Source organism: Adiantum capillus-veneris, chromosome 15, assembly GCF_014529385.1.
Source record: "Adiantum capillus-veneris isolate H3 chromosome 15, ASM1452938v2, whole genome shotgun sequence".
Classification (NCBI taxonomy): domain Eukaryota; kingdom Viridiplantae; phylum Streptophyta; class Polypodiopsida; order Polypodiales; family Pteridaceae; genus Adiantum; species Adiantum capillus-veneris.
This window is the reverse complement of record NC_140945.1, coordinates 116,976,345-117,048,433: the sequence shown is the minus strand read 5'-3', so window position 1 is coordinate 117,048,433 and position 72,089 is coordinate 116,976,345. Positions and strand designations below refer to the sequence as shown.

Genomic DNA, 72,089 nt, shown 5'->3' with positions numbered 1-72,089 from the left:
CGAGGTAGCAAATTGCCATAATCATGTAAATAGTGGAATTTTGTAACCCGATACTATACATAATGAAAAACCACTTCTATTGTTCAGACTGTCTTGGTATCTTGATCTCTACTGTTGAAACCCCTGACTAATTCTGTTGAAACCTCTTGGAGCTAACCAGGTTGACCAACATTTTAATTTTGAGGCAGATAGCATCTATGTTTGGCATACCTTTCATGTTATCAATGTAGTTCTAGACATTGCTCAAGGTGATCGTATCAAATACGAATAGACAAACTGAAAAATACCAAGAAATAAAGTAACCATAAGTGATACAGCAAGTTCAAGGAGTACCAAATTGTACCAAATTTGGTACTGTAATAGTGGACAGGAGTGCACCCAAGTTCAACACAGTACCAAAAAGTACCAAATTTGGTACTCTAATAGTGGACCGACGTGCACCCAAGTTCAACAGTACCAAAAAGTAGAGATATAGTGAGGACAACTGAAACAGTAATGTAATGAAAGGTACCATACCAACATAGAACCAGATAGAGCAATAAAGTAAACCATAAGTGATACAGCAAGTTCAAGCAGTTCCAATTTGGTACTGTAATAGTGGACAGACGTGCACCCAAGTTCAACAGTACCAAACAGTACCAAATTTGGTACTGTAATAGTGGACAGAGAAGCACCCAAGTTCAACAGTACCAAAATGTACCAAATGCACATATAGTGAGGACAACTGAAACAGTAATGTAATGAAAGGTAACATACCAACACAGAACTAGATAGAGAGAACAGATAAAGCTCAGGGCCAAAAAATCAAGTTAACTCAGTCACTAAAAAGCACATAGTGCGGAATACACTTGGTACCGTTGACTACCAGATTTGGTACTATTGACTACCGGATTCAGTTGTTCAATCACGGCTTCTCATTGCCCTCAAGTAACATGGACACACCTTCGTCACTCTCATCATCATGATGTAATGGAATTTGCCTATTCAATTTGAGAGTAGCGGAATTTAATGAGAGTACTTTCAAGAAATGATTTTGTGAGCATAGCGGGTAGACATAATTGAAGATAGCAACATAATCATAGAAATTAGTTAACTTGGCATAGACAATACTTTTGCAAGAGAGAGAATTTAGAGAACATGACAACAGTTGAGGACCGGATTTATGTGGAGCCGGTCCCCCCTCCAATAGGCATTTGTATTATGATTTCTCCCATAAAGAGAGACTTGTTACAATACAGTCTTTGTGTTCCTTGTGACCTAGGTGATGCCATGAAGATGGAAGGCTTCATGCATCACAAACATAACATAAACTTGAAGACAGCTTTAACTATCCCAAGCCTCAGTCCCAAGACCTCAAACACCTTCGAAGGTGGAGAGAGCTAGCAGGGAATGAGGGTAGGGAAGAGGAAGAAGAAACATTTCGTAGGAGAAAGAATTAGTTCCTCACTTATCATACTCTTGTTGCTAGCATACATAATAGCATAGTAATGAAGAAGAAGGAGATGGCAAGCTTAAGCATTGAAGCATGGCTCTTGGTTGGATTTGCACTCCATAGCCAAGAGTGTTGGTGTAGGCTCTCAACCTCTACTTGCTTGGAGAAGGAGAGGGAGCTCTTGCACTTTGCATAGTACACAATGAGAGTGCTTGTGAGTGTGTGTGGGTGAGTATACCCCCTAAGCACCCCCCTAGATTTCTTGGGTCGACCCCCCCTTGTAGCTCATGCTTGAAGCTCATTGGACCCCTCCAGGCCTAGCCAATCACAAGCAGAAGCCATTACAAGCAACAGGGATAGCCTTGGGACAAGTGTCCCCCTTTCCCCTTTGAGAGAGAGAGGACTTGATAAGTGCAAAAACAATTAGATAATTCAAGTAATTTATCATTGGACCCCTTTGAAGCCTAGCCAATAGGCTTCAAGCAACACATGAAGGTAACATGGGTAGGGACCTGACATCTGTCCTTGTTGCCTCTTCAAGCTGGGGCTTCCCTTGTGAGTGTGAGTGTGTGTTCTCTCTCTAATCCCTAGGAAAAGGGCTCGCCCCCCCTCTTGTAGGGATGCTTTTGACTTTAGGAGCTCAAGCACCTTAGTCATCAAGCATGACAAAGCACTTGGACTAGGGGGTATTCCCACAAGCATCTCAGGCAAGCATGTCAAGGCACCTCAAGCACCTTAATCAAGCGGCAAGTCAAGCACCTCAAGCATGGAGTAAGTCAAGCACCTCAAGTACCTTAATCAAGCACCTCAAGCAGGACAAACACCTCAAGCACGACAAGCACCTCAAGCAGGACAAACACCTCGAGCTTGGGTCGGGTTCCCACCTCAAGCTCAACCCTAGCTTACCTAAGGTCAAAGGAATTTTACACACATTATTGGAGGTCTTCAATGAAGCTAACCCTAAGGTCTTATGCTCCATTGGTTAGCCTTGCTCTTGATAGACCATCTCCCATTTGGGCCCCTTTACTATTGGCCCCGTGTTGAGATAGATCTATAAGCACATATCTATATCTTAACAGTTGTTCCCGTTTATTCTCCCACATTAAGTGATCAATTTAATATGAGAAAATCATTTGGGTTGGTTAGATATTAGATTTTATGACATTACCTCTCTCTTGAAATCATAGTCGTCCTCGACTATGAGGTAGAAGAGATAAAGCCTTAGTCATTAGTCAATCGTACTTAGCGGGTAAAGGATCCCTTTTTTACCCTACGACATCTTTCCAAGATGGATGACTAATCCATTTGGTGCTTGGGAGACATAGCTGCCGCAAGCATGTCTGCTCTTTAGTCCATTTCATTCTCCCAAAGTAGAGTGACAAATTCTACTTGGTGTTTGAGAGACGTCGTCGTCACAAACATGATTCTAAGCATGCATACTAGTTAAATTTGTGCACAATTAAAAAGAGGACTAGTCTTAGAAGACAAAAACATGAGTCATTTAAAAGAAATTTGTGCATTTGCTTACTCTAAGTAGCATTGTAAGCATTGACAAGGTTCATACTATCCTTAAGTTGTACCCCTTGCATCCATCTAGCATCTTCAAAAGGATAATTTTTGAACTTAATAAGATACCGTCGGATTATCTTACCATGTCTTAGTACCTTGTCTTCATGCCGAAGGACAGCTTCGGGTTGTAGCACCTCTTCTTGGTCTTCAACTTCGGGAGGATCTTCAATAATTGGTTCAGTTGGTGGATCTCGTTTGTAGGGCTTAAGTAGGCTTACATGAAAGGCATCGTGTATAAGCCAATGGTTGGGCAACTTGAGTTGATAAGCCGTCTCAGTGATGGGCTTCAAGATTTGGAAAGGACCATAGTATCTTTTTTCTAGTTTAGCACAATACTTTTGATGGCCTGTAGGATTTTTGCCCGTCGTTTGCCTTAATCGAGCCTTAGGAAACTTGAGTAAGACCCAATCATTTTCTTTGAGCATTAAGGCTCTTCTGTGCTTATCAGCAGTAGCTTTTTGCCTTTGTTGAGAGATGGCTATAGCCTCCCTAATCTTTTGAAAAGATTCTTGTAGGTCACGGCTATACTCATCGGCGGCGAAGATCTTCCCATGTACTTTGAGTAGCAAGGGACTTTTAGGTCTCCCCTCTATGATCTCGAAAGGTGCTTTCCCCGTAGAAGTATGTAGAGTATTATTGTAGGCATACTCTACTAGAGGTAAATACTTTTCCCATTGTCAACGTTGATCTACTTCGGTAACATAAGTCTTGAGTAGATCGAGTATCGTAAGATTGGCTATCTCACTTTGTCCATCCGTTTGTGGGTGATAGGCCGAAGAGAAATTCAATCTTGTTCCTAGATTTTCAAAGAGACCTTTCCAGAAATTACTAGTCATTCTAGGATCTCTATCTGACACGATGGATGTGGGTAATCCATGGTGCTTGAAAATCTGAGATATGAAGAGAGTTGCCATTTGATGTGCCTTAATAGTCTTTTTGACAGGAATAAAATGTGCTTGCTTGCTAAACCTGTCGACTATTGTCCATATTCCTGTATTCCCATGGATAGACTTGGGTAATCCAAAGATGAAATCCATGGATATGAAGTCGCGGAGCGGAGCGTGGGTCGACTCTCTCTCACACACACACACACACACAGTGAGCTTACACAGTACATTACGCAGAGAACTGTTAGAAGGGTTATCTCCCAATTCCTTAGTATTCACAAAGTATAAGTTAGTATATACAAAGAGTTAGAGGTAAGTGAGTTAGGCGGGCGGCCGGCCATATCCGCATAAGAGGCCACTTGGGCTTTAATTCCAACAACCTCCCACTTAAAGTCCAATGTGGCACTTTAAGTAACTGTAAATCTATGAACATAAATGTACAAAGATTTACATGGCTGCCATCTATCCAATGCCCAATAACTCACGACAATGCACAAAGCCCTCTCCTGGAAGTCCCTTTGTGAGTAGATCAGCAGGATTGTCCTTGGTGTGGATCTTCAGCAGTTGTATCTGCTTGTCTTCAAGTACTTCCCTAATGAAGTGATATTTCACATCAATATGCTTAGTCTTCGAATGGAACACTGGATTCTTTGCCAATTGTATAGCACTTTGACTATCACAATATAACTTTGGCATATCTGCATTCATTCCCAAGTCTGCTACCAATCTACCAAGCCAAATAGCTTCTTTGCATGCCTCATTTGCTGCAACATACTCAGCTTCAGTAGTAGACTGTGTAACACAATCTTGTAATTGAGATCGCCATGATATGGCACCTCCAGCCAATGTAAAGACATAGCCTGATGTAGATCTCCTCTTATCCAAGTCTCCTGCATAATCTGAGTCAGTGTATCCTCTGACACTCAAATCCTGACTACCATAGCATATGCGCATACTCTTTGTATGTTTTAAGTATCTCATGATACCTTTCACTGCCTCCCAATGTTTCTTGCCGGGATTTGACATATATCTGCTAACCACTCCCACTGCAAATGCAATATCCGGACGTGTAGCAATCATTGCATACATCAAACTACCCACTGCAGACGCATATGGAATCTTATCCATTTCAGCCTTTTCTTCCTCATACACAGGACAATCTTGTTTGCTAAGTTTCACATATGGTGGCAATGGAACACTCAATGCCTTTCCCTTCTCCATATTGAAACGTTGCAAAACCTTGTCAATATACTCTGTTTGAGATAACCAAATCAACTTCTTTGATCTGTCTCTCTCAATGCGCATACCAAGTATATGACTTGCCTCACCCATGTCTTTCATGTCAAACGATTTTGCCATCTTTGACTTCAAAGCTGAAATTTCTTCCAAGTGTTTGCCAGCAATCAACATGTCATCCACATACAAAATAAGGATCAGCCAACTGCCATCCTTAGCCTTCTTTGTATATAGACAGTGATCGAACTCACTACGTTTGTAGCCTTGAGAAAGCATAAACTGGTGGAACTTATGGTACCATGCCCTCAGTGATTGTTTTAAGCCATAAAGACTCTTTAACAACTGGCATACCAAATGTTCCATGCCTTTCTCAACAAACCCTTCTGGCTGCTGCATGTAAATTTCCACATCTAAATCACCATGCAAGAACGCTGTCTTGACATCCATTTGGTGCAACACCAAATCCAATATAGCAACCAATGCAAGAAAGCATCTCAATGTAGTCATCTTGACCACTGGAGAGAAGACTTCATCAAAGTCAATGCCTTGTTCTTGCTTAAAGCCCTTGGCAACAAGCCTTGCTTTGTACTTTGGCTGACTATCATGAGCGGTGATCTTATACCTGTAAACCCATTTACAAGGTAGAGCCTTTTTGCCCTGTGGTAATTTAACCAACTTCCATGTCTGGTTTTTATGCAGAGCTGTCATCTCTGACTGCATGGCCAACTGCCATTTTTTCGAGTCAACCACTTGTAATGCTTCCTTGTAACAAGATGGTTCTCCGCAATCTGTGAGCATGACATAATTTAGAGATGGCACATAACGATCAGATGGTTTGGAGACACGCTCAGAACGTCTCACCACAACTGATTTTGCCTCTCTAGCCACTATAGGCTGTTCCTGAGCCTGACCATGCTGTCTTGATGTGCTAGCACTAGGTCCATCTTCCCTGAAGACAACTCTTCTGATCTCCTCTGTCTTCTCTGGCTTAGCGTGAAACTTGGCTTCATTGAAATGCACATCATTGCTACGAATAAGCTTTCTGGACTCAGGATCCCAAAGCCGGTAACCCATCTCGCCCGATTCTCCGTAGCCAAGAAATATACACTTCTTGCTCTTTGGTTCTAACTTATTTCTGAACTCCTTAGGAATATGGCTATAAGCTTCACAACCAAAGACTCTGAGATGCTTATACGAAGGTGCCTTGCCTGTCCATAGCATCTCGGCCACTGCACTCTTATCCAGAACCCTACTAGGAGACCTGTTGATCAAATGGACTGCTGTAGCCACTGCTTCCGCCCAAAATCCATTAGGCAACTCAGCATTTGACAACATGCTTCTGACCATCTCTTGTATGGTCCTATTCATACGTTCTGCAACCCCATTCTGTGAAGGATTATATGGTGCAGTAAGTTCCCGCTTAATCCCTTTTGTTTCACAAAAGTCTTGAAAAGCTTTGGAAACGTACTCTCCACCATTGTCAGTTCTCAAGCACTTCAGCTTCTGACCACTCTAATTCTCCACCAGCTGCAAGAATGTCTTAAAGACCTTGAGCACCTCATCCTTGTGCTTCAAGAAGTAAACCCATACTTTGCGAGAATAGTCATCTATGAATGTACAAAAGTACGCTGCTCCCCCTAGTGACAAACTAGGCATTGGTCCACATAGATCACTGTGTACAAGAGCTAACCGTTCGTCCCTACGATTCCTCTTTGATCTGTGCGGTTCCTGTGTTTGCTTACCATAAACACAATGCTCACAAAACTCGAAATCTTGAAATGAAAACCCAGGCAAATAACCATAATGAGAAAGTATTTCCATTCCTCTTTTTGACATATGTCCCAACCTACGATGCCACAGTGACACACTTGGCTGCTCAATCACATTAATTACATGGTTTTTAACCTCTGAAACATGTAAAGTGTACAGAGTTCCTGACTTGCTGCCATGTGCTACAGTCATCGAACCTTTGGAGATCTTCCAAGCGCTGTTCCCAAAAACTGTCACATAACCCGCATCATCCAACTTCCCTGTACTAATCAAGCTCTTTCGGATTGCTGGAACATGTCTGACATTCTTGAGCCATAAAGAAGAGCCATTCTGAAACTTCAACTACACATCTCCCACTCCAAGTATGTCACAAACCTGCTCATTGCCAAGTATGACATAATCTTTAGTAGCCACATATGATGTAAACCACTCTTTGTGCGGAGAAACATGTAAAGATGCCCCTGAGTCGATAATCCAATCACTCATAGCATGTCCATCCTCTGCAGTCAAGAAAACAGAATCAAGATTGCTTGTAAGGAAGATGTCACCAGCTGCTATACCAGAATCACTGTCTGAACCAGATCCTGTGACATTCACCTCTTCAATCTTCACTGAACTCTTCTTTTCATCTTGCTCAGAACTCTTTGTTTTTCCTTTTTCTTGTTTCCACTTCGTACAGTCTCGCTTCATGTGACCCTTCTTGCCACAATGGTAGCATTCTATGTCATCCTTTGACTTCGAATCACGAGACTTACTTCGGTTTTGTGCCTTCTTACCCTTCTTCTCTTTAAACTGTTGTCTCCCTCGAACGACCAAAGCACTATTGCCTTTGCCTTTGTCAATGTTCTTCCTGTTCACTTCCTCTGTGAGCAAGCTGCGTTCTACATTGGCACTTGTAAGACCTTCTGGCGCGACAGAATTACTTAACGCTGTACGAAAAGTATCCCAACTGTCTGGCAAAGTGATTAAGAGAAACATAGCCTTCATTGAATCTGGAAAGACTATCTCCTGTGCTGTTAACTGGCTGAAAATTGTGTGAAATTCATTCAGATGATTTGACATGGCTGTCCCTTCCTTCATCTTCAAATCCACCAATTTCTTGAGCCAGTAAATCTGAGAAGCAGCACTTTGTTTCTCGTACATACCACATAGCTTTTTCCATACGCCATACGTTGTAGTCTCTTCTGCTACGTTGAAGTAAACATTTTCTGCCAGTGTCAGCATGATTGTGGAACAAGCTAACTCGTCAAGCTCTTCCCACTCATCTTCAGCCATAAATTCTGGTCTCTCCCCTTTGAGCTTCAGTGGCTTCACTTGTTTTTTCTGCACCAAAACCTGCCAAATCTGCTTCTTCCAGAATGGAAAGTTTGTGCCATCCAGCTTCTTTATGTTGTAAAGAGTCTCACTTTGAGAAGATGCCATATCTGCCAAACTGTTTACTCCTGAGAAAAATCCGGCAGAGTTTCCTCTGTAAACTGGCCTCTGTACACAATAAACAAGCTGTAATCAACAAGCTGAACACCTCTCCTCAGGAACTGTCAGTATTTTGAAAATTTTTGACAGAGTCTCCCCTGTAAACTGAGCTCAGGAAACCAAAAGATAGCTCAAAAATAATAAAAAATAGCTGACCAGTGACAAATCTAAAAAATCTCTGTAATATGCTGTCCTATAAGCATACACTGTCTCCTCTCTGGGCGATGACAGAACCTATATCTGTCTCAAGACTGAACCCTGAACAATGCCTCAACGGCCTGACGCATAAGATGCAATCCAGTGTCTACACAAAGTCATACATCCTAAGGGATAAAAGTCGCCGAAGAGGATGCGTGTAGAGGGGAACTCCAGCAACCTAATCCACCTCACACTGGGTAACCCAGCCCCCAGTGCTTGGCTTCAAAAAACCTCACACACGACCCTCTCAGATGGCTCAGCAAACTGCCCAGAACTAGCATACATCCTATAATAGACCAATCACTGTCCTATGACCGCTGCGGCGGTCTGTCTGCTAGCGTGACTCACAACTAGCATACCCACAATCACAGTACATCAATCTACAATACATGCCAGTGGTGTCAAGCCGTCGTATGGCCACACCTCCCCTGGAACCTGGAAAGCACAAGAAGTAGCAATGCAGACTGCAATATATATATCTGATGATATATATGTGTACCTGGTCTATAGATGATGCTCTGAAGACGAATAAGTGATGTATGTCAATGTCGATATTGATGTCGACCACCTCCTGCTTGCCAATCTACACAAGACGGATTTCTTTGCAGCTGAAATCTATCTTCTGCTATAGTGCTCAAAACGAAATTCTGAGGGCATAAACGGCTTCGAAAGGGGGGTAAAACCTCCAGGTCGCCTGATGGAAACGCTCCTGGAACGCCGAGTGTGAATTTTCGAACTCCGGATCCAGAATCTGCCGGAAAAGTGCGCGCGCGCGCGATTGCGCAAATCCGCACTGAACCAAGGCTCTGATACCAATTGAAGTCGCGGAGCGGAGCGTGGGTCGACTCTCTCACACACACACACACACACAGTGAGCTTACACAGTACATTACGCAGAGAACTGTTAGAAGGGTTATCTCCCAATTCCTTAGTATTCACAAAGTATAAGTTAGTATATACAAAGAGTTAGAGGTAAGTGAGTTAGGCGGGCGGCCGGCCATATCCGCATAAGAGGCCACTTTAATCCCAACAGGATATACTCTCCCATGGTGAATTTGGAATAGGCAATGGCTGGAGTAATCCAGGTTGCTTCCCTCTATCATTCTTGGTCTTTTGGCATACCACACATTTTGAACCATACTCTTGTATGTCCACTTTCATGGTAGGCCAATAGAAATACGTCTCTACTCCTCGGAGAGTAGGTTGAATCCTCTATGCCCTGCATATGGAGGAGCATGGGATTCATACATAACCTTCTCACGAAGGGAATGGGTAACACATAGCCTATTGCCGTGGAGAAGATAACCATCCTGCAAGGTGAATGGTTTCTCTTTCTTCCCCAAAGCAAGGGCTGACATTATGTCTCTAAAGTCAGGGTCATTAGCATACTCATCTATCATAGAGGATAGATCATTGTGAGTAGCTATAGACACCGCATTAACTTTTGGTCGTCGTGAAAGTGCATCGGCAACTTGATTGTGCTTACCAACTATGTGAGCAATATGGAAATTAAATTGCGAAAGAAAATTTGCCCACCTCATTTGTTTGTCGGAAAGCTTGGTTTGCGTCATGAAATACTTGAGACTTTGGTGGTCGTTTCGTAGGATAAATGGAGTCCCCAATAGGTAGTGCTTCCATGTGTCTAGGGCATGTAGAACAGCTAAAAGCTCTTTCTCATAAATGCCCAAGACTCGTTCATCACTATTGAGCCTTCGGCTCTCATATGCTATGGCATGCCCTTCTGGAAGCAAAACCGCTCCAAGGCAATCACCACACGCATCACATTGGACCTCAAATGGCTTTGAGAGATCCGGAAGCACGAGGACTGGTTGGGAAGTAAGCTTCTCTTTGAGTTTTTCAAAAGAATTTTGCTATGAAGCGTCTATAGTATGCACACATACCAATAAAGCTTCTTAGCTCATGTAGATTCCTTGGGTTAGGCCATGATTTTATTACCTCTAACTTTGATGGATCCATACGAATACCATCGTGAGAGATAATATGACCTAGATATTGAAGCTCTTGAAGGAATAATTCACTTTTCTTTTGGTTGAGAAAAAGTTTGTTCTCCCTCAAGGCTTGAAAAATCACTTGGAGATGTTGCTTATGTTCCTCCAAAGATTTGGAGTAGATGATGATATCATCAAAGAACACTCCAATGAATTTACGATATGGTCTAAAAATTTTCTCCATGAGACAGTTGAAAGTAGCTGGTGCATTAGTCAAGCCAAAAGGCATGACTAGATATTCATAAAGACCAAATGTTGTGCGAAACGCGGTCTTTAGGATATCTTCATCCACTATCCTTATTTGATGATAGCCACTCTTAAGGTCAATCCTACTGAAGTAGGTAGAGCCTTGTAGCTTATCAAACAGATCTTCTACCCGAGGCACGGGAAATCTATTTTTGATAGTGATATGGTTTAGTGCTCGATAGTCCACACACATACGGTATGTACCATCTTTCTTTTGCACTAAAAGGACTCGAGAACAAAAGGAAGAGGAACTAGGCCTCACCATCCCTTTGTCTACCAATTCTTGTACTTGCCTCATAATCTCCTCTTGTTGAGCTTGTGAGACTCGATAAGGAGGTTTGTTAGGCGGTGAGCTTCCTGGAGGGAGCTCAATACGATGGTCATCATCCCCTCGTTTTGGAGGTAGGTCCATAGGGATATCATCGATGAGCACATCTTGGAATCTTTTAGAAAAGTAGATAAGTCTAACTCTTCTTGATTCCTATCATTTTCATTTGATGAAACATTATTAGCTTTTAGAGACTCTTTGACATAAATCATGTACGCAGAAACTGAGCTCTTCATTGATTTATCAAAAGAAAGAGGATTTACAAGTGGAATAGTGCGACCACGCTCACTAGCATCTATATACATGTTCTTTCCCCTGTAGGTGAAGTAAATTCTCCTTTCAGGGAACTTCATGTTGGCAGCCATGAGATCAAACCATGGTGCCCCTAGGATAACATCCTGATGTTGGAGAGGAGAGATGAAGAAGTCTTCTTTGTCGACATAGCTTTGGACATGAAGCCTCAACTTCCCAATCAAGGGAGTAACGGAGGCTTGTTGTCCCTTGAAAGCTGCATCAGCTGTTATTATATCTCCCATCTCAAAAGCTTGAATGCCCAACTTGGTGGCCAACTCTATTGATATGAAGTTGAGAGTAGAGCCAGGGTCAAACAAGATGAAGGCATCATGCTCTCTTACCTTTCCCCACGCATAGGAAAGTGATGATCCTTTGCAATGAGCATCCTCTTTTGGAGCTTCGATGGTGGAAGCCCTAGGAGTCTCATTGCGAGTATTCTTCTTGGGGCAAGAACGATAGCCATGTCCTTGCTCCCCACACTTGAAACACTTATGGTCCTTGCAAAAAGCTTCAAGCTCTTCAGGAGAAAGTTTGTTTTTACCTTTGTTAACTCCCTTCTCCTTGGACCGATTGTTGTTGTTGTTATTCTTGTTGTTGGAAGTGCCTTGGGAATTATTTTGAGCATTGGATTTCCCCTTTGCATCATTTTTATCTTTGTTTTCCATGGGCTTGACATTACGTCTAGCCCCTTGATGGAAATTGATGCGTGAAGCAACCATGGTGTGGTGGATTACTTCGGTAATAGTACCGGGCCGTTGAGAGTTGATGTATTCGGCCATCTCTTCAGGTAAATCCCGCACAGAATTGCTGTCTTTGCTCGGCAAAGTCTATCTTTTGAAAGACAGTAGCTTTGAGATGTAAATCCCAAAACTTGTCTACATACTTGTTGATAGACTCATGAGAGAGAAGCTTCAAGCCGCGCCATTCGGTAAGAACTTTATCTTTAGTATCACTTGGAAGAAATTGCTTCATGATGGAAACTCGTAGAGTTTTCCATGTCTTTGGGGCTTCTCCATTGCCACGAAGGCTAGCCCACCATTGACGAGCTGATTTTTGGAAGTGCATAGCTACATGGCGTAGCTTGGAGGACTCTGTGAAGCCCTCGTCCCCAAAGGCCGCATCAAATTGCTGGATGAAGGCCAACACTTTGTCGGTAGCACCAAAGGTGCCATCATAGGTGAGAAAAGAGATACTCTTTCCTCCCTCCTTGAACTTCTTTAGCTTTTGTGACCTTCGCCATGCAGGAAATGATTTGCGATGTCCTCCCCTCTTGTATTCTCTAGGAGAATAGCCATAACTTTCATCGGAAGAGGAGGAAGGTGAAGAAGAAGGAGAAGAGGGTGACCTCTTCCTAGCCCTTTTCTTCCTTTGTTTCCTCTCTTGCCTTTCAGAGTGATGAGGAGAAGGACTATAGGTTGCTCTTTTCCTCTTGGGAGGAGTAGGGGATCGTCTAGACCACCGTCTTCGTGGAGCCACATCTTCAGAAGAACTTAGACTGTCATTGCTTTCTTTCTCTTTGGATTCCTCCTCTCGAATGGGAGAGAGTCTTCTTTTGGGGGTCTCTTCAAGAGGCCTCCTAAGCTCTCTCTCCTCTGGGAGAGGAAGGGAAATTCCATAAGCACGAAGTTGTTGATTAACTTCGGCTTGCAAAACAGGGTTGCCCATAGCTTGTTGCAACCTAGTGACGAGATAATTCACAAACATGGGAGCATCATCATTAGCACCTTCATGTGCAAAATCAAAGCTATCAATGTTCATTCTACTCTCTTGATTATTGTCAGCCATGTTAACAAAATTTATGTTTATACTTAGTGTATGCTTTGGCAATACAAAACCTTAGTTGCCACTCCTCTTAGCCTTTGAAAATCGGCTCTTAAGTATCTACACCCACGGCTCAAAGTGGTTAATTATAGAGAGTAGAGGAGTAGGTCTAACATAGCAGAGTTGCCAAGGGCTAGCTCCTTTCGGACTTCTTATGGCTCAATAATGGTAAAGCCGTAGGCAAGTCTAAAAAGACTCCATTATTAAGTCCAAAGCTCCCGAGGTGTGCACCTTCCCCCACATAGTGGGCTTAACAAAACCGATATTAGATCCCAGTTCCACTTACTCTATTATAATTAACAACATCAACCATTTATAGGCTACTTAAGGACCTCTCTTCTTAAGCAAGAAAAGAGAAACCAAATGCTCTGATACCAATGTAATGGAATTTGCCTATTCAATTTGAGAGTAGCGGAATTTAATGAGAGTACTTTCAAGAAATGATTTTGTGAGCATAGCGGGTAGACATAATTGAAGATAGCAACATAATCATAGAAATTAGTTAACTTGGCATAGACAATACTTTTGCAAGAGAGAGAATTTAGAGAACATGACAACAGTTGAGGACCGGATTTATGTGGAGCCGGTCCCCCCTCCAATAGGCATTTGTATTATGATTTCTCCCATAAAGAGAGACTTGTTACAATACAGTCTTTGTGTTCCTTGTGACCTAGGTGATGCCATGAAGATGGAAGGCTTCATGCATCACAAATATAACATAAACTTGAAGAAAGATTTAACTATCCCAAGCCTCAGTCCCAAGACCTCAAACACCTTCGAAGGTGGAGAGAGCTAGCAGGGAATGAGGGTAGGGAAGAGGAAGAAGAAACATTTCGTAGGAGAAAGAATTAGTTCCTCACTTATCATACTCTTGTTGCTAGCATACATAATAGCATAGTAATGAAGAAGAAGGAGATGGCAAGCTTAAGCATTGAAGCATGGCTCTTGGTTGGATTTGCACTCCATAGCCAAGAGTGTTGGTGTAGGCTCTCAACCTCTACTTGCTTGGAGAAGGAGAGGGAGCTCTTGCACTTTGCATAGTACACAATGAGAGTGCTTGTGAGTGTGTGTGGGTGAGTATACCCCCTAATCACCCCCCTAGCTTTCTTGGGTCGACCCCCCCTTGTAGCTCATGCTTGAAGCTCATTGGACCCCTCCAGGCCTAGCCAATCACAAGCAGAAGCCATTACAAGCAACAGGGATAGCCTTGGGACAAGTGTCCCCCTTTCCCCTTTGAGAGAGAGAGGACTTGATAAGTGCAAAAACAATTAGATAATTCAAGTAATTTATCATTGGACCCCTTTGAAGCCTAGCCAATAGGCTTCAAGCAACACATGAAGGTAACATGGGTAGGGACCTGACATCTGTCCTTGTTGCCTCTTCAAGCTGGGGCTTCCCTTGTGAGTGTGAGTGTGTGTTCTCTCTCTAATCCCTAGGAAAAGGGCTCGCCCCCCCTCTTGTAGGGATGCTTTTGACTTTAGGAGCTCAAGCACCTTAGTCATCAAGCATGACAAAGCACTTGGACTAGGGGGTATTCCCACAAGCATCTCAGGCAAGCATGTCAAGGCACCTCAAGCACCTTAATCAAGCGGCAAGTCAAGCACCTCAAGCGTGGAGTAAGTCAAGCACCTCAAGTACCTTAATCAAGCACCTCAAGCAGGACAAACACCTCAAGCACGACAAGCACCTCAAGCAGGAGAAACACCTCAAGCACGACAAGCACCTCAAGCAGGACAAACACCTCGAGCTTGGGTCGGGTTCCCACCTCAAGCTCAACCCTAGCTTACCTAAGGTCAAAGGACTTTTACACACATTATTGGAGGTCTTCAATGAAGCTAACCCTAAGGTCTTATGCTCCATTGGTTAGCCTTGCTCTTGATAGACCATCTCCCATTTGGGCCCCTTTACTATTGGCCTCGTGTTGAGATAGATCTATAAGCACATATCTATATCTTAACAGTTGTTCCCGTTTATTCTCCCACATTAAGTGATCAATTTAATATGAGAAAATCATTTGGGTTGGTTAGATATTAGATTTTATGACATCATGATATGGCATGCTATTGTATATCCTCTCATATACTTCAGTAGACAACTTGTATTGTAAAATTTGACCTAGGGATCCTGCAATAGGCTCCATCGGGAAACGTATGGCCCTAACAAGATGTGATTAGATCATTACCGGAGATGTGTGATCCAATAGCCGGTATGTATCAGCTTTTCCTTCAACTTGGCCATAAAAAAAGCCTTCAACAACCTTCCCTCCTCTAACAATTTTGTTATGCCACTTATCCTTTTGTGCTTTCACCGTTTGGTACAACACTTCTGTGCATTTGATAATGTAGAAGTCTTTGTTTGCCTCAGCTTCTTTTACTGTAAAATTATCCCCTATGGAAAGCATGCCACTTAACATTTCAGGGCATCCTTCATATAGTGGCAGGTTGGACACTTGGCTCATCGGAATCGATGTTGAATCTCCACGCTCCTCCTCGTCATCTGATTCGTCATCCCTAATTGTATCCCCGGACTCTGGCAAGGGTTTGATGCAAACATATTTCCATTCTTCAATGTGCATTCTGTTCCTGCATCTTCTCCACAACCCACGCATACACGGATCACAAAAGCATGAAAGTGATCGAAAGCGTATGGCGGTGTGGTTGTCCTGTGAATAGCCATCAGCACAATGAAATGAGCGGGAGCCAACGATGCGCTCACAGTCCCATTGCAGATTGTGCTGCACTTCATTCGTGCCACTAAGCCAAAAGACTCTTTGCGTATTACACCTCTGAGACTGTTCTCTTGGCTGAAAAGTTGCTTTCAAAAAGTTGACAACATCGGCTGCACACTTCATACGCCGCCAGCCATCTGGTTTCAATTCCTCATGCGTCAAAGTTCTCTTGATGACTGCCCCTGCCCCATCATGTTCACCTTTTCCATGGCCGGCTGCAGAGAAGTTATGCATCATGTGCAAGCCTGTCATTTGATAGTACCTGGCCACAAAATAGTAAGGTCTACGAGCCTTGAATTGTGAAGCAGCACCATCTGACCAAACCCAATGTTGTTGCAGAGAATGTCCTCGTTCTTTCAGCCACTTGTCATGCAGCAAGAAACAATGTTGTACAAACAATGTGTCATGTTGCTTGTCATCCGATATGTAGAAGTGTAGCGTCTTTTGTGTACCACCTGCTGCATTTCTTAAATAAGTGATGTGCACAAGTATTGTGACTTGCATAGACCACCAATGCATTGACTGAATTTCATTCTGAACTTTAAAGGAATAATTCTCCGCAAAGTCAATAACAGATACTACAACGTTCCTAGGAAAATTCTGCAAACAGACCTTGAATTGTTGGGCTTGCCAGCGGAAGACAAAGTTGTGCCTGATGAAGCCTATCAAATGGGCTGAAAATAGGCTAAGAAAAGTCCCACTTTTCATCCGTTGCACAATCAAGTCCTTTCTCTTCTTCTCACTCCCACCTTCGTGAACCTGTCCTGTTCCAACCTCCATGAAAACCTTCACAAACACCTCCTTGCTATCCTCTGCTATCTCATCGAGACAAAATGTCAACCTCCGTACTCCACATTGTGAGCAGTCCCCCATCAAGCATTTCTTTGCATGGTATTCACAATTTGGAGGCTTTGGGCACATGATGGATTCCCACATAACGGTGATGTGCTGACACACTGCTTGGTTTGCAAAACACGTTCCTCTCTCATCACCTCTGCAACAAACGGAGCAAGTGCAAAGGTGACCTTTCCCATGGTGCCCGAACTTGTTCTGCCGCATTTGATTAAGGGCCTCTTTGAAATAGAGCATCTGCACATGAACCACACAGCAGCAAGTAATTCTGTCCTTCAACTTCCGTACAAAGTATGGCTTCAATGCCTCGAAGCATCTAAGAGACACTACCACTGGTGGGTGAGCCTTCTTGAATCTTTGGTACAACTCAACCTATGGCACAAAAACAAAATGATTCAAAAAAAAACCAACATCATGGTACTGGTAAAATTTCACTACTGCACTAGTGCCAAAACTGGCTTTTGACAGTTCCAAATATGGTACGATAATAGTGGACAGACGTGCACCCAAGTTCAACAGTACCCAAAAGTACCAAATTTGGTACCGTAATAGTGGACAGACGTGCACCCAAGTTCAACAGTACCAAAAAGTTCCAAATATGGTATCGTAGATTTGGTACTGTCGGTAGGCTTTGGTACTCTATAGATATTATTTGGTACTCTACATATAGGCTTTGGTACTATCAGAAATGTGGGGTACCCTGTAAATATACTTTGGTCCTATAGTGGTAGGCTTTGGTACTCTACAAATGGATCTAGTACTCTTCAGAGAGGATTTGGTACTCTACAGATAGTCTTTGGTGGTATCCGATGAGTTTGGTACTCTACATATAGGCTTTGGTACTATCAGAAGTGTGGGGTACCCTGTAAATAGACTTTGGTCCTATAGTGGTAGGCTTTGGTACTCTACAGATAGGATCTGGTACTCTTCAGAGCGGATTTGGTACTCTACAGATAGTCTTTGGTGGTATCCGATGAGTTTGGTACTCTGTAAATAGACTTTGGTTCTCTATACATAGGCATTGGTACTAGATAAATAGGTTTTGGTACTCTGTCGAGAGGATTTGAAACTCTATGGATAGGCTTTGGCACTCGATCGCTAGGATTTGGTACTCGATATACCGGATTTGGTACTCTACAGATCTGAGTTGGTACTCGATATACCGGATTTGGTACCCTTCATATGTGCTTTGGTACTTTATAGATAGCCTTTGGTACTCGATAGACAGTATTTGGTACTCTACATATAGGCTTTGGTACTATCAGAAGTGTGGGGTACCCTGTAAATAGACTTTGGTCCTATAGTGATAGGCTTTGGTACTCTACAAATAGAATTTGGTACTCTACAGACAATATTTGGTACTCTACAGATAGTCTTTGGTGGTATCCGATGAGTTTGGTACTCTGTAAATAGTTTTTGGTTCTCTATACATAGGCATTGGTACTCGATAAATAGGTATTGGTACTCTATCGAGAGGGTTTTAAACTCTATGGATAGGCTTTGGCACTCGATAGCTAGGATTTTGTACTCGATATACCGGATTTGGTACTCTACATATCTGCTTTGGTACTCCATACATATGCTTTGGTACTAGATACACCGGATTTGGTACTCTACAGATGTGCTTTGTTACTCCATAGATAGCCTTTGGTACTCGATAGACATGATTTGGTGCTCTACATATAGGCTTTCGTACTATCAGAAGTGTGGGGTACCCTGTAAATAGATCCTGGTCCTATAGTGATAGGATTTGGTACTCTACAGAGAGGCTTTGGTGGTATTCGTTGAGTTTGGTACTCTGTAAATAGACTTTTGGTTCTCTATACATAGGCATTGGTACTGGATAATTAGGTTTTGGTACTCTATACAGAGGGTTTTAAACTCTATGGATAGGCTTTGGCAGTCGATAGCTAGGATTTGGTACTTTATGGATATTCTTTGGTACTGTAAACACCCTCTGCCGTACAGCAGACTACCAAATTTGGTACTGTCTGGACCAAATAAGCCTTAAGTAGCACCAAACAAGATGTACAATTACTAGAAGTTGTTGGTACATGAGATTCGTCGAGTAGATGTATAGGATGTTTGACGACACTTTTCATTCCAATTCTCATCTTGCATATGTCTTTCTTGTTGGGTGAAACTCTGCTCTCTGATGTCCAAAAGGCATATACCAAATCTCTTGTTTCATTGGTAATAACGGTTCCTCGTGGCAATTGTCTCTCACAAGCACTCAATGGCAACACTTCATCTTCATCTTTATTCTCTAGCCATGAGCTTGCTGCAGCTATATTCCTTCGATGGATCCCCAAGATACTAGCCATTCTGGATTGGTTTACTGATTGTGAGTTTGTACTATTGTTCAGAATCATTGCCAAAGAGCTTCTCTTTACAAAAAGTTCACTTGCTGAATGAGGGACCTTGATTTGAGTCAAAGTGTTGCGCACACCCGATACAACAGTGTCTTCGACTTTGCTGAAATTTGATGGTTGCACCAAGGAAAATGTTTGGTGGTCTAGGAGTTGCCGGAATATTTCCTTCTGCTCATTCTTTGCAATCCCTACTGTTTGCTTGCGCCAACATCGAGCCACCGCTGCACAAATGTTCTTTCTTGACCTGGCTTCCCGTAATCCAAGAGCAGACGTAGGATGTCTTTCCTTGCTTCTCTGTGCGCATTTCTTTGCGGCCCAATAATCACGAAGAAAAGCCTGATTACCGGCTGGAATACTAGTGCTAATGGAATTGATGTGCATCTGCTGAACACTGCTTGGGCCACCTTGTACCTCGTCAAAAGAGAGGAACTGTGCGTCACCTTCCATCTCGTCGATAGAGAGGAGCTGTGCATCACCTTCTACCTCGTTGAAAGAGAGGTCCTGACCATCACCTTCTATGTCATCGAAAGAAAGGTTTTGAGCATCACCAAGACAGTAATCTCCTGCGCTACTATCCATTTTCACAGAGAGAGAGAGAGAGAGAGAGAGAGAGAGCTCAAACACAGCAGTTCGGTGGCTATGGAGGCAGCAAGGAAGGCGAGAGGGTTCAAAACTGAGAGAGACACACAGGGAGAGGGACGTGCGAGAGAGAGAGAGAGAGAGAGAGAGAGAGAGAGAGAGAGAGAGAGAGAGAGAGAGAGAGAGAGAGAGGTGCTGAAGTGAGAGCTCCCAACCGTAACCCCACCCCCCGGCCCCGCCGTCACCCCCCACCTCTTCTTAGGATTGCATGCTTCTAAAGTTAAAAAAACGTCCACTTAAAAAAGAAGTTTATTTGCCCTCCCCAATTCCAAAAAAATGCCCATGGTTTTTACACACAAGAATCACCAAGCATATGTTGTGTCAAGAACACTACTTTTTGTACCACCAAACCATGCTTTGACCCAAATAATATATATATATATATATATATACACACACACACACACACACACACAAATATATATATATATATGATATTTATATTTATATATAAATATATTTATATATATACATATACATATATTTAAACATATATATATGTGTGTGTGTGTGTGTATATGTGTATACATATACATACACATATATATACATATACATATATATACATATACATATATAAACATATATATATCTATATATGTGTGTGTGTGCACGCGCGTGCAAGCGCATTAAAAATCATGAACCTTTAAGTTTTTTTTGTAATGAAGCATTACTATACTCATGTGAACATTTTTATTATGAAAGTGAGTGTGTGTGTGTGTGCACGTGCATCTCTCGACAATTGGCCAACAAAGGGGTGACAAAGTTAGACAATTGCAAGTTCTTCTTGTTTTTCCTGTGTTTTAACCTTTCATTTGAAAAAGATTCCCCTTTTATGCAAAGCAAAGTGCTTTGACATACTTAACAAGAAGCAAGGCTTTTACTCCATACCAAAGTACTATCCATTGACTTAGGATCAAGGATAATGAAACATTGTTTTGGCGAGTTGGTAATTTATGAATATAAGCTCACATTTTATATTTGGCAGCGTCAAACTATGATGTATCCATGCCATTACAAATTGTGCAAGGCATGTATGGCATGGGCTCACACTATTGAGACCATTGAAGAGGGGGAATGCAAACACACCCACAACTTGCCTCTTTGTAGCTAAAGATAGTCACAACATCCCAATCCAATCAATAACATCTATAGAAGGACATGGTTTTCACAACGTGCACCTTATGTTGCACACAATTCAGCATATACACACCTTGAGGGATCCACGCTTGCATGATACCCACGATACTTCAATCAAATACACCACCGTCACACAACACACTTCTCTTCCTCTCGGCACCAGCACACACGGTGTGAAAATTACATAGACACCAGCACCACCACAAAGCACAGAGACGCCAGAGAAGAGAAAGGGGGATGGGTAGATTGATCATAGGGGGCAATTGGTGATTGATTCCTTGGCCAAAACGAACTGTACAATACTTCAATTAAATACACCACCATCACACAACACACTTCTCTTCCTCTCGGCACCAGCACACACGGTGTGAAAATTACATAGACACCAGCACCACCACAAAGCACAGAGACGCCAGAGAAGAGAAAGGGGGATGGGTAGATTGATCATAGGGGGCAATTGGTGATTGATTCCTTGGCCAAAACGAACTGTACAATGCTTCTTCTCTGCTCCCTTGAGATTACACAACTGTTGTCCGAAATGAAAAAAGGGGGGTCTCTTATAGGAGGCAAATTTTTCCTTTTTTAGCACTTCTCTTCTTCTCCAAGAAAGTGCCCACTTAACTCTAATAAAAAGGGGAGAGGATAGTGCATGGGCATCATTGCCGCGTACAAACAACCATGCATCACCCACGTGCACCTGTGTAGGGAGGGAGACAATGCCGCCATAGCCACACAGAGGGAGCTCCCCTTTGTCTCTCTTTGATACAAATTATGTAGTACCACCTCTAATATATATAGTATGCTAAATTTTCCCCACCCTTGCACATATGGGATATTTGCCTGGCCACGTGGTGATCCACCATGAAATGCACCCTCATGGGTCTGAACCCCCCCCCCCCCCCCCCCCCCCCCCCCAAAAAAAAAAAAAAAAAACTCCTCAAAACATAATTTTTTTGCACCACTTCAGGGGTACCCCATCTCCTGCGTAGTGGCCCGATGAGTGACCCACAAAGATTGGCTAAAAACAAAAATATCACGGACTTCAATTCTTGAGATTCTCTATGCACTACTCATCCTCCATGCCCTCAAATGGCGAGGCCAAATGTGGTCAAAACCATCTATTACCATTCTCCTCACATCCGCTCCCAACTTTCGTCGGGTATATCTTGGTGCCCACAACTCCGATTTTCATGCCATAACTTCCAATGGGCTTCCCATGCTATATTCCACCTCTGAAAATCGTGTAGTGTTTAGAAAAATCACTGATGGCATGCCTTCCGAAGTGACTAAGCTGGCTCAGACCTAGCCCCCTGCAAAACTTCAATTGCCAATAACTCGGCCGTTTGAACTCCGATTGCCAATCCAAAAAGATTGACATGTACCATAAGTTAAGAGCTTTAGGGCAATGCACTCACATCTCCTCTGACCATCCATATGCAGTTGTCCAATCTGATGGGGATATGTAAACCACTTTTATCTTTAAGCCGCCATAACTTGCACTCCGTAGCTCTGATTGACAAGCCATCCAGACCAGCTTGGAGAACACTTTGAGGGGCACCTTTGGGACTTCATTTTTTCACTTTAAACACTTTGACCAGCCACCTTTGATAGGTAGCTTGGCAAGTTAAATTGGTCCAAAAAACCATATAAAGAATACACATATGCTACCCTTTGCCTACCCTTGACTTTATGCATGCTTAGCCACTTCAACATGTACTCACAAACACACATAGCTCTACCTTGAACACTTTATAGCATCAACCAAATTTAGTTGCACCGTCATTGCCAAACCCCCTTGTTGAACATTCATGTTCAACCAAAAATATGCTTATTGAACTTTGGAAAGTACAAACTAGGAAACACGATGAGCTTTAAACAAAATACAAAATCTTATTTGTGATGTAGATAACTCTCGTTTAGGTGGGCTGCCCAACCGCCTCGATCAACACTTGATGCACAACAGGCACCAACTCCCTGTCAAAAAGTAAAGCTTGAGACGCACACCATTCACCCTAACCACAGAGATGTCTAATCTCTCTCTCCTGCTCTCTCTCACCCTCTAGTTGAGGCCGAGGATCATTGGACGCCACTGATGACTAAGAGGATGCCGATGTCAAGGCTGCTAGAAAATGTGCTCTCTCTCTCTCTCTCTCTCTCTCTCTCTCTCAACTTCGCTTTGGTGTATGTAAACGGGGAATCGGAGGTCAAAAAATCGGAGTGTCGAGACGTTTGGTGGGAATGGACTCTTGCACACACATTAGTGTGAAGAAAAAAAAAAGAACTTTAATCTTTCGACTGCTCTTTGCCGAACGCTCTATTTGTCAAAACCTGCTTGCTCGTTGAGCCCCAATTTCCCTGCCGAGTATAAGGCTAATCAAGTGTGCTTTGCCTTGCTCAAAATCAAGCGTTGCAGCCCGGTTTCCCAATTTCCTGAGGTCTAGCCTTGAGCTCACAAGTCCTCGATACTCAATGCCTTTACTACTTTTGACTTCATTGCCTGCAGTAAACAGTGCTGCTTGATTGTGCACAAAGCTTTGCATGCTCTCGATTGCAAGCATCAATTTGCTACAACAAAGCCTTTGATTTTCAGAGGCCTTCAAATGCTCGGTTTGACTGCTCGGTTGTGAACTTGCTTTGCTTGCTCTGCTGGGCTTTGCTCATGGCCCAAGTTGACTTGCTGATCCTGTTCCTGCTTCTGCACTACCCGAAATTTCAAAGCCTTGATTCTCACCTCCAAGCTCTCATTTACGACTGTCTGCAAATCCCCAAGCTTGCTATTCTACTGATTCTCCTGCTCACTGACTGTTGAGCTTCTACTTATCTTGCTCAAGCTCAATGCTCCTTGCTCGATTCAATTACCTGTAGAGAGCTTCCAAGCTCCAAGTCTTTGCTCGGGGTTGCTGCACGCGCGGGGTGGGAAAAGGGAAGTGCCGAAGATCGGAGTTTGCTTTGATACCACTTGTAGGACACGGATGCAGAGTGCAAGAGAGGGAAGGAGAGAAGGGGAAGGGGATGAGGAGCATACACAGGATGTGCTGGATCTTGTGAAAAGAAGTCTTCTCACTCTGCTTATTTTATATATAAGTAAGAATGTTATGGGCGGGCGCCCAGCCATAGGGCCTGAAACCAAACAACTGAGGGACACCTATGGCACTCTCATTTTTTCACTTTCAACACTTCAAGCATGCACCTCTAATAGTCATCATAACATAGCATTTTGACCCTGAAAACCACATATAGCATACATTTTCGTTGCCAACTGCCTGCTCTTGATCTTCACGAGCGACTGCATAATCACTCTAGCATGCCCTTGAGAGCCTATATAACCCTACTTTGCATTCTTTGTAGCACCAACCAGCATTGGCTGCACCATCATTGTCCAACCTTCTTGTTGAACATTCATGTTCAGCTAAAAACATGACTACGAAAACTAAAAAGTACAAAACTAGTAAATGTTGTGAGTAAGCCAAAACCCCCAATGTATGTACAAAGTCTTATTCGTGGTGGCAAATATAAATCCTATTTAGGTTGGTTTTCCAAACCCTTCTATCAAAACTTGATGCACTACTGAAACCAACTCCCTTTCAAAATAAAGGTTGAGATGCACACTATTCACTCTATTCTTGAGAAGAGGACCATTCATCTACATCAACAAATAAATACCATGGGAAAAAACCTGATAGACCTTGTAGGGACCTATCTACTTCTTCTTAAATTTCTTCTAGAAGGTGAAATATACATAGATTTTGTACTTCATCACCAAATCACCCTTCTCTATCTGCTTCTTTGGCAAATTTTGGTTGAACTTTGCCACTCTATTATCCCACTGCTTCACATAGAAATATGTTGCCGCCTCTCGATCCATCTTCAAGAATGGTAATATTATCTTGCCAAAACTCTTGGTGAGACTTATCAAGCTTCCACATACCTTTCAGTGCACCTAATTTCACATGCAGAGGCAGCACCCCTCCTTGCCAACTCATAAGGAGTAAAGTTGGTAGCAACTTTGTAATAAGTCATGTATGCCCACAAACACTTGTCAAGGTTAGCTTCCCAACCTGCTTGTATATTTACTAGATGAGCATTTGACTATTTGTGCATTTGCACTCTCAACAAGACCATTGTACTATCGGTGATATGGAGATGAAAACCTGTGTTGAATGCCCAACTTTTCCACTGGTGCACGCACCAGCTTATTTTTAAATCCTTGACCTCGATAAAAAATGAGCTCCAAGGTACTATAAAATGCCAGCATATGCAATAAAAAACAAAGTGAGCAATTGTATGAGCATTTACCTCCTTCACTGCTTTTGCTTCAACCCACCTGGTAAGATAATCAATGGCCACCACTATGTATTTCTTACCGCTCATTAACTTGGGCAATGGACCAATAGCATGCAATCCCCACTTTTCGAATGCATCCTGAGCTACGATAGCCCCTTGCAGCTCAACTACCAGTGTCACCTCTTAAAATACAAAACAATACCTGATCTTTGCCTTGACGACCGCTCTCCTCATGACACTATTCCAATACCATGCCAATCTCCTCTTTGTAAAGAACTCTCCGCAACACTCAATCCCTTTCGTATGTCATCAAAGTATGTAATAGGAAAAAGGATATGAGCTGCATGCGGTATCCCTATGAACTTGTATGGTAATGAGAAGTACTACTTTAACTGCTAGTGAATATATCTAGTTGACAATTACCCTGGTCGATATGCATGTCTTACTAGTTAGTGTACTGTATTTGCAAAACATGAGAAAACTGGCTTGGTAATTGATGTCGGAGACTGGTTATTCATCATAAGCTGGTAGTGTTTAGCCCTCATTAAAGTGTAACCCCTGACCTTAATTTTTCATTGGCGTGAATTGAGGCTGTAGAATGTCTCGACCACGAATAGAGGCCCATCCTTGGGTAGATTTACTGAGATATATCCGAAGGTATGCAATCTTGAGAGTGACAGTATATGTTTCCCCAACTTCATAAGTAGACGATGCTACATATAAGCTTGATACTTGAGTCTGCACTCGACTGCTAGCCAATCGATCTTCTTCTTGATTTTGTTCTCTTCTAACATGTTTGAATTGCACCTCCTCAAAGAACTTTAACTACCATTGTCTCTATTAGACAAGGTAAAAACCCCTGTTTCCCAATCTTGTTTGGCCCCAATTTCCAACAACCACGGCCTCCCCAAGATGACTAGGTAAGCATTTTCATTTGCTTTCATAACAAAGAAATCAATGAGGCACTCAATACCCATAAATTTTACCTTCATGCCTTGGGCCACTCCCAAACATCAAGCTTTGGCATGGTTGGCCTTTCTCATCTCAACCTCCACCACTGGAAGAAAATTTTTAGGACTCCCCACCATTAGAGCTAGATTGTGCACAACATGCACATCACCTCTTGCATGGGGAAGTCTCGTGCTAACACTGGCCCTGGCCATTGCCTCAATTTGGGGTTCAATGCAAGCAATTGACCAAAGGTGATATTAGATCTTTGGTTTTGTACATCACTCACTAGATGATATTCAGGATGGCCCACCCCAATTGGAAGTCAGTCTGTTTGATCTTCCCCTGCCGTCTCCTTTTGCTTGACTCTGGCTGCTCTTTAATTTTGTTCATTTTCTCTTTGCCTTTCCTAGCCCTAGTCTCTCGTTTCATCTCAGTACCAAATGTGGGGGTACATGCTACCTCTCTCCCTCGGTGGATGAGGGAAATCTGCAACATAATGGCCCTCCTCTCTACAATTATAACACCTACTAGCTAGCCTTGCCTCTTCATGCACTTGGTTGTCCTCTATCCATAACACTTAAATGTAGCTCTTGCATTTTCTCACTAAAATCTTGAACAATACGTACCCATTGTTGAGGAATTGCTACCACTCCCCGATTTTCTTGGTTATCTGCTTGAGCTTCTTCTTGCGGACTTGGAGCAGGGTTGGGAGCCATCAACTCGTATCTAGCGCGTCTTGCTCAATTTTCTTCTTGATTTTCCTGCTCTTAGCCCGTGCATCAATAGCAACCACTCCATTGTAATTCTTTGGGCTCTCAAAATCCACTTTTTCTCAAACCTTGGGATGCAAACGTGCCATAAATTTTTCCAATTTGGAGAATAATTTTCCGTGCTCTTCCTGCTCAACCACTCCATTGTAATTCTTTGGGCTCTCAAAATCCACTTTTTCTCAAACCTTGGGATGCAAACGTGCCATAAATTTTTCCAATTTAAAGAACTCACCTCCGTTCGCCAATTGCATGGCAACTGCAAAAATCTCTCCAAAATTCTGCAAAATAGTTGAGAAAAACTCTGAATTCCTCGTTCTTCAATCTTGCATCTAAATTGACAGAAGATACATCTTTACAAAATTCATGCAGAAAGCAAGTCCGCAAAGCCTTCCACATAAATCTTGGTTCTCCTTCCAAAGCGTAAAACCATGTCTTTGCTCTCCCCCGCATCAACAATGGAATTGTCTACATCTTGTTGTCCTCTTGTGACATATGCAATGACAACGTATATAGCTCGTTGAAGTTGGCCATCCACTCCTCATGATCTTCTTCTTTGATGAAAATCAGTCGGTAGTCTCATGCTACCATCTTTCCTTGATGAAAAACCTCTTCTTTGATCACAACTAACGAGCAATCAGATGCTTCCTCTGTGGGGGCACCAAAAGATGGAGAGGACAAATGGAAACACATCCCAAAACACATGCAGACTCCTCTCTATAGCCCAGGGCACTCACAACACCCCCACCGCTCAAATTCACCTTCAAACTTCCACAATTTCAACCACAAATGACTGGCAGATCCCAACAACACACACATGAATGTCTTGGAGAATCCACAACCACCATACCAAATCTGCTTTAATTACACACACACACACACACAATGCTTCTCTCTCACCATCTCTTTGCACCACACAAGCCACGGTTTGGGGGAAACATGCAACACACTGATGCAACACAACAAGGATCAAAAAACACGACAAGGTAGAGAAGTGGGGGTGGGCAAATCGACATCAAGATAGATAAAAAGAGTGGGCATTATTTTCTTCTCCAAGATTGAGTACAATAGATGCCTTGTCTTCTTCTTCCTTGATTTCTCCATAACAGCCGTCCTTCTCCAATCCGAAAAATTGGACATGTGAGCACACCTATTTTGGGTTGATCCCTTTTATTCTTGTCTCCCACTTTGTATGCGATTTGATGCCTACTATTCTCGGCTTGTTTGGATGCCAAGGCATGCAAACACCCACTCTAGGGATGTCAAGGTGGTGTGACAACCCAAGGATCATGGGCAATACTACTTACTCTACCAAAAGGGAGGGCATATGGGCCCCCGTGTAAACATTTCTTGCACAAAATGCCACATCATCACGTGCAATGCAAGGCCAAACGATGACAACAATCGATAGTGCATGTCACCCACAACAATGTGCAGCTTTATCGCAACGGACCGTCATGGCTAGAGCTTGGGAGTGCCTCCTCTCTCTCTCCCCTTCTTGTTCATATGGGACCTCACAGTGTAGCCCAAATACTCCAAGGCCTCTGCCCTCAAAACCGCATGTGGGACAAGTGATGGCCACGTGGAGGCACCTCATGAGCTTGACCACAAAAACCTCCAAACCTTCATAAAAAACATCGACAAAAAATTTGTTGTTTGCCCTGCAACTTCCATTACCTGCTAATTCCAACCCACTAATGCAATGCCCACGCTGAAAACCCAATGGAATCTCCAACATTATGGCTTCAATCCACCTTGTATGTGATGCACTTTGACCTTCTTGAGACTGCCAACTGAGGCCGCCAAAACGAGAAAAAATCAGCTGGTACCCTCCCGCCAGCAACTTCCACCATATTTAAACTTCAATAGCTTGATAATTTGATGATCGATTGAAGAGACATAAACTCCCATGGACTTCACTTATCGCTAAAATGCATACAAATCTTGGACAAGCTCAATGAACCTCAGATGGCACTCCGATTGAGGTGATCAAATCAACACAAAATTGGCGCCTAATGAAACTTCTACTGTCAATATCTTTGCAACCTGGACTCGAATTGACAATTTGAAAAGATCAACATGCTCCACATGATGAGCTCTTTACATATATCTTCTAAAACCAGCTTTGACCACTTCTTCCCACCTGTCCTGTCCATCGGGGATCTGCAAACCACTTTAACTTTGAACAACCATATCTTTCACCTTGTAGCTCCGTTTGATGAGCTGTCTGGACTAGCTAGAAGATCATACTGAGGGCCACCTATGGAACTCTCATTTTTGCACTTTCAACAATTCAAACATGCACCACTAACAAACACCATAACAGAGAATTCTGGCATTGAAAACCACATATCGCATACATTTCGGAATCCACTTGCTTGCTCTTGATCTTCACAACTACCCAATCACTCTAGCATGCCCTTGAGAGCCTCTACAAACCTAATATCCTTGTCTAACCATAAATACACATTTCTCAAGATTTAAATAAGTCCTATATACATGGAAGTTCTCAAAGACATTCTTGAGGTGCTCAAAATGGTATGCTCTTTTTTATGAATGCATGACTTATTAGACTTTGGAAAATTTTTGGTGCATTTGTGAGCCCAAAACACATGAATCTATATGCAAATATTCCCCATTTCATGGCAAAAGAAGTTTGTGTTGGTCTTTTGGATCAATGGTTAATTGATTGTAATCAAATAATCCATCAAAGAAGCTACAAGCTTCTTTTTCAGCCACCCTTTCTAAAACATGATCAATGATAGAAAGCGGATAATTATCTCTTATGGTTGCAACATTCACCTTCTTGAGGTTAACACACACTCTCAATTTACCATTTTTCTTTGGTACCACCACAATTGTGACACCCACTCAGTATGTTTTATTTCATAGATGAACTCCATCTCCTTGAGTTTTTCAAGAGCAGATTAATAAGATAATTTGTCACAAAAAGTGCACAAATTTATTGCTTGAAACTTACAATTTTGTGTAGAGCTTTCATCTGCAAATGTAATGGAATAGACAACACTCCAAACATACCATTTGAGAGAGTTAGATGCTTGAGAAGAAAGAGAAGAATACACATTGCTCAGTAACCAATTTGTACATTCATTATCCAAAAATAATTTACATATTTGTTTACAAGAATTGCCTTTATACCTTAGCCATAAGGTTTTAAAATGTGCAATAGCCTCAAATTTCGGTAAGTAGGGATAATATAGAAATAGTTCCAAACTGGATGCTCTTGGCCCCAACTACCGACTTTACCGTCTCAAATTCATCTTTGGACATGATGAGATTTTCATATCAAAAAATGATGAGAATTACAAAATCAGGCTAAAAAATATGTTGTTGTGTTAACTACTACTAGCACTTTAGCTTAAAAAATTAAAGGTTGTTTATGTAGACACCCAAGTCCATGCATTAAGTTCCACAAAAAGCTTGAAAATAGAGCATAGGTAAGTGTTGGAATTAGGGTTGCAGGAAAAACACACACAGCTTGGAGAAGACAAAGGAAGCTCAAGGCACACAACAAAGAGTGTATTACTTAGTGTGCAAAGTGATGGGAATATATACAGTGCAAGGAGGAAAAAACCTCCTAGTGAGGAAAAGAATGCCCCGGTGGTCCTAAGTGCGTTCACACACATCACTACCACATGTATATGGTAAAAAATCTCCCCTAGTAGTGACACAGTGAATGAGAGTTGGACACAGAGTATAGAAAAGTGCCATGCCCTATGAGGACATGATCAGTCCACAAAGGGGAGTAAGCCCAAAGCTTTTTGGCTTTGAACTTCTCACAAAACAATGCCTTTGTGAAAATATATGCAAGGTTGTCCTACATTGGCAGATAAGCCAAGCTGATCTCTCCTGCTGAGAGCCTCTTGCTGACATAGTGGTCATGCACCTCAATGTGCTTTGTGCGAGCATGGAAAAAGAGGTTTCTCACAACTACCAATGCGCTCTGACTGTCAGTGTAGATAGTATTGGCAATGTTGTGTCTAAACACCCAAATCATTCATAAGACATTTGAGCCATACACAGTCAACCATAGTTGTAAAGACTGCCCTCCTGTACTCAGCCTCACAACTAGAACTAGCCATAGTAGGTTTCTTCTTGCTCAACCATGAGATACATGAACCGTCGATCATGAAACAAAAACCACTTGTGGACACTTGCGTGTCAAAACAACCATCCCAATCTGAGTCCAAAAAAGCAAGTAAATCTGGGGGAAATGATCCCCCCTTGGGATAAAACAAGCCAAGATGTAAAGTGCCACTCAAGTAGCAAAGAATCCTCTTGAGATCTTGCTAATGCTTAGATCCTGGGCTATACATATATCTATTGACCTATGAGATTGCAAACTGAATATCCAGCCTCGTGTTGCATACATATATAAGACAACCAATAGTAGTTCGGTAAAGAGTGACATCGGTAGGATCACCAATATCATGAAGACTCAATTTTGAACCTCTTTCCGTGGGAGTGGAAATAGGTTTGCAGTCCTCAAGTCCAAACTTACATAGCAATGTCTCTATGTAACTTGTTTGACACAAGGCAACACCACAATCATACTGCTTAAATTGTATACCCAAGTAATGATGCAACAGCCCCAAATCTTTCATCTTGAAAGTAGCATTCAAATCAGCATTAAATTCAGCAATATGTCTCTCGTTTGGTCTAGTTATTAGCAAATCATCACATAGAGAACAACAATGAGAAGTATGTCACCCTCACGCTTTACATACAATGTGCTTTATATTGGAATGTCTCACAAAAGCCTTGTTTGACCAAATGAGTGTCATCCTTCTTATACCAAGCACGAAGAGATTGCTTCAACTTAGAAAAAGCTTTCTTACGTCCGCACACTTTATTTTCCTGCCCTTAAATGACAAAACCGCGAGGCTCCGTTACATAAACTTCCTCAAATATGTCACCATTCAAGAAAGAATAACGATTTTTTATTGATGTACATCCCAACCAAAATGAGTTGCCAATGCACATAGAAAACAAACAATAGTCATACGATAAGTGGGAACAAAAGTCTCTTCATGATAATCTATGCCTTTTTGTTGTGCATAACCCTTTGCAGCAAGTCAAGCCTTATAGTGATCAATCTCATCATCCGGCTTGCGTTTCAAGTTGTAAACCCACTTTGTACCAATGGCCTTTTTTCCAGGAGGCAAGTCACATAAAGTCCATGTGTCATTTTTTATAAGTGCATCATATTCAAATTGCATGGCAGCCATCCAATTTTTTGAATTTTGTGCTTCATCAAAAGATAATGGTTCCTCAACATCACATAAGCTAGTCACAACCAAAGCATAACAATATGATGTATAAGATGCATAGAGAGAACTTGAACGAGTAAAACTAGACAAAGGTGCATCCAATTTACTATCACCCAAAGTATGCACCAGCCATTTTGGCATACCTCTAACCTGCTCATTCTCAGTCCTTTCCTCATCAAGTACGTCATGTACATGTGCATCAGTAATAGGCTGCTATATAGCACAAACTATAGAAGAATGTAAGGGACATGCTATGCAAAAAATGGCACTAAAATTTTTTTTGCACAAAATGACAAAATAGCATGTGCAGTAGTGCATGTAGTGGAGATGGAGGCTGAAACGTGTCAAAAGCCACCATAAGGGATAATTATCCCTTGTCGATCACAGAACATGTACTTGAGAGGGTGGCTGGGAAACGGGCTTATTCCTTTCTAGATGGGTTTTCAGGGTATAACCAACTGGCAATTGCAATAGAGAATCAACACAAAACAGCGTTTGCCACAGAATGGGGAATATATGCGTATAGAGTTATGCCTTTCGGCTTAACTAATGCCCCAGCTACCTTTCAAAGGTTAATGACTCATGCATTCAAAGAATACCTGAGAATATTCTTAGAAATATATATGGATGATCTTTGTGTACACTCTCTTCTACGAGAAGAACATATAGACCATTTACAAAAGGTATTTGAGAAATGCAAAACATCGAATCTGTCTTAACCCGGAAAAGTGCATTTTTATGGTTAGGCAAGGCCGCATCTTAGGACACATTGTCTCAAGAAATGGCATAACCACTGACCTAGACAAAATCAAGGTCATAGTAGATTTGTCCAGGCCTACTAAAGCGAAACAAGTGCAATCCTTCATGGCACATTGCGGATATTATCGAAGATTCATATATATGTATGCAGTCATTGCACAAACTCTGTATCGTTTGTTAGTCAGTTTTGACTGGACTGAGGAGTGTGAAACTTCATTCCAAAAGCTGAAGGAAAACCTTGTATCAGCACCTGTACTTAAAGCACCAGATTGGGAAAAGATATTCCATGTTCACATTGATGCATCTGCATATGCAATTGGGAGTATTCTGGCTCAACCTGGAGACGGAACAATGGATTTTCCAGTTTGTTATGCAAGCCGACAGTTAAACAGTGCAGAAAAGAACTAGACAACCACTGAAAGAGAGGGGTTAGGAATTATTTATGGTGTAAAGAAATTTCGGCATTATTTGCTCGCAAACAAATTTGTGTTCTTCACAGATCATCAAGCTCTTTTGTATCTGGTAAATAAATCATGCAATACTGCGAGAATTGTACGCTGGTTTATTATATTGCTAGAGTTTGACTTCACAGTGGTGGTCAAAAAGGGCAAAACTCATCTACGGGCAGATCATCTTTCAAGGCTACATGGCTACGGACTATCTCACAAAATGGGCGGAAGCCAAGGCAACACAAAAAGAAGACGCAAGAACCACTGCACAATTTTTGTATGAGAATGTCTTTGTACGATACGGATTACCAATAGAAACTGTCAATGATCGAGGAACACATTTTCTTAATGAAATCATTGAATATCTGCTAGAGGAATTCATGGTCATACATAGAAAATCTGCTCCATATCATCCACAGGCAAATGGACAAGCTGAGGCCACAAATAAAACACTATACATGGTTCTGACTAAAATTGTATCAGAGTCAAGAACAGACTGGGATCGACAGCTACACTCAACACTATGGGCATACAGGGTAGCCTACAAAACATCCATAGAAACAACACCGTACAACATGGTGTTTGGGCTAAATGCTATATTACCCATAGAGTTTTTAATACCAACTCTACGAGTAGCGAAACGCTTAGAATGGACAGGGCATGAGCTCTCTTCAAGAATAGATGAGCTTGAAAAGCTAGATGAACTTTGCTTGAGAGCTGTAGCTTCGATCTATGCTAAAAAGAGAAGACAAAAAGAGTTTTTTGACAAGCATATGCGCACGAAAGAGTTCAAAACAGGTGATTATGTACTTGTGTATACCTTGAATCAACATGCCAAGAAACTTAAAAAGCGAGGGATGGGACCCTTTGTGATTAGTGACTTATCACAAAGTGGAGTTGTCAAGCTTGCTACATTAGCAGGGGAAGAAATGCCAAATTGGATTAGTGGGTGTTGATTAAAGAAATATCATTTGCCACTAACACAAGATATGCTTCAACAAATCCATCAAGAAAAACAACGGATGAAGGAGAAACAGAGGGTACGAGAAGAAGCTCAAGCAGAAGCAAAAGAACGCATTGCAAATAGAAGGCTTGTACGACAACAACAACAATGTGGATCACCGTTGCGAATAAATGTTGTTCGACTAACGAATTTTGATGAAAACACAGAGGAGCCAATAATTGCAGTCAAAGTGGGTAGCAATCAAGTTGAATCTACGGCATTGCTTGATTCTGGAGCTCAAGCAAATTTGATCTCTTACAGATTATACAAACAGCTCAAGCCCACAGGTCAACTACATCCTACTCCACAAGTGCTGGAAAGTAGTACATCACATTCGCCAACAACATTGGGCTGGACTATATTGCATGTACAAATACATCAATATATTTACCCACACAAGTTTTATGTGGTCGAGGATGAAAACACACAACACCCCATGTTGTTGGGAAAACCTTGGCAAAAAGAGTATAATGTGCAGATAGATTGGAATACGGATGCAGTAAAAATTTAGCATGCACAAGAATAATAGGTGGTAGCCTTTGCTCAACAACCCCGGAAGAATCAGATGTCAGCAATACAATCACTGGATAAGGAACCAAAAGGATGGGTGCCACTAAAGAACAACACGCTACCCATGGCTAACAAACAGGGAACTTCCAACCATGTTCACTACAAGCATAAAACAACACAGACCACAGTGAAAACATCCAGGTTAGCAACACACGAAAAACAAGTATGGGTGAGGAAGGAAGAGGTGACATGGCAGACAAACCACAACACAACAGCATGAGTCAAAAGGAGAAAAGAGCTCAACCAAAAACCAAGGGAATAAAACAGATATGGATCCCAAAGAAAATGCCAGCAACAACTTAAATACAACTCGCATTTGGATCCCGAAACTGAAGCAACAGGAACTCCCTTCAGTACAAGCAACATCGGCTTACAGACACACACAACATGGGAAACCGGCAAACCGATCTATGCGGGTGCCAATCAACAGCAAAACAATGACAACCGTGGAAGTAGCAATAAACCTACAAAAACCTGCAAAGCAAAGCTACAAATGGAAAGAGAAAGATACAAAGTCTATGGCCACTTCCGCCACGACAATTCTCTCCAAGGAGACAACTACGGCCATATCGACAGTAGCGGCAACAAAACCGACTTTTGCAAGAAAGACGATCAAACAGAGAGCGGTAGAGTTACAACTTTTACTTGCAAAGAAAATCTGCCGACCAAATCAACACCAAACAGGAAACCTCGACGACGAATGCCCATAAGCATATTGCTTATACCCTCCTCTTGCACAACATTAATTTTTTCCATCCATTGACCGAGTATGCATTATATAGGGCCCAATTACATGGCCAAGCATTAGCACGAGTTTTCACCCATACACTGCACATACTCCGAGGCGATACCTTGTCGTCCGGGAGGACTCCGGCTAGGAGGGAGGGAGGCATTCTCAAATGCGGACCCAATGGCAAAAAGAGCAAAAAAGGGCATGTTTTTCGACTATTTTAAAGGGTTGTCGTTTGATTGCAAAATTTTCTGGACTAACCCAAGTACATATGTCCTTATACAGCATGAATAGACAAGTATATGGGGCCAAACGCCAAATCAAGCCCCTAGGTGTGTGTATATAAGTAAAAATAACCATTTTTCGAGCAAAATATTGGTAAAACGGAGAAATCCGACCATAAAAATTGCATGTGAGTGTATATAGTGTTTTGCGGTGATGTTTTTGATTTATTATGATTTTTGGGGATTTTCTAGGTTTGATTTGCTATTTTACTTTTAATTTTACTAATTTTCGGTAGAAAAACTTCAAAAATACAAAAAGCAGGTGAAAAACGATCGTAATGAAAAAAAAGATATGGGGATGATCAGTGACTATAGGACAACCTATGGTACAATGGGGGTGCAATTATGAGAATAGAGCGGAAAGCGTGTTTTGGCCATATTTTGACAAAAACGTCACATTTCTCGGAAACTGGGCAAATGGAGTCCAAACCAAGAAATTTTTGAGCCTAAACCGCATCTCGCAAGAAGTTGAGAGCACATGTCAAATTTCATGGAAAGTGGTTCGGGGACCCCCATTATAAGAAATTTTCACTGCATTTTAAACTCATTTCTACTATTGCCTTTTGAGAGAGAGCTCCTGCCACCTAGAGCGAACGGGACTTCTAGCAGCTTCTACGACGCGCACGACCACCCGACGGGCTCCAGACATAAGAGGTAGGCTCACCACCTTGAGCTTTTCGCACATGTTTGTTGTTTTGTCGCGAAAACTAGCGTAGGGTTCACACAGAAAGCAAGTGATAGAGACCTACAGGTAGAAGTGGCCACCTAACGGCTGACCCAAAAGCAATGAGACTTCATCATCAGCTTACCCTAGCATAGGAGACCACTTTTGGATGACCAAAGGCAGTAGAAAACAATCGGAAAAAAACCCTAATTCCTAGAGCCCCGTAAGAGGCCACCAAATGGGAAATCGGAGGAAAGGCGCCCAAATGCTACCAAAACTCATGGGTAGGAGCATCTCGACATGCTCGGTAGAAATTGGGACTCCTCAAGTAGTTCCCATACATCTTGCAATCCTTGTTGATGTAGACCTTCTACGCAAGGTGATTATGGACCCAAAAAGTAGCCTTGAGTGATTTTATGACGCTTTAGTATCTGATTTATATTTTGAAGGTATTGAGCTTTCATTCATTTGGCAATATTGTATTGTTTTGTTTCACTCCATATCTATCTTTTTTTAGTTTTTGTTTCACTTCTTTCAATGTTAGTTTGTATGGGTATGTTTCACCAATCTTTCAATGTTCATTGATTTACCAGGGCAAAGCTACTTTGGATTATTTTGATTTGAAAACATTTATTATTTGAATGTTGTGAATGATTCGGATGTACCATTGTCTGGTTGGTGGATAAAATTGTTGCTTGACATAAATTATGATATTTGAGAGAGAGAGAGAGAGAGAGAGAGAGAGAGAGAGAGAGAGAGTTAGATAGATAGATTGCATTATCGTCCACGGAGGTCAGATATGACCCATGGAACCAAGAACAAACACTACAATGGTTCTGTCTAAGAAGAAGATGGCGATACATATCGGTTAAGGACTGAGGGTCCATCAAGAGGGTAAAAAGGAAAAGGGGAAAACAAAACCTAAGGAAGGGATGATTTGGGGTTTTTGAAACTCCTGGATGATGGCTTTTTCTCCTCAATAGACTACCCATTTACCTTGTTTGCAAGCTTCGCATACCTTCTTGAGCTCGCTTGCCTTAGCTTTGAGTTGATCTGTCGTCAATTCTTTGGTGATCCAAAATGGTTTTCCCTTGAGAAGGTGAGATTGACGTAGTAGCTGCAGTCGTTCTTCTTTATCCTTGAAAGTGAGAATGCAATGCTGGGGTGGCACTTGGTTAGGTGTGTCATTGATCTAAGAAATGGTCTCAGGCTTGATGTGGATAGGTTGAAGAATTTCATTAAGCTTGACAATTGCTTCTTCCTAAGTGTCTTCGCTAGTGCACCATGGTGTGGGAAGTTCTCCAATCCTGACCTTAAGGCCAAGAGATTCTTGAAGTTGGCATACTTGTAGAGCCGCTTGTATCTTTGTGTCAAGCTTCTTGTGATTCGCTTCATGAGCTTCCTTCATTGCCTTGATGGTTTCGGTAAGGGACGCTTCAACAACTTGGGCTTTTGAGAGGAAAGCTTGGCTATCTACTTCCTTTGTCTCCTCTAGCTTAAGTAGGCGAAGCTTAAGTTTCTCGTTCTCTCCGATGTGCTCTTGGATTTCTGCATTGAGCGCCGCAATCCTTGCTTCTTGGTGTCCGGATGGATCTTTCCTTGGTGCAACTGCCACCACGAGGAAGCTTCTGCGTGCAATCGAGGTGCCCAAGGAAGACATGGGGCTTCCTCTTTCCTAGGTAGAGTGTGGATAGCCTTCAAGGTTCAGAGTGTGGGACTCGGGTCTTTGCAGCCTGGAATTCGAACTTGAAAACACTCGGTAGTGTCATTTTGATGAGTGTGTAGCAGGAGCGAGAGGGTGCTGACGGGCATAGCAAGAAAATAGGAGGAGAATGGGCAGGTTGTGTCTCTGCAGCAGGAGCGAGGGGAGGAGTATGCAATCAAGAAGAAGGTCATGTTTGTAGCAAGAGCGAGGGAAGGGCGGGACTACGTGTAGCAAGATATGGACCGGGCTGAGTCTTTGCAGTAGGAGCGAGAAGGATGCAATGGAGCCGGGCCTATTTTCTTTGTCACTGGGTGAGGCTAAGGGTTAACGCCCCCCCACAAGGCTGCCCTCGCCCAAGGGGAGACAGGGGGGGGGGGGGGGAGAGAGAGAGAGAGAGAGAGAGAGAGAGAGAGAGAGAGAGAGAGAGAGAGAGAGAGAGAGAGAGAGAGAGTAATGAGTTAGGTGTGTTTTTGTAATCGTGTGTGAGTGTGCATGAGAGAGAAGAAAAAGAGGGAGATTTTCAAATAATGAATGTTTTTCATTGGCTCCCTTAGTTTAATCAAGGTGTGCTTGTCAAGAGAAAAAATTTGAGAGAGAGAGAGAGAGAGAGAGAGAGAGAGAGAGAGAGGAATTTGCTTGCCAAATTCCAAGAAAGTGCTCATCAAAAAATGGTAGCCAAAAAAATACGTCTATGCACAAGAGATAGCCCCAATACGGATGATGTTTTATATGGATAGCAAGTAGGCATAGCCTCGCTATCAAGCAACTCATTCATGGGACAACATGAATAGACTAAGAGAGCCTCAAAGCTTGAATCCAAAAGAAGAGAGAGAGAGAGAGAGAGAGAGAGAGAGAGAAGGGGGGGGAGGGGAGACATCATATGCCATAGATGATTTAATTAACTAAATATGGGATACATAGTTTGAGGCAAGTGGCTCTTCATATATGATACGTACACCCCTTCATTCTCATTTGGCCACGTCGCTTGGAATCATCCCCTAAGCTAGAGTAGGCTCACACTTTGTGCATGTTAACACTTGGCATGCATGGAGGACTTGATCCCACAAACATTACATTGTGTAATCCCTCAATTGTGCATCCCATGAACATGAGTGGAGTGAGGTACAATGCAACCATTAAAGGCCAGGGAACCCATTACAAAGTGTTTAACTTTTGAAACAAATTCACAATTGACATCTCCATATGCGGAAAGGAAACGTGGTGGTGACAAGACTGAGAATTTTTTGTTGATGAGGTATGCATATTGGGGTTGCAAGCTGGCTCTCATGGCTCTTGGCACCTCCAATAGGACCTTCATCACTATCGATTTCTAGCTCTCTGTCCACTTCCACCAAGTGTCCCATATTGTGTTGCAAATGGGTTCGCATCCCCAAATAGACATATTGCACCACGATGTATTTATTTCCATGGAATCTCCAACATTAAAGGCATCAATAACATCTAGACAGGATTAGACAACATGGGAATGAAGGCTTAATGATTTTTAAGGCATGGAATGACAATTAAGTTAATAAAGATAAATTTTCCACATCCTTTAATTCTTGCAAAGGGAAGGGAAACATGTTCATACGCATGTGAGTTTGCTAGAAGCGGCACCAAGAAATTTCAATCTGTGTGCAGTCAAGGTGCAATCTTGATGGGTTGTATATACATGGATTTCTTGTTGAGTTGGCGACTGGATTCAAATGTCAGTTTGGATGCCATATTGTACATGCTTGGTAGGACACCTTGGTTCCTCACGGTGATAAGACCTGGCAATAGATGACAACAAATTTCGTAGATGATAAGGCACAAAATATGGTATGCACTAGGTGTAGTGAGTAGAGAGGCAAAGGCTTCCAGATTTTCTCTGTACACAACATAATGCTGTTGGACTAACAATGGGTGATTGTGCATGTATTTGAATTGGTGCAGCTGGTCTTGCATCTTGGCATGAGCCCAACATGAGCAGGCTGGTGATGTGCAACAGTAGCACCAAGTTTGACATCACATTATGTGGGCATCACAAGAGCATGCACTGCAACAAGAGAGACTATTGATAATGCAGTCACCACTACTGTGAGAAGTCGATGCCTCCAATTGACATAATGACCAGAAGGCAATGCTTTGAATTTCTCTCTATATGTGTTGCTCCAAGAAAGTCCTCCAGCCGATTGTCTTCATCTCCCAAGAGGGGGCTTGGAAAACATGGTCGCCAATGTACAGGAAACGGGTATTTTGCCCTCTGCGAGTCCACACACACACACACACACACACACACACACACACACACACACACACACATAGAGAGAGAGAGAGAGAGAGAGAGAGAGAGAGAGAGAGGGAGAAGGAAGAAATCATACACCATAGCTGATTTAGTTAACTAAATATGGGATACATAGCTTGAGGCAAGTCCCTCTTCATATAGGATACATGCACCCCTTCTTTCCTGGTTGACCATGCCTCTTGAAATCATCCCCTAAGCTAGAGTAGGTTCACACGTTGCACTTGTTAACACCAATACTTCCTAGTTCCATGCATGCCTGTGCTTTGAGGATAGATCTTGTGCTTAGCAATTGATATAAGAATTGTGCTTGGACTTTGTTTTGTTGACTTTGAAGCCAATAGGTTTGCTTTCCTTTCTTCCTTGCTGTAAGAAAATGGTACCTTTAGTTTCCCTCCTTTGAGTGTAAGTTCAAGACTTTTTCATCGAAATCTTTTGAACAGTTGGATATGTTTGCATCCATGGAAGTCCTAGTATCGTATCTTCATTCACGTGCTTGTCTAAAATGTAGATAAATGTGTGTGGGCAAGGAAATCCATGCACAAAGATGTTGAGGTCAATCATTCCCAAGGTTGGAGTAAATTCTTTATGGCATGCCTTCACTTTAGCTTTGCAATACTCCAAGGGTTGGGTTGTTGCCTTTTTGTAAGTGGAATAACTTATTATGTTTATCTTGGCACCTATATCTACTAATGCTTTGATGAATCCATCTTTTAGGGTCACTTTTATCCTCATGTTGAGACCATTGAGCCACTCATCATCCATCTCTACCTCATCTTCTACTAAAGTCTGAGTGAATTGTAGAGCTTTGACCTGAATTGTATTGACCGGCAAGATTTTTGGGACTAGTCTCGCAGTGCCTCTTTCTGCTTCAAAACTCAAATGTGAGCCTCTTCTTGAGCTTCTTCAATGATCTGTTGGCAATTGAACTTGCGTTCCTTTGTTGCATGCATTCTTTCTAGAAGATCATTGGTCACAATGGAATATTATATTTTCACAAATGACATCCACAAATCTAGTTTTCCATGATTTCCCAATCTAAAGTGGTCAATCACAAATGGACTGTCTCTTTTTCTTGAACTTTGGAATGTGTTGCTTTAAAGAATATACCAATACAAGATCCCCTTATTTGAATATTTTTATAAGCAAAAGAGTCAAAGAATTGTTTTTGTTTCCTAATATGAGCATAGATGTATGCAATGACAGCCAACCTTTGCTCATCTAGTTGTTCAGGGTTTTCTAATCGCTTCAACAATTCATGACCCACCCATCTAGATCACTTGTAACTCTTAGTATTGGCAATAGAAACTCCATTGGTAATATAGCATCAAAAATTACATGAGAGAGAGAGAGAGAGAGAGAGAGAGAGAAGGGATATCTTGTAGGACAACTCCCTAACTCTTGACCTTTTTTGACAGGTAAAAGAAAATGTAGCTAGCATAATATGTATCTAGAAAGAGCCATGGGAGTCAAATTTGTATGTTTATTGCCTGTTTACTAGTAAAAAATTAGACTATTTTCCACCCATCCATATTCTTTTCAAATGCTTTGACATTGTGCTTGGTAATCTTACTCTTCTTGAAGCTATTAGAATTGGTTGGAAATATGATGATTTTTTGAAAAAAATTGTCTACTCTATAGATTTTTTAAATCAAATTCATTAGGAATTGAATGTGATTACAAAAAATACACAATATTATAAAGAGTTTGGTGAGTATTGGTTACATTTATACACAACAGATCTCAATATCGTTGTAGATGACCATACTTGTGTACTACTTGGTAAAGGGTTGAACCATATTCCAATCCATTCCATGAGCCGACATTTGGCTTTTGCCACACTCTTACACTACTTGACTGACATAGCATGTTTATTTCATCTCAATAATACTATTAGGGTGCTTGTATTTCTAGTACATTATCTGGAGTGTTTAAACATAAACTCTCTCCTACCCACCTCCTAGATTAAGGAAGAAACTAGATGGATCAGTTGTTGGACAATGGCACGATTAATAACTAAAAGAACATTGGTTTGTGGTGAGGCTAGACAAATCACCCAGCATACCAACTATTAACTTTAACCAATTGGGTAAGATTGTTAATGGCTTGATAGTAACAAATTTAGACTCAACGACATACCAATTCCTGATATGATTATCTTTGTTCAAGAATTCCTTGAGGCATTCGGATACACAACAACCACGGATAAAATACCCATTATGTTCCCTATGTAGAAAAGACACAAGCACATATTTTGGTGGATCTTTGATGCTTCAAAATGTATATTCTCATATGTTAGTGACATCATTATAGGGTGTCTATATTTAGTTATACAAGATTTTGAAAATATTTGTGTTGCCAAGAAGCAAACTTATAGAAACTTCCTCTCTAAGGTGGTTTCTACATTTTGGTAAGCAAATAATTCTACGGATGTTTTTCTCAATCTACCTAAAAGAATTACATATCTCTACACCGCTAATATTACGTAGTGTTGAGGACATTCCTCTTACTGGTCTAATTGGACTCATAACATTGCGTAATATCAGCAAAGTTTCCCTTCTTTCCCTTCCCTCACGTAATAACACATCCTCTTATCAAATGGCTATTACGCTTTTCATGCTCTCCTGTTGTATGGGAGATAGTGTACACGAGCGCATGTGTGAGGGAAGGGAAAAGTAATTTTGGGACTCAACAACACACTAGAAGGAGAGAGTATGTTGCTTTTATTGTATATATGAGAAGGGTCACATAGTATTAGTGAGCTAGTAAGTGGAGGGTGTTAGTTATGGGTAGGTGGCCACATGCCTTTACCCCAACAATGTCCCACTTATAGGTTAATGTGGCCATAAGTGGTGATGACTAAAGCTAATATGTACAACCATGGAGCACAACGGCTTCACCCTTGTACAAATCTATTTACCGTATACCCATTAAGTCGATGCAATGTGCAAACCACTCTGTAGCTAGGCTCTTTGCAAGAGCATTTGCTGGGGTTATTATCATTGTGAAAATTGACAAGCTCTAAGCCCTTATTTGTCAATGCATCTTAAATGAGATGATACCTCACCTCAATGTGTTTCAACTTGGAGTGAAATATGGGATTCCTTTCTAAATTAATGGCACTCTAACTATCACAATGCAAAATTGGAACATGTTGAATGTTCAAATCTCCCACTAAACGTGCTAACCCTATAGCTTCCTTGCTAGCATCCGATGCTACAACGTACTTAACCTATGTAGTGGAAGATTACATACAATCTTCGAAGAGATGATCTCCAAGAAATGGCTCCTCATGAAAATATGAAAATGTAGCCAAACGTAGATATCCTATTGTATCTACAACCGATGTAATTTGCATTCGCGTAACCAAAAATAGATGCATCACTATTACCAAAGCGTAAACACATGCTCTTTGTACCCTTCAAGTATTTGAGGCTATGTTTCTTAGCTATCCAATGATGTTTGCCAGGATTAGCCATATATTGACTAACCGCTCACTTTGAAAATGTAATGTTTTGCCTCGTAGCTACCATGTAACATACATAAAAATTCCTATAGTTGAAGAATGACATTCTTTCCATTTTTCTCTCTTAGCATTTGAGTTTCAAATAGGATGATAGTGAGGTTTTATGGCTCTTAATATATTGGCTACAACTTGGATTGGGAGTATTGATTAGAGCAAGCACAAGGCTGATGATTTCTTTAGGCTACCTCTTTCTACCTTCTATTGAAGGGTTTAGTGGAGGTGAATAGTTGGTAAGATGGTCATTGATGGCTCTTGAGGTGTATAGGCTCTGGGAAAAGAGGATGCTAATTATTCAAATGGCCAGGTTTTGTTCTCTTGGATTTGGATTGCCAAGCATTTGTGTTAATGCATGGCGCTATTGTGGACACAAAAGACATAGTTGGCTTGATGGTTATACTATTGCATGTTTTATGGGGTATGCTGCTTATTTTCTCATGAATAATCTTGTTAAAATGCTTATAAATATTGCATTACATATCTGAAACAACTAGCTTCAAAATAAGGGCTCAGTATTGATAAGACTTGAGATACATATGCATAGCGCCTTTGTAGGTTGCTTGTACATGAGTCTAAATGACCTCTACATGCTTGGCTCTTGACCTCTTTACAACAATAGAGAGTTAGTTCAAAATTAGGAAAAGATTGTAATCATCAACCAGTGAGGATGACTAGAGATTTTAATGGTAGAATAGAATTGCAAGGTACACAGATTGAGTAAGTGTTGCACGATCATCATAAGCAACCAATCGGATTCAGATCCGTAACCCTGCGATTTCGTGTTTACTTTGAGTGTAGGTACGTGAAGTTCTACCTTGTCTTTTTAATGATTGGGAGGAAGTTCACTACAAAAATTCCTCCTCACTTTTAGATGTATTATTGTTTTGGATACTCAAAGAATAATATGTCTACTGATATTGGATGTTTATCTTTGATACTTGTACTTTGTTTTTTAAGTTGCTTGTGCTATCAATAAGAATGTAACACACACACACACCTATGCATATCCTAGAGTAGGGAACCGTACAACTCCTATTCTCATAGGCTCCTATTCACTAGACTCTTAGTCATACTAAGCTATGAAGTCATTGCTAACACACACACACACATTTATGTGTATCCCAGAGTAGGGAACCGTACGACTCCTATACTCAGACTCTAGGTCACTAGGCTCTTAGCCATACTAAGCTATGAAGTCGTTGCTACTCTAGCAATGTCGATCAAAAAATGATTACACAAACAAATGGACACACAATCAGGAGTATTGAAGACTTTGCAATGTGACACTACACAAAACTACTAGAACAAGTTCTCGCAATGTGGCGGAGATGGTCTTTGAGCAAGTTTCTACAGCCTCATGCTTGACATTGAACAAAGAGTGGATACACAGTAGCTCTAGTCCCCTTGTCCTTGTGATTATTGAAACCAAGGAGCCTCCTTTGCAATGGTGGTCCAAAGGCAAATAACAAATTCATTTGTACCCAATCACCTTTGGTGAACTCTGATGACATTCACTTACCAACTACACTTCTTGCCCTTGTCAACATTGACACTCCACATCTCCTCTAGGTCATCCCACAAGCAACCCACATCCTTCAATGGACGTGTTTGCAATCACTTATGACGCTCCATGTGGTGAGTGGCATCGGTGTAAATATTAATGCACAATAGGTTTATATGTGTTTGTGAGTATTTGTGTGCATGCATGTGTACATTTGTGAATGTTTTGTGTTCCATTATGTGGATAAATGATTGCATGCTTCGCGTACGCATACGGGAGATTCTAAATTTGTTTTTGTTTGACATTTTCTACAAGCATCTTCAATTCTATGCATTTGTTTGCGATTTGTGTGCATAAATGAGTGTATACAAGTATATATATATATATGAGTGAGTGCACATAAATGATTATGAATTTGTGAGTGTAATTGTGTATTTTTGTGTAAGTACACGTGCATAGAGAGAAAGGGCACTCACATTTGGAAGCTTAAAGCATTATCAATGAGAAAAACACACATACAAGAGCTATGAGCGACATAGTAGGACACATAATCACAAATCCTTTCTCTCACACACACACACACACGCACGCACAATCACACGACAAATAATCTCGGGTAGAAGGATGGTAGGGGGTAGGATGAGAAAAGGAGTATATGTAGGGCTTGTGAAGAGGCAAAAAGGAGAAGAGATAAGAGAGTGTATACAACTCTTGGCTTTGTACATAGCTCAAAAGCTCATTTGGATGGCAAATACCTATGTAGAGGACAAAGGGGGAAGGTGTTTTATTTCAAATCTTTAAATCATTTTATCACGTATGTCCATATAAATGTTATGTTATGAACCCTATACTTCGGCTACAAAAATTTTGCCAAAAAAAAAAAATTTGTCCATCCCACCTTTTTTCAAATCCTTCTACTCTTTGCATTAAACAAGTCGTTATTGACTTAAGCCTCTTGTAGTGTCAAGATTGTATAGTCAATTTTGTGTTTCATGCATATCCAAGTGTGAGCATGAGTGCTTTTCAACTATTTGTATGTGTGAGAATTTCATGTAGGCTCTCTTTGTTTTTGAGTGAGTGAATATGTGATCTTTTTTTGTGTTGAGTGCTTGTGTCCATGCTTATCAAGATGTACATACAAAGAGTAGTCACCATGTGTCTTGGTGCGTATATTAACAATGTTTCCTCATCCTATTGATAACACCAATGTCTACATTGCCTACATGCTACGATTGAGAGTAAGATGGTGTGATTGAGAGGTCAGATGGTTTGTGATTGAGAGGTCAGATGGTTTATGTGATTGAGGGTGTGTCTTGATGCATATTTCCCTCTTTGGCTTGGCTAGTGCAACTTGATCTAACATTTGAGAAATTTGGCCAATATTATAGCACCATAATATGAATAGGTTTTTAAAATATTTCCAATAAGTACCAAAATTGGAAAAAAGTCTATACTAGCATTCAAGAAGTATAAATTTCACATTGCTTGCCATATACACAGGGCCCTTTTGGTAAGTCATCATTGCAAGTGCAGTTGTTCTCTTATATTAGTCTTTATGCTTCATGAATATAGTTTAGATCTTCACCATCGTGGAGTTCTCATCACTGCCTTCGCACGCTCAAAAATTTATCATAAAGTGGTTCCTATCTCATTCTTTAATCAGAATTTTTGCTCCACAAGGTTAGAATTTTAGCCAAGGCCAAAAAGGGCAGGTAACACCAGGGCTTTGCCTTTGGGTAGCACAAGGAGTTTTGGACAAACTCTCGCAATAATTCCCACATTGTCACCTCAACATCATGAGCTTCTGTGAGGGAGGCACCGCATACCTAGCTAGGTACGATTGGGGGCAGGGGACCACCGGCCCAGTTGGGGGGGGGGGGGGGGGGGGGGGGGGGGGCCAATGGTCCCCTGCCCCCAATTGTACCTAGCTAGGTATGCGGTGCCTCTCGAGCAGAAGCTCATGATGTTATTCTTTGTATGAAAAACACGAGAAGACTCCGTTTTCCTACATGAGAATTTCTATATCTTCTTGTGTAGGTTAATCAAGAGAATCAACCAAGAGATTGGTAAAAATAGTTGCATATCACAGTAGGTCTATCTAAGTACAAGTTGTAACCATTTTTTTTGGGGGGGGGGGATGGAATGCACTTGTCCCTTAAATGTAAAAGACTAACTCATTTGGACCAAGGTTTGAATTCTCCTCTTCACAAGTGCAAGGGAGGGGAGGGGGTACGCCAGTACTGCCAGACTCGGCAAAAACAAGGCTCTAGCCCATCAGATAAAAAAATTACACAGGAACAAGAAGATTGAACTATATTACTCCCACACGAGCCGCAGCTTTCTTAGCCTGTGATACAAAATGAAATAAGTGAAAATTTCAGGACTTCTATAGAAACTACCCTCTTTAAAAGTAGATTAAGTCATCATTCCAGTTGTATGGGTTCCATTATCCTAGCTTTTATGCTCCATGTATGATTTAGATCTTCAATATGATGAAACTCTCATCGATGCTTTCATACAGTTAATTTCTAATAAGTAATTCCCATCTCAATCACCAATCAAACTTTTCTTCCACAAACTAATTTAAGCCAAACAATCCAACTAGCAACAAGGATAGTCAGCACTATAGTTGATATATCCGCCCTTTCGACAAGCCAAAAAGAGTGCTTGTGACATAACTGATTTAATGAATTACCATAATTATCTAACCTGTTTGTGCCAGTCCATCATATGGATGCATGTCGCGTAAGAAGAAAATTGAACTGCAATACCCACAATTAGCCCCAGCCACAAACCCTGCATGCAAACAATATGATTAAGCTTGTTAACAACATGCAACATAGTTTATTGCCTATGCATGGCCACTGCTTGCAGGCTGATGGAGTTTGCTAAGGATGCGGTCATGCGTGCACCGCTGGTGCAACTATGCTGAAATCGGCACAGTTACAAGAAGACCTTGCATTGTTGCATATAATTGCATGGTCACACACACATTAGTTATTTGTCTTATATGCAACTATGCAAGCCTTCTTGTAACTATGCCAATTTCGGCATAGTTGCACCAGTTATATGTTACTGATGACTGATGCACACATGACCACATCCTAAGACAAATAACTGGTGCATGTGTGGCCATGCAAGACAGACTTATTCCAAAAAGTAATTGATAACTATGCATCATGTGACCACTGCCGTTACTTGACTACATTGTCACATTACCTTCTACCATTATTAATTCTTGCTGGCAAATGACAATATTACATGAAGATATCACAACTTTTACTTCTGAGACCAACCTTTTCTTCTCTTCCAGCTATGAATGCCAGTAGACATCCTGTTGGTAGCCCAACAACATAAAATGAGACTAGGTTGATGTATGCCCCAGTTCTCATTCGCCCCGCCCCTCTTAGAACCCCTACAAAAACCACCACACAAGAGTCTCATGCCTTGTTTACCTCTTCTAGACATGCTTTCAGTACATGCAGATGCATACAATATATTCCTCATTAGTAGGCAACCAAGCTGTAGTTGCATAAACAAAACTCCTTTGTCAGTCTCATACCTGAAAGCACAGCTTGCAAAGCATCCAGAGCCGACGAGGTTGCAAAATACGGTACAAAGCTCGCTACGGCATCAATCACCTCTTTGTCATTGCTGTACATGTATCCCCACACACTCCGAGCAAGAAAAAGAAAGGCTATAACAATTACCGCTTCCATCAGAGCAAGGACTCTTGCAACTCTTGCTGCACCGTGGGCGGCTTCAGGGTTGCCAGCTCCAAGCTCATTGGACACTCTTGTGCTGTGTGTCACCAAGGAAATTCTCCAGCTTCACGAATTTGCAATACAATAACAAAAGTATCATGAACTTAAGGGTTTTCAGGCATTGTTATATATTACCTTACAGCGGCTGCCATGCCGCCTGGAATCGTGTATAGTAATGTCTCTGAATTCACACTTCTTATTAAAAGCCAGAGAACTAATTTAGTGTCTGTAGGCATATAAATTGAGAAGCACATTCCAGTCACAAATCAAGAGAAGCTCTTTAGAAGTTGTCAATAATGTCAGCAGAAAATGGGAATCTGGATGGTTGGACTAACCAGATTGCGACGACCCCCGCCTGTAGTTTCGGATTGGATAAAAACCCAGAAATGACAACCAGGACTTCATATGCCCACCATTCCAAGCTGAAACAAGCACAGAAGGAGAAGCATACTGTTAAAAGACCAAGATAGAATGGTCTCTCTCTCTCTCTCTCTCTCTCTCTCTCTCTCTCTCTCTCTCTCTCTCTCTTACCATAGCATTGATGCTGCGGGCACTGCAATTTTGAGGAGACCAGTAACATCCTGCAATGTATCTCGTGAGATAGGCACCCGAGAAGCTGCGCACTTTGGGGACAATCCCACATAGAGGGAGAGGAGGAGAGTATTAAGCCAGCTAGAAATACTGTTTGCAAGAGCAGCCCCTTTGTAGCCCAGGCTAGACTTAAATACCAGAGTCCAACAGATGGGGACATGACAGATTAATGTCATCATGAAGCACGCAAAGACCGGGACAACAAGTCTCTGTGCTTGCAGAAATTTGACAAGGGGAAAGGAAAATGAGACTGCAAATAACGTGGGTATTAGCAAGACACCATATGCCCCTGCTTTGCTTGCTAATTGCGCATCTTGCCCGAACGCCAGGTATATCTGCTCAATATAGAGCCATGAGATTGCCACCGGCACTGCCACAGTGTTTAGTACAACAATGGACCTGTGCAAGTAAAGACCCACTTTGCCATACTCCCCTGCTCCGAACGCTTGACCACAAAGAGTCTCTAAAGCTCCACTCATTCCCATCTAGACAGTCACACCATGGTGCCCGATATATATACAATGCAAAAACAAGAAATAAGTTAGGGCAGCTTCATGAAATGTAGACATAACTCTGATGAACATGAATGAGCTTGTCAGCTTTGAAAAGACACAACGATTGATTATGAACATACTAGTATGCTGTAGCCAGTGACGGTGCAGAAGGAGTAGGTTAACGAGGCACTCGAGAGCTCGATGGAACCGACATGCCCAACCAAAGTGGTGCTAATCATTTGGAGCAAGGATGTAAGAAGGTTGCCAAGGATGAGAGGCCCGGCCAAGCGGCACTGGGTAGTCACTTCATCCCAGCTGAGAAAGCTGGGGCTGAGCTTTGTGTCACGAGCTGATGCAAGCTTTAATGATACCAAGTTTGCAGGAGGGAGTGTGTTTGCTGTTTCTTCATCATGGTTCGGAGGATCGCATGGAGAGGGCCAAATGCGGCAGGGGCCGGACAAGTCACCATGAGGGAGATTACTAGTATTGGGGAGATGCTGTTGACGTGGGTGCAGAGCAAGCCGATGATGAGGTGGGTGAGGGGTGGAGCAGAGGATGATGTTTTGATGAGGAGGCACCATAGCTAGAACAATAGTTTCTCTAATCGGACTCCTCTAGATTGGCAATATGGCAGTATTTATTGAGCCTCCCAGTTTTCTTTTTAGGACAGCATGGTGCAATCATTTCACTGTCATAGTGAAGTGTCGGTGTTGCTACTGCACACCAAAGCCCCTTTCAATAAATGTGTGATGACCACCAAGTTTTGCTTTTCACAAGCAAAAAGCAGGGAGAGCCTAGTTTAAAAAAGTGCAGATCTTTTAAAGCAAAAAGAGCTTCTTTCTTTTCAATTTCGCCATGAAGGACAGGGAATGGGCAGCTCCCAATTACTACTATCCGCCCTGCAAGCTTGCATCATCTGTAAATATGTCATAGTTGGCAAAGCCAGCCATGTTTAAAATGGAAGCCGATAAATTTTCATCTTCCCTTGAGCAGGCGCAACTTGGATCATCGCACCACAGTATACAACCATGTAGGGCTCATCGTGCGAGTGAGCAGGCGGCCAAATACAATAGAGTTATCACAAATTTTTCATCTTCTCTTGAGCAGGCACAACTTGGATCATCGCACCACCGCATACAACCATGTAGGGCTCATCTCGTGAGTGAGCAGGTGGCCAAATACAATAGAGTTATCACATATCCATGATTCCATAAAGACCAAAGTAGATCTCCCCTAATCAGAAAATGCAGCCAGAAGGTGGTGGCCGACCCAAATATATATATATATATATATATATATATATATATATATGGCATTCCCCTAAAATGATCACCTCTTCCCAATTGAGAAGAAGCAACGGGTGCAGAGGGAAGCAAGCTTGATCATTATGTAACCTAGACAGAAGGTGATCCTGCAACCTTCATTTGTAGTAGAATAAGCCAAGGCAAGATCATGGCCGCTTTGTTTTGGGGGGGGGGGGGGCCAAAAAGACCCACACACAAACCAGGGATTCCCCATATGGAGTTAGCTGGGGTTTATAGAGGAGAGATGACCTGTTTTGGTAACGCGGCTACATCATCTTCAACACTTTAACTCTCCACTGCACTCGAAGCAGCTACTCTTCCTCACACATTCAAAAGGTTTCACGTTTCCCGTCGGAGAAGGACACCAGTACAAAGATGCCAGCCTTGAAAACTTATTAATGGCCGGAACTGTACTCAATAGGGTATTTTTCTCATGACTATGTGGTATGTGCCTTTAATGTGGTGAACTCGGGCCGCAGTTTTCGTGGTACGAGTTTATAGAACATATAAACCTGGGCAAAATGCAGGGGCACAAGGCTTGTGTGTCATCGACAAGTGGCTTCGGCTCAGTACGCGTGGGTGCATGTGACGAAACAAGTCCACGTATAGGACATTTCAAAAGTGGTAGTGAGCGGGCATTAATGTCACACAGAAGGGATTGAAGAACGTGAAACACACGGGAAAGGGAGGACACCGGACATGGCATGCAACAAGACTGCCTCAACCACTGAGATCAGAGGGCTTGTAAGCTACAACATGGAAACGGGAGAGGCAGATCCAACAGAAATTCCAAGACTAGGAAACCCTGGTAGCGAACAGGGTAAGGGATGCACTTCAATGAGGGGCAAAATTGCAATGAGATTTGAATGAGTAGCTGCGTTTTCAAGATGAAATGCCCAAGTGGCCCGCGTCCTCCATCTCAGATGCTTGGGGAGGATCTATTCCCAAACATGCTGGGGAGTTCTAAGCAGGGCTTCAAACTTCGGTGGCAAATAGGGCCAAGGATGTACTTCAATGAAGGGGCAAGGGTGCAATGGGATTTGAATGAGCAGCCAGATCTTCAAGATGGAATGCCCAAGTGGATAGTTCCTTCTTTCAAAAGCTTGGGGGTGATCGGTTATTGGAGATGGACTATGCCCTTAGTGGCTTGGACTCGAATGGAAATGACACTTCAAAGGAGAAGAATGATGAAAGTGAAGGTTAAGAGATGAAAGATTGGTTTGCAGGTGTTGAGGATATGTGGATGAGACCGACTCATGCGGTCGATCTTGAACTCTTGCAACCATAGTACCCACTTCCTAATATGTCTTCCTGGCTTTAGATAGAGCACCACTTCAGGCAATAGGTTGTTGAATGTGAGCACATAGAGCTTACAAATGATCAAATACACTTTAAACTTCCTTCATTCAAATCCTTGAGTCATCACCCACTGCTCTACTTCAGTGTAAGTCCTTTCTCTTGGGCTAATTACACGACTATCAAAATAAACAGGTTTATAGTACCTCTCCACTTTCTGCATCAAAACAACACCAATAGCATTAGTGCCTACCATCATAGTGATATAGAAGTCATCCTCATTGTTGGGAAGAAAAACTATTAGCAATTGACAAAGAATCTCCTTCACGCGATTAAAGGCTATATGTGTATCTTCATTCCTGTGAAAGCATCCAAAAAAACCTAGAAAAATACTTCAACTTGTGCATAAATGAAACTTGCTGCATTGGTGGGAGGCTCCATGAAAACCAAGCTTTTACCTTCTCTGGATCGACCTCCATACCATTTTGTGAGACCACATGACCCAACAAATAACCCACGGTTGAGCCAACTTGCACTTCTTGGGATTCAATTGATCACCTTCTTCATCTAGCCTTTGAAAACATAACTTTAACTTGGACGGATGATTTTCCCTTGAACTATAGCCTCGGGGGTTCACCTCTTAGACATGTAAGTTACCACGTGAGTTCAAATGAATGGGTAAAATCCATAAGTTTTTAGAGAAAAAGGGGTCATTTTATTACCTTAACCATGTAAGTAAAGGGGTTTTTTCAATACGATAACCCTTTGAACTCATGTTATATAAATAGTTTCTTAAAAGGGTGCATCACCCAAGACTGTAGCACCCAATATCATCCATTAAAACTTTGATAAACTTACCCAAGTATGGAATACCCTATTCATCCAATCTTGGAAAGTCGCATAGGCATTCACCAATCCAAAGGGTATCTTGCGGTAGGCAAAGCAGCCCCATGGCAAAACCTTAAAGTAATATGAGGATTTTTTTGCACAGTCTTATAAAGGTCTCAAAGGAGTAGACCTTGACATCTATCAGCATACTATACCCATGAGAGATTATGCTAAGCCAAGTAGACAAAGATTCTATATCTATAATGAGACTTTTCAAAAAATATCAAGGAAGAGATTGAAAAATTCAAGGAGGTGGACTTCATCTATGAAATAGAACACAGTGACTAGGTGTCACCAATTGTGGTGGTACCAAAGAAAAGTAGTAAATTGAGAGTGTGTGTTAACCTCAAGAAGGTGAATGCTACAACCGTAAGAGATAATCATCCCCTTTTTATCAATGATCTTGTTCTAGAAAGGGTGGCTAGAAAAGAGGCTTATAGCTTCTTGGATGGGTTCTTCAGTTACAATCAACTAACCATTGATCCAAAAGACCAGAAAGAAAACTATTTTTGCCATGGAATGGGGAATATGCACTTTGGGTTGACAAATGCATTCAAAGAATACTTGAGAAACTTCTTAGAAGTTTATATGGATGACTTGTGCGTGCATTCATAAAAAAGACTATACCATTTTAAGCATCTCAAGAATGTCTTTGAGAAATGCCATGTATATGGGATTTATTTAAATCATGAGAAATGTGTATTTATGGTTAGACAAGTAAAAATTCTCGAACATTTTGTTTTAAAAAATGAAATTACCACGGATATAGAAAAAGTGACAGTGATTGGTGAAATTCCTAGACCAACGAATGTTAGGGAAGTTCAAGCATTCATGGGACATTGTGGATACTATTGAAGATTTATATATATATCCATTTATGGCCTTATCACTCAGTTTGTATGGATTAACAAGTGCAAAGAGTCGTTCCAAAAGCTCAAGTGATTTTTGTCTTCGGTACCTATTTTGAAGACTCTAGAGTTGATAAAATTTTCCATGTGCATGTTGATGCTTGAAATTTTTCTATCGGTAGCATATTGGCACAACTAGGAGAGAGAACCATGGATTTTTCCATCTCATATGCTAGCAAGAAATTGAACACCACCGAAAAGAATTATACCACAATAGAGAGACAAAGGCATGGAATGGTCTATGCAGTCAAAAAGTTCAAGCATTAGGCTATTAAGTTTGTCTTCTTTGTGTACCACCAAGCTCTCCTTTATCTCTCAATAGACCATGTAATACTAGAGGTAAATTTTAAGATGGTTCTATTAGAGTTTTGGCATCTCAAGTGAATCGCCCAATGTGGTCCCATTATTTATTTTGGCCTTTTGGTAATTATTTATGTCAAAGTCTGGGTAGTGCAATTTACTGAGGTTTCTATATATACAACCCCTTGCTTCCATTGTATTACATGAAGGGGATCGGGGAGCACCACAGACGGAGAGTGAGAGAGAGAGAAGAAGACACACACGATGTGGGTGGGGAGACTCCAAAGAGTGAGCAGCCCCCTATACAATTATGCTATGTATAAGGTATACAAGTCAGTGGGCGCCCAGACTCTGGGCGGTCGGGCAAGGCACAGACGCCTATACCCCAACAACCTCCCACTTAAAGGCGACTGTGCCTTTAAGCAAGGGAACCTAGTCTAAATACTACAAAAGGTGAGAGAAAACTGCTCTCAACCGATGCCCACTGGTTGGCTATGATCATGTGCATCCGGCTGTCCTGCTCCCGTGTAAGTCCATACACCACCAGACGTACCACACACGTACTGCAAGTATGTACGCAATACCTGCATATCTCCCTCATGCACTATGCCATCATCAGTCAACAAACGACTAACAACCCCAACTGCAAATGCTCCCACTGCAGCTGCGATATCCGGTCTCAAGATCAACATCTCATACATGAGACCACCGAATGCCGATGCAATGCTAGCGGGCCCTGCTAGCTCTACGGAGCATGCATCAACATATATATCCTTGGAAATAGGCATCTCTAACTGACAAGGCGTGTCAGCCACATGCATCTCCTGACTGTCCGCAAAAGACGCATCAACCTGTCGTGCAACCTCAGAGCAAACCAGCTGCTCTAGATGTCTGCTGGAAGACATATTCTGCACAACTATATCCCCATGCTCACTGTCGAGCATAGAAAGGAATGACTGCATAATTGCTGACATCTCAGTCTCCTCTGCAATCATCCACAGCAAACATGACCACTCAATCTGCTGTGACTCACTAGAGCTCTCATGCTCTAACTCCGTATGCATAGACTCTTGCACAACGATCTCCTGTCGTGACTCACTAGAGCAAGACCGCTCTACTTGTCTATCCTGCATAGAAGCATCTCGCACAACTGACTCTCTGCTTTGCTCAGTCACTAGCAAAGCATGCATGTCTGACTCTGTCACCTCTCTGTGTGACTGCTCAAGTCGTGCCCCAACCGTGTGCACAACGAGCTCACTACTCTGCACTCCATGCAAAGCATCCTGCAACCCACAAGCAAAAGAGACTCGCGTGCTCTCTCGCTCTCTACCTGGTTGCGTGATCACAGAGACAACACTGTCTCTCCCGTGATACACATGCAATGGGTAACTTGTACCACTCCTGGCACCTCTCGCAATCACTAGCGAACCCAAATGCATCACAAAAGATCGCTCAAGCAGCGATACCCGACATCCACTATCCCGTAACTGTCTGACTGAGATCAAATCCCGTCTCAGATCTGGCACATAACGCACCTACTTTTGCAAGAGAGAGAGTTTAGAGAACATGAGAACCGTTGAGGACCGGATTTATGCGGAGCCGGTCCCCCCTTCAATTGGCATTTGTATTATAGTTTCTCCCATCAAGAGAGACTTGGTACAATACAATCTTTGTGTTCCTTGTGACCTAGGTGATGCAATGAATATGGAAAGCTTCATGCATCACGAACATAACATAAACTTTGTAGAAAGCATTAACTATCCCAAGCCTCAGTCCCAAGGCCTCAAACACCTTCGAAGGTGGAGAGAGCTAGCGGGAAATGAGGGTAGGGAAGAGGAAGAAGAAACATTCCATAGGAGAAAGAAATAGTTCCTCACTTATCATCACTCTTCTTGCTAGCATACATAATATCATAGTAATGAAGGTGGAGAGCTTAAGCATTGAAGAATGGATCTTGGTTGGATTTGCATTCCATAGCCAAGAGTGTTGGTGTAGGCTTTCAACTTCTCAACAAGCTTGGAGAAGGAGATGGGGTTCCTCTACTTTCACCAAGTGAGAATACTTGAAAAAAATGAGTGTGTGTGAGGTGTATACCCCCCAAGCATACCCCTTGCTTGCTTTGGGCGAGCCCTCCTTTTTGCTCAAGCCTCAAGCTCATTGGACCCCTCTCCCCCTAGGCAATCATATGCACCATGCATTTCAAGTATATGGGTAGTCTTTGGACAAGTGTCCTCCTTACCCCTTAGAGAGAGAGAGCTTGAAAATATCGAGATATTTGTTGAATTAAACTAGAAGCTCATTGGGCCCCTCTTTAGCCCAGCCAATAGGATTCAAGCACACCATGTGGCTAAGCATAGGGAGAGTTTGACATGTGTCCATGTGCCCCTTGAGAAAGGGGGTGCCCTTTGGGTGAGTGGGAGGTTAAGTCAAAGATTCCCCTAACTTTGGGGCTTTTCCCCTCCTTTGTAGGGTCTTTTTTTGACTCAAGCACCTTACCCCCCACTCATGGGAAGCTTCTCAAGCACCTTCCTCTATAGGCGCTTCATAGAAATACCATTACATGACTTAACAAAGAAGAACATTAAGTATTCATGGATTGCTAAGGAGCAAAATGCTTTTGACAAGCTCAAAGAGAAGCTTACCTCCCAACCAGTCAATAGCAGGACCATTACATGACTTAACAAAGAAGAACATTAAGTATTCATGGATTGCTAAGGAGCAAAATGCTTTTGACAAGCTCAAAGAGAAGCTTACCTCCCAACCAGTCATAATGCTTCCGAGTCTTTCAAAGCCATTTGAGGTCCAATGTGATTCTTGTGGTGATTGCCTTGGAGTAGTCTTGCTTCAAGAAGGGCATGACATAGCATAGGAGTTCCAAAGGCTCAATAGGGATGAACAGGTCTTATGCATTTATGAGAAGCTAGCAACTCACAATGATCTATCTTCTATGATAGATGAGTATGATACTGACCCTAACTTTAAAGACATAATGTCAGCCCTTGCTTTGGGGAAGAAAGAGGAACCATTCACCTTGCATGATGGTTATCTTGTCCATGGAAATAGGCTATGTGTTACCCACTCCCTTCGTGAGAAAGTCATGTATGAATCCCATGCTCCTCCCTATGCGGGGCATAGAGGCATTTAACCTACTCTTTGTCTTTGAGGAGTAGAGACGTACTTTTATTGGCCTACCAATGAAAGTGGACATACAAGAGTATGTTTCAAAATGTGTGGTATGACAAAAAACTAAGTATGATAGAGGGAAGCAACTTGGATTACTCCAACCATTGCCAACCCCTAATTCAACATGGGAGAGTATATCCATGGATTTTATCTTTGAATTAACCAAGTCTATCCATGGGAATACGGGAATATGGACAATAGTTGACAGGTTTAGCAAGCAGACACACTTTATTCCTGTCAAAAATACTATTAAGGCACACCAAATGGAAACTCTCTTCATATCTCAGATTTTCAAACAACATGGATTGCCAACATACATCGTGTCAGATAGAGATCCTAGAATGACTAGTAATTTCTGGAAAGGTACAAGATTGAATTTCTCTTCGGCCTATCACCCACAAACGGATGGCCAAAGTGAGATAGCCAATCTTACAATTCTTGATCTACTAAAGACCTCTATTACAGAAGTAGATCAATGCTCACTATGGAAAAAGTACTTACCTCTTGTAGAGTATATGTACAGTAATATTGTCCTTATTTCTATGGGAAAATAACCTTTTGAAATCATAGAGGGAAGACCTAAAAGTCCCTTGCTACTTAAAGTACATGGGAAAATCTTTGATGCCAATGAGTATAGCCGTGACTTGCAAGAATCTTTTCAAAAGATTAAGGAGGCTATATCCATCTCTCAAAAACAAAGGCTAAAAGCTACTGCTGACAAGCACAGAAGGGCCTTAACATTCAAAGAAGATTATTGGGTCTTACTTAAGTTTCCCAAGGCTCGATTGAGGCAAATGATGGGAAAAAATCCTACGGGCTATCAAAAGTATTATGCTAAACTAGCAAAAGATACTATGGTTCTTTTCAAATTTTAAAGCCAATCAATGAGATGGCTTATCAACTAAAGTTGCCCAACCATTGGCTCATACACAATGCTTTTCATGTGAGCCTACTTAAGCCCTACAAAGGAGAGCCACCAAGTAAACCAATTATTGAAGGCCCTCTCAAAATGGAAGACCAAGAAGAGGTGCTACAACCCGAAGCTATACTTCGGCATGAAGACAAGGTACTATAGACATGGTAAGATTATCTGATGGTAGCTTATTAAGTTCAAAAATTATCCTTTTGAAGATGCTAGATGGATGCAAGGAATACAACTTAAGGATAGTATGAACCTTGTCAATGCTTACAATGCTACATGATCAATGTTTTTGTCTTATAAGACTATTGCTCTTTTTATTGAAGACAAATTTAATCAGTATGCATACTTAGAATCATGTTTTTGATGACGACGTCTCTCAAACACCAAGTAGAATTTGTCACTCTATTTGGGAGAATGAAATGGACTAAAGAGCAAACATGATTGTGGTAGCTATGTTTCCCAATCACCAGATGCATTATTCATCCATCTTAGAATGATGTCATAGGGTAAAAAGAGATCCTCTACCCGCTAAGAAAAATTGACTAATGACTAAGGATTTATCTCTTCTACCTCATAGTCGAGGCTGACTATGATCTCAAGAGAGAGGTAATGTCATAAAATCTAATATCTAGCTAGCCCAAATGATTTTCTCATATTAAACTGATCATTTAATGTGGGATAATAAACGGGAACAAGGGTTAGAATATAGACATGTGCTTACGGATCTATCTCAACATGGGGCCAATGGTAAAAGGGGTCTAAATGAGAGATGGTCTATCAAAGAGCAAGGCTAGTTAATGGAACTTAAAAGACCTTAGGGTTAGCTTCATTAAAGACCTCCAATGGTTAGTGTTAAAAGTCCTTTGACCTTAGGCAAGCTAGGGTTGAGCTTGAGGTGGGAACCCGACCTAAGCTTCAAGTGCTTGTCGTGCTTGCTGACTAAGGTTCTTGAGGTGCTTGTCGTGTTTGATGACTAAGGTGCTTGAGGTGCTTATCATGCTTGTCATGCTTGTCTAGATATTCATAAAAGCCAAACGTTGTACGAAACGTAGTCTTCATTCACTATCCTTATTTGATGGTAGCCACTTTTAAGGTCAATCCTATTGAAGTAGGTAGAGCCTTGTAGCTTATCAAATAGATCTACCCGAGGTACGGGAAATCTATTTTGATAGTGATATGGTTTAGTGTGCAATAGTCCACACACATACAGTATGTACCATCTTTCTTTTGCACTACAAGGATTGAAGAACAAACGGGAGAGGAGCTAGGCCTCACCATCCTTTTGTCTAGCAATTTTTGTACTTGCCTCATGATCTCCTCTTGTTGAGCTTGGGAAAATCGATAAGGAGGCTTGTTAGGCGGTGAGCTTCCTGGTAGAAGCTCAATTCCATGGTCATCATCCCCTCGTTTTGGAGGTAATTCCACAGGGATACCATCGATGAACACATCTTGGAATCCTTTTAGAAAATTCGACAAGTCTAACTCTTCTTGATTTCTATCATTTACATTTGATGAAACATTAGGATCTTTTAGGGACTCTTTGACAAAAATCATGTATGCAAAAACTGAGCTCTTCATTGATTTATCATGAGCAAGAGGATTTACAAGTGGTATAGTACGACCAGACTCACTAGCATCTATATACATATTCTTTCCCCTGTAGGTGAAGTAGATTCTCCTTTCAGGGAACTTCATGTTGGTAGCCATGCGGTTGAACCATGGCGCCCCTAGGATAGCATCCTCATGTTGGAGAGGAGAGATAAAGAAGTCTTCTTTGTCGACATAGATTTGGGCATGAAGCCTCAATTTCCCAATTAAGGGAGTAACAGAGGCTGCTTGTCCCTTGAAAGCTGTGTCAACCGTTATAATATCTCCCATCTCAAAAGCTTGAATGCTCAACTTGGTGGCTAACTCTATTGATATGAAGTTGTGAGTAGAGCCAGGGTCAAACAAAATGAAGGCATCATGCTCCCTTACCTTTCCCCAAGCATAGGAGAGAGGTGATTCTTTGCAATGAGCATCCTCTTTTGAAGCTTTGATAGTGGAAGCTCTAGGAGTCTCATTGCGGGCATTTCTCTTGGGGCAAGAACAATAACCATGTCTTTGCTCCCCACACTTAAAACACTTATGGTCCTCGTTGCGAAAAGCTTCAAACTCTTTAGAAGAGAGATTTTTTAAACCTTTGTAAACTCCCTTCTCCTTGGACCGATTTGTTGTTATTTTTGGAATGGCCTCGAGAAGAATTTTGGGCATTGGGTTTTCCCTTTGTATCACTTTTGTTTGCTTTCCATGGGTTTGACATTCCATCTAGCCCCTTGTTGGAAATTGATGCGCGAAGCAACCATAGTGTGGTTGATTGCTTTAATGAATAGAACTAGGTCTATGGCAATTGACGTACTTGGCTATCTCTTCAGGTAATCCCGCACATAATTGATTCTTTTGCTTGGTGAAGTCTATCTTTTGAAAGACAGTAGCCTTGAGATGTAAATCCCAAAACTTGTCCACATATTTGTGGATAGACTCATGAGAAAGAAGCTTCAAACTGTGCCATTTTGTGAGCACTTTGTCCTTTACATCGCTTGCAAGGAACTGCTTCATGATGGAAACTCATAGAGTTTTTCATGTCTTTGGGGCTTTGCCGTTGCCACAAAGGCTAGCCCACCATTGATGAGCCAATTTTTGGAAGTGCATAGCTACATGGCATAGCTTTGAGGACTCTGTGAATCCCTCGTCTCCAAAGGCCACATCAAATTGTTGGATGAAAGCCAATACTTTGTCGGTAGCACCAAAGGTTCCATCATAGGTGAGAAAAGAGATACTCTTCCCTCCCTCTTTGAACTTCTTGAGCTTTTGTGACCTTTGCCATGCAGGGTAAGATTTGAGATGTCCTCCCCTCTTGTATTCTCTAGGAGAATAGTCGTAGCTTTCATCGGAAGAGGAGAAAGGTGAAGAAGAACGAGAATTTTCCTCTCTTCCCTTTTGGAGTGACAAGGAGAAGGACTATGGGTTGACTGTTTCCTCTTGGGAGGAGTTGGCAATCGTTTAGTCCGCCGTCTTCATGGAGCCACATCTTCAGAGGAACTTAGGGATTCATTACTTTCTTGTTCTTTGAATTACTCCTCTTGTATGGGAGAGAGTCTTCTTTTGGGGGTCTCATCAAGAGGCCTCCTAAGCTCTCTCTCTCCTCTTAGAGAGGAAAGGAAATCCCATAAGCACAAAGTTTTTGAGTAACTTTGGCTTGCAAAGCGGGGTTGCACATAGCTTGTTGCAACCTAGTAACAAGATAATTAACAAACATGGGGGCATCATCATTAGAACCTTCATGTGCAAAATCAAAATTATCAATGCTCATTCTACTCTCTTGGTTATTGTCAGCCATGTTAACAAAGTTTGTGTGTTTACTTAGTGCATTCTTTGGCAATTCAAAACCTTAGTTGCTACTCCTCTTAGCCTTTGAAAATCAGTACTTAAGCATCCACACCCATGGCTCGAATTGGTTAATAAAAGAGAGTAGTGGAGTGGGTCTAACATAGCAAAGCTGCCAAGAGATAGCTCCTTTTGGACTTCTTATGGCTCAATAATGGTAAAGCCATAGGCAAGTCTAAAAAGACTCCATTATTAAAACCAAAGATCCAGAGGTGTGCACCATATCCCACATAGTGGGCTAAACAAAACTGATAATAGATCCCAATCCCACTTACCCTAATATAATCAACAAAATCAACCATTGATAGGCTACTTAAGGACCTCTCTTCTTAAGCAAGAAAAGAGAAACCAAATACTCTGATATCAATGTAATGGAAATGGCCTATGAACTTTGAAAGAAGAGGAATTAGGAAATTAGATAAAGGACTTTTGTGAGGTTACTTTGTGAGCATAGCGGGTGAACTTAATTGATGGTAGCAACATAAACATGGTACTTAGTTAACTTGGCATGAACAATACTTTTGCAAGAGAGAGTTTAGAGAACCTGACAACCATTGAGGACCAAATTTATGCGGAGCCAGTCCCCCCTCCGATAGGCATTTGTATTATAATTTCTCCCAGCAAGAAGACTTGGTACAGTACAATCTTTATGTTCCTTGTGACCTAGGTGATGCAATGAAGATGAACAGTTTCAGGCATCACGAGCATAACATAAACTTTGTAGAAAGCATTAAATATCCCAAGGCCTCAAACACCTTGGAAGGTGGAGAGAGCTAGCAGAGAATGAGGGTAGGGAAGAGGAAGAAGAAACATTCCATAGGAGAAAGAAATAGCTCCTCACTTATCATCACTCCTCTTGCTAGCATACATAATATCATAGTAATGAAGGTGGAGAAGATGGCAAGCTTAAGCATTGAAGCATGGCTCTTGGTATTTGTATTCCACAGCCAAGAGTATTGGTGTAGGCTCTCAACTTCTCAACAAGCTTAGAGAAGGAGATGGAGTTCCTCTACTTTCACCAAGTGAGAATACTTGAAAAAAATGAGTGTGTGAGAGGTGTATATCCCCCCAAGCATACCCCTTTCTTGCTTTGGGTGAGCCCTCATTTTTGCTCAAGCCTCAAGCTCATTGGACCCCTCTCCCCCTAGCCAATCATATGCACCATGCATTTCAAGTACATGGGTAGTCTTTGGACAAGTGTCCTCAGTACCCCTTAGAGAGAGAGAGAGAGAGAGAGCTTGAAAATAGTTAGATATTTGTTGAATGGAATTAGAAGATCAGTGGACCCCTCTTTAGCCCAACCAATAGGATGTTAGGAAATAAGACGTAGCTAAATAGATAATTGAGTAGATTACTTAATGGAGAGAGACAGATTTATATACACAAGATTATAGAGTAGAGAGAGAGAGAGAGAGTACACATGATATACGTGGTTCACCCAATGTGGGCTACGTCCACGGGAAAGCAGCCACTCAATGGCTTTAGTACTTCAAAACAAGAAGTAGTTTACAAAGGGATTATACCCTTAATGGAGCTCCCGCCTTGCTTCGCTCTCACCACCTCACACTCACCTTGTTGCATCAACTTCACACTATGAAATGTGTGTAGAAATGGCCTCCTTTTATAGGCCAAAAGGGCTGCCCTCTCTTATGAGAGACAGCCATGTGTAGCCGCCCTTGTGCGAATAAGTCCAAATCGGACCCTCCAATCCGCCCATGTGTGGCCGCCCTTGAGAAGACAAGTCCGCTTTTGAATTCGGCCACCGGCCACCAGCCATTGACTTCCGACCACCGGCCATCGGCCATTGACTACCGGCCACCGGCCAACCGACCGGTTGTTTTCCGACCACTTTCCGGCCGCCGTCAGGCCATAATATTCCGACGAAAAAAAGTCCCAGGGGCCTCCGCCCCCGAGGCCTTTAAAGTTGCCCCTGATTCTTGTCCGTGAAAATTTTGGTTTCCGGTGAGTGATTTTCCTTCACGCACGATGGCTTCTCCTCATAATGGGGGCCTTACAAATGTGCGCTTTTACCACAGAAAATTACAAGGGTAAATCAGGCTCCATACTTAACAATCTCCCACTTGGAGACTGATCTCCAAACCAAACCTGTGACTACTTTCCATTCTGGCTTCTTATCCTTGAATGCCGATTGAAGATGAGCAAAAGCTCAACTTCTCCTTGTTGACCACCTTTGTAAACATGTCTGCAGGATTTTCACTTGTATGCACCTTTCCTAGCTTTAGTTGTCCCTCTTCCAAAAGAGTGCGTATGAAGTGATATCTCACCTCAATGTGCTTTGTCCTTGAATGAAAGGCTGAGTTCTTCGCAAGATGGATAGCGCTTTGGCTATCACTGTACAAGACACAATTGCCTTGTTTGAATCCAAGCTCTTCTAAGAATCGGTGAAGCCACAGAATTTCTTTGCTTGCCTCCGTCATTGCTACATACTCTGCTTCCGTGGTAGAAAGTGAAACCACTTTCTGCAGCTTTGAAGCCCAGCTTACTGCTGTGCCTCCAACCGTGAACACATAGCCAGTAGTGCTCCTTCGAATATCTTTGTCACCTGCCATATCTGCATCAGCATACCCTTCTAGAAAAATATCAGTTCCTCCAAAATACAAAGCATTTGTTGTTGTCCCTTTTAGATACCTAAGTATCCACTTCACAGCTTGCCGATGCTCTTTACTTGGGTTGTCCATGAACCTACTCACAACTCCCATTGCATGTGCAATGTCTGGCCTTGTCCATACCATAGCATACATTAGAGAACCTACCGCTGCAGCATATGGAACTTTAGACATATAGGCTATCTCCTCTTGTGTCTTTGGACACATATCCTTCGTTAGTTTAAAATGACCAGCCAAAGGTGTAGAAACTGGTTTTGCATTTTGCATTGCAAACCTTTCTAGTACCTTCTTGATGTAATCTTCTTGAGATAGCTTTATTGTCTTCTTCGTCCTGTCCCTTGATATTTTCATACCAAGTATCCTCTTTGCAGCACCTAAATCTTTCATTGAAAAAGATTTGGACAGCTCCTCTTTTAGGTCTTTGATGTCCTGCATGTTAGCACTTGCAATCAACATGTCATCAACATACAACATTAGGATGATGAATTTCTCATCTCCCAAATTCTCCGTGTAGACGCAGTGATCCGATTTGCATCTTGTGAATCCATGATCCAACATCCATCGATCAAACTTCAAGTACCATTGTCTTTATGCTTGCTTTAAACCATACAAGCTCTTCTTTAATCTGCAAACCATTTTCTCCTTACCTTTTACTTCATACCCCTTTGGTTGAAGCATGTAGATTTCCTCCTCTAAGTCACCGTGAGGGAATGCCGTATTTACATCCATTTGCTCGAGATTTAGATCATGAGCAGCCACAAGGCTTAAGACAAGCCTAATTGAGTTCATTTTTACAACAGGAGAAAATATTTCATTGAAGTCAATACCTTTCTTTTGAGAAAAACCTTTTACCACAAGCCTAGACTTGACCTTTTCTTCCTACCTTCTTCTTCCTTTAGCTTGTACACCCATTTGTTTTGAAGTGCCCGCTTACCTTTAGGCAACTCAACCAACTCCCATGTTTGGTTGCGATGTAGTGAGTCCATCTCCACTTGCATGCTCTTCGTCCATTCTTCTTTGGATTCATGTTGCATAGCTTCTTCATATGATTCCGGCTCTCCAGAATCTGAGATCAAGAGATGGTTGAAGGAAGGAACAAACCTTTCTGGAGGTCTACTTGCTCTTGTAGATCTTCGGAATAGGTTGAGGCTCCTCATTTGGTTGATGTTGTTGCACATTGTCACCGTTTGCAGTCTTTGAGTCTTCACCGTCCTCAAGCTCCATGTACTCATCACCTGTTTCTTTTGTTTGTTTTCTTTCCAAGTAATCTTTGTACATATTTTGTTCGTTAAAAATTACATCCCTACTCCTGAAGATTTTACCATCTTCAGGATTCCATAGGCGATACCCAAAGTCTCCTTCTCCATATCCAATGAAGAAACACTTTTTGGACTTTGCATCTAACTTTGATCTTAGGCTTCTATCTATGTGCATGAAAGCCTCACACCCAAACACTTTGAGAAATGCATAATTCACCGGTTTACCTGTCCATGCCTTTTCTGGAACTCCCCCATCCAATGCCGTTGAGGGTGACCGATTGATTAAGTACACAGACGTACTTACAGCTTCCGCCCAAAGCTCAAGCGGTAGGTCTGCATGTAGCCGCATGCTTCGTGCTCGTTCCATGATTGTCCTGTTCATCCTTTCCGAAATCCCATTTTGTTGAGGTGTCCTTGGGGTTGTCCTTTGCCTCCGAATGCCATTGCTAGCACAAAGGCTTTCAAAAGCTTGGCTGCAATATTCGCCTCCATTGTCTGATCTGAGGCATTTAACCTTGGTACCTGTTTTATTCTCCACAAAGGCTTTCCACCTTTGAAATATGGAAAATACATCGGATTTATTCTTCATGACATAAACCCATGTTTTTCTAGTCGCATCGTCTATGAATGTTACATAGTACAATGAGCCACCAAGTGATGGTGTACTTGCAGGACCCTAAACATCAGAATGAACCAACTCAAGTTTTTTATTTTTTCTTTCATTTCCTGATTTTTGAAATTTTACCCTCTTTTGTTTACCATAAACACAATCTTCACAGAACTCTAAGTCCACTTCTTTCAAACCTAGTAGAAGCTTCTTTGTTTGAAGGATTTGCATTCCTTTGGCACTCATATGCCCAAGTCGGTAGCGCCACACCGCACTATCAACTTCTGTAGTTGCTGCACAAGCTGAAACCCTTGGCAACCACCAAAGATCCCTTTGAGATCTTCCACCGTTTGTTTCCGAATGCAATGTTGTGACCTTCATTGTCCAATTGTCCTGTTGAGATCAAATTTTTGCGAAGAGAAGGAACATGCCTAACATCTTTAAGCTTCCATTCATTTCTGTTAGCAGTTTTGACAGACACTGTACCTTTGCCGACAATCTCACAAGCTTCATCATCTCCCAAGTATACATACCCAAAATTACCTTTGGTGTAGTCTTGGATATGTTGCTTGTGTGGTGTCGCATGGAATGAAGCCCTGGAATCTACTATCCAGGAATTATACACATTGTCTAATGAGAGAAGTAGAGCATCTTGCTCTACTTTACCTGCCACATTGGCCTCCGATGTTGGCTTGTTGTCTTGAGACTCTATCTCCTTCTTCTTCTTGGACCAGCAATCCTTCTTGACGTGGCCCTTCTTGCCGCAGTTCCAACATTCAAGAACTGACTTTGTGCGTGGCTTGCTCCGCCTTGAGCGATCACGACCCTTTTGGTTTTTGAACCTCTCCTTAAGCCTTCCTCTTGTTTCCACTGATAGTGCAGCACTTGATGATTCGCATGTGCTTCTCCTTCGCATTTCCTCGCTTAGGAGAACACCCACAACATCATCAAACTTAAGAGTAATTGTGCCAGAGATAGAATTACTTACAGCCATCACAAGGCTGTCCCAACTATCCGGTAGAGATGATAGTATAAGGAGAGCTCGCGCTTCATCATCGAAATTGATTTTCATTGATCGAAGTTGACTTATGTTTGTGTTAAAGTCATTTAGGTGTTCTGCAACTGAACCATTCTCTGCCATCTTTAGATTGAACAAGCGCTTCATAAGAAATACCTTATTGGATGCCGATGGTTTCTCGTAGAAGTCGTCAAGTGACTTCATCAAGTCCTCTGTGGTCTTCATCTCCGAAACATTGAAGGCCACCGTTGACGCCAAGCTTAACCGGATTGTTCCCAGTGCCTTTCGATCAAGGACAATCCATGCTTCATCTGCCATTGTTGCGGGCTTCTTCGCAAGACCGCCTAGTGGCAAATAGAGGTCCTTCTGGTAGAGATAGTCTTCAATCTGCATCTTCCAATGTTGGTAGTTTTTGCCGTTGAACTTCTCAATCTTGAGCTTCCCTTCCTCCGCCATAACTCCCACTCAATTCAAGGAATCCTTTCCTTGAGATAATTTAGCTACGAGTAAACCTTGCTCTGATACCAGTTGTTAGGAAATAAGACGTAGCTAAATAGATAATTGAGTAGATTACTTAATGGAGAGAGACATATTTATATACACGAGATTATAGAGTAGAGAGAGAGAGAGAGAGAGAGAGAGAGAGAGTACACATGATATACGTGGTTCACCCAATGTGGGCTACGTCCATGGGAAAGCAGCCACTCAATGGCTTTAGTACTTCAAAACAAGAAGTAGTTTACAAAGGGATTATACCCTTAATGGAGCTCCCGCCTTGCTTCACTCTCACCACCTCACACTCACGTTGTTGCATCAACTTCACACTATGAAATGTGTGTAGAAATGGCCTCCTTTTATAGGCCAAAAGGGCTGCCCTCTCTTATGAGAGACAGCCATGTGTAGCCGCCCTTGTGCGAATAAGTCCAAATCGGACCCTCCAATCCGCCCATGTGTGGCCGCCCTTGAGAAGACAAGTCCGCTTTTGAATTCGGCCACCGGCCACCGGCCATTGACTTCCGACCACCGGCCATCGGCCATTGACTACCGGCCACCGGCCAACCGACCGGTTGTTTTCTGACCACTTTTCGGCCGCCGTCCGACCATAATATTCCGGCGAAAAAGAATATTCAGGCCTTTAAAGTTGCCCCTGATTCTTGTCCGTGAAAATTTTGGTTTTCGGTGAGTGATTTTCCTTCACGCACGATGGCTTCTCCTCATAATGGGGGCCTTACAAATGCGCGCTTTTACCATAGAAAATTACAAGGGTAAATCAGGCTCCATACTTAACATAAGATTCAAGCACACCATGTGGCTAAGCATAGGGAGAGTCTGACATGTGTCCTATGCCCCTTGAGAAACGGGGTGCCCTTTGGGTGAGTGGGAGGGTAAGTCAAAGATTTTCCTAACTTTGGGGCTTTGTCCCTCCTTTGTAGGGTCTTTTTTTAAACTCAAGCACCTTACTCATCAAGCACCTTACCCCCCAATGCATGGGAAGCTTCTCAAGCACCTTCCTCATCAAGCATGACCAACACCTCAAGCACCTTAGTCATCAAGCACGAAAATCACCTCAAGCACCTTAGTCAGCAAGCATGACAAGCACCTCAAGCACCTTAGTCATAAAGCACGACAAGTACCTCAAGCTTATGTCGGCTTTCCCATCTCAAGCTCAACCCTAGCTTGCCTAAGCTCAAAGGACTTTTTAACAATAACCATTGGAGGTTTGTAATGAATCTAACCCTAAGGTCTTTTAATCTCCATTAACTAGCCTTGCTCTTTGACATATCATCTCTCATTTGGACCCCTTTTACCATTGGCCCCGTGATGAAATAGATCCATAAGCACATGTCTATATTCTGACCCTTGTTCCCATTTATTATCCCACATTAAATGATCAATTTAATATGAGAAAATCATTTGGGTTGGTTAGATATTAGATTTTATGACACATCGTGTGTCTATTGGGATGTGGTTAATGCAAGACAATATCAGCCATTTTGGAATCTCTTACAAAGTACTTTGCTCCAACCATTCAGACTTTAAAGACTGCCAATGATATGCGGCTCAATCTTGTTGGAATGCTTGATCAGGATTCTATGATGTGAGCAATCACCTCTTCTTGGATATTTTATTTTCCATCCACTTTCCACGAGGAAGTTCTATGCAATAATTTCTTATGAAGGCAAAATTTATTCATGATCAACTATCGGCTATGAAAAGTGCACAAATGAGTACTTAGTTAGTTGCTTTGGGTCTTATTCTAAGGAAAAAAATTGAGGGTAGCAAGATCGAGGTGTATGTAGTAGTCCAAGGCCTTCTACTGGGATGTCCATGGTAGCTTCTTGATCGACTTGGTCTCACTATTTATATCCACTATGAGCTGCAGAGAGGTTATTAGAGTTTTGGCATCTTAAGTGAACTGACCAATGTAGTCCCATTTATTTTTTTTGGGCTTTTAGGTATTTATTTTACTTATTTGTCAAAGTCTAGGTAGGGCAATTTATCGAGATTGCTATAATGCGGCCCCTTGCCTCCATTGTATTACACACATTCAATTATTCATCGCCAAGGTTGATTGGTTCAGGAGTCTCTCTCTCTCTCTCTCTCTCTCTCTCTCTCTCTCTCTCTCTCTCTCTCTCTCTCTCCTTGGTCTCTGCACTTTTGCATCGTCAACTTTAACATGTTCATCATTTGCTTGAGTTTGATATTAATGTGGCTATTAAAAAGGGCATCATGCATTAGAGAGTCGATCACTTGTCACAGATCACCTCGAGGAGAACCTCCCAAGATAGTTGATGATGACTTGCTAGATGCATATTTGTTCTCAGTAGTGATGATTCCTTGTTGGTTGGAGGATCTAGTTACTCTGATGATGATGATAACACAAGAACGTTCACAAATTCCACTACCTACCATGGTTGATCAAGAAATCGGCTATGTATCACTTGTGGATAGGAAGAATATATCGCAAGAACAGAGCCAGAATTATACTTTTGTGCATAAGCCTAGATTAACATGCTACCTAACTGCTTCAAGCTCATACAACAATAGTGCAGATCCATTTTGCAATTGTCCAAAACATTAGAAGGACTTACATGGTTAGGGTTTTACTGGATTAACATGAAAAGATATGTCCATGCCTATGTAGACAGTTGCTCCCAATGCAAAAAGAGGGTAGAAATACCACATGTTACTTTGTTCCGAATATCTATTGCAACTAAGTGGAACAAATATTTAGTGGAGTACTTGATAAACAAAAAAATCCCCAAAGATGTGAGCAAATGCAAACAAGAGCAATTAAAATGGAGGCTGCAAATTACACCATGATCATTTGACAACTATATAGAAGAGGAAAGGATCAACAACTTAAACTATGTGCTAATGAAAATGAGTATATGCCTATCTTGTAACAAGCACATGTGGTCTAGCAAGGGGCCCGCAAGGGGCCATTTCTCTCATAAGACTATGGCTAGAGCAATTTTGATGGCTGGAATATGGTGGGCAACTCTGTTGGTCCCATAGAACCACCTACTTACAAGATGCAAACACAATATATTATTGTAGCCACAGACTACCTTACCAAGTGGATTGAAACTAGAGACACTAGGAAGAGCAATGCATGAACCATGGCTACATTTTTGTATGAATATATATTCATGAGATAGCCACAGACTACCTTGGTAAGGTAGCCACAGACTACCTTACCAAGTGGATTGAAACTAGAGCCACTAGGAAGAGCAATGCAC

At 41.9% G+C, this 72,089-nt stretch overlaps 1 protein-coding gene across 2 annotated transcripts; it reads right to left on the bottom strand.

The window, feature by feature from the left end:
- Positions 1 to 47,820: 47,820 nt before the first annotated feature.
- Positions 47,821 to 52,076, bottom strand: LOC147441340 (protein DETOXIFICATION 16-like). Of its 2 annotated transcripts, none has more exons than XM_086483011.1 (8): positions 50,749 to 52,070; positions 50,055 to 50,599; positions 49,859 to 49,945; positions 49,659 to 49,715; positions 49,322 to 49,560; positions 49,056 to 49,174; positions 48,469 to 48,555; positions 47,821 to 48,106 (listed from the first exon to the last, which is right to left on the bottom strand). In XM_086483011.1, the coding sequence occupies exons 1-8, from the start codon at positions 51,187 to 51,189 to the stop codon at positions 48,071 to 48,073; spliced, it is 1,611 nt and encodes a 536-aa protein (XP_086339137.1). In that variant the 5' UTR covers positions 51,190 to 52,070; the 3' UTR covers positions 47,821 to 48,070. The 2 variants fall into 2 exon arrangements, 1 of the variants encoding a protein (XP_086339137.1); XR_015184314.1 differs by lacking the exon at positions 47,821 to 48,106 and having other exon boundaries at positions 48,526 to 48,555; positions 49,322 to 49,384; positions 49,470 to 49,560; positions 50,749 to 52,076.
- Positions 52,077 to 72,089: the final 20,013 nt, after the last annotated feature.

Excerpts from the sequence above, each read along its gene's own strand:
- LOC147441340 (XM_086483011.1), bottom strand. The coding sequence starts at position 51,189 with ATGGTGCCTCCTCATCAAAACATCATCCTCTGCTCCACCCCTCACCCA. Across the intron at positions 50,600-50,748 it reads TCACTGGCTACAGCATACTA|ATGGGAATGAGTGGAGCTTT; the intron begins GTATGTTCATAA and ends GTGACTGTCTAG. Across the intron at positions 49,561-49,658 it reads GGCATGGCAGCCGCTGTAAG|CACAAGAGTGTCCAATGAGC; the intron begins GTAATATATAAC and ends GGTGACACACAG.